General features: G+C 38.2%; 1 protein-coding gene and 2 non-coding genes across 3 annotated transcripts; 1 reads left to right on the top strand and 2 right to left on the bottom strand.

Annotated features, from left to right (window-relative positions):
- The first annotated feature begins 16,089 nt into the window (after positions 1–16,089).
- On the top strand, positions 16,090–16,196 carry LOC125582704. The gene has a single exon (XR_007320160.1). It is a non-coding gene; the product is annotated as a small nucleolar RNA R71 (small nucleolar RNA).
- An 8,254-nt stretch (positions 16,197–24,450) lies between these two features.
- LOC106446381 (BRI1 kinase inhibitor 1-like) lies at positions 24,451–25,757 on the bottom strand. The gene has a single exon (XM_013888093.3). It carries the CDS (start codon positions 25,623–25,625, stop codon positions 24,600–24,602), a length of 1,026 nt encoding a protein of 341 aa, XP_013743547.2. The 5' UTR covers positions 25,626–25,757; the 3' UTR covers positions 24,451–24,599.
- Positions 25,758–29,288: 3,531 nt separating this feature from the next.
- Positions 29,289–29,395, bottom strand: LOC125582789. The gene has a single exon (XR_007320241.1). It is a non-coding gene; the product is annotated as a small nucleolar RNA R71 (small nucleolar RNA).
- Between the last annotated feature and the right edge of the window lie 31,553 nt (positions 29,396–60,948).

Genomic DNA, 60,948 nt, shown 5'->3' with positions numbered 1-60,948 from the left:
TGCTCCCGGCAGGGTATCGTCTATCGATGTTTGTTGTGAAGCGTCGATCGATGTTTCCGTCGACTCGTCGCTCGATGATGTTATCAGTTCGTCGATCGATGTCCGGCCGAAATCCATGTCCTCCATCTTAAGTACCTGTGTCAGCAGGGAAAGAGGGAAAAATTTAGCAAATTCAGTAACAAAATCTAGACTAAATTCTAAACTTAATCTAATGGTAATAAGAAAGAATCCCCGGCAACGGCGCCAAATTTGATATCACTCAAATTACCCTAAGGAGTGAATTACTCTCTCAAATAAGAGGTTCAGATGTAGTACTTAGGAATCGAATCCATAGAGACTCTAGGATTACACAATAGATTTATAGTCTTCCAAATCAAGGTAGATTAATATGTTATAAAGCAGTAAATGAATTGGTGAGCAAGGCAGTTGCTCGATTGATTTGATTTGAGGTTGTTAATAGTTGGGGAATTAGCTAGATTCAAGTATATTCTCAGGTATGATAAATAAATAACTTAATTTGGATTTTTAGGGGTTTATTGATATTAATTGTTCTCGAACTCAAACTTAGGTATAATCAATTAGATTATATAATTTGGATCTTGAATTTCAACTCTCGTATGTTAATCGCGAGAAAGTGTCGATCGATGATTCATAAAGAATATCGATCGATACACCATTCAAAATATCGATCGACCAAACTATGGTTGCGTCGATCGATGCTTCTTCCAGAAAGCTTTACGAACGGGTTTGATTATTGTTCTCTAACTTACTAGACCAACCCTCGTGTGTATCTAGTCAGTTAGATCATACTAGTTATTTTCAGGTATTGAGTCAAGCGATGGCTTGTTCTCAATTAATCCTAAGATCTAAGTTTAAAAGGTGATCAATCTTAAACTTAGCTTTAAGAACAACTAGATGAAGAACTATATTTTTAAACACCCTAGCAACAGTTTAAGTTATTAATACATATATCAGCCTATTGAGAAACTTAAGTCTAACAGTAAGACTACTCAGACATATTCCCAAGGCACATGGTTATGATGGTCTGAATAATACTTAAGTAAAGTGAATAACAAGAGTAAGCAATCTAGTAAATAGAAGCAAGGGAGTTCAAGATCTTCTCTGTTTTGTAGTTCAGATATATCTCTCCAATCCTAAGCTCTCTCTCCCTCCAATGGTGGTTTGTTGCTTCTCTCCAAACTAGGTCTAAAAGTTCTCTATGCAAGTCTCCCTCTAAAATTTTACAAAACCCTAATAATATAGCCTAACAGGCGGCTAGAGACTTAAAATGTAATTATTGGAACTTTTGTGAAACTTGCAATCTTCTAATTTGTCATTAACTCTCGGGTGGCTTCGCCGTCGATCGATAATACAAACCTTCCATCGATCGATTGTTCTTGGTAATCATCGGTCGACATTCTGATAAATAATCAACTCTCTCTGTTTCCAGCAAAGCTCTCAATAAGTCTCCAAATTGCTCCAAATGCACCTATATACCATGGCTAATAATGGGTAAAATCTATGGTCTATAATCTGCTATTTAACAAGGTCAGCCGTAAACCCAAGAGAACACTAAAGAAGGAACAAGATCCTGGGAAGTTCATGATTCCCTGTTGTATACATAGCCACAATTTTTCGAACGCCCTCTGCGATACTGGATTGGTGGTCAGCATCATGGCAAAGGACACTGCTGAATAATTAGGATTAAAGTTTGAGCCTTTTGAGAATAGTTTCACCTTCGTAGATAACTCACGAACAAACTACATCGGCATGATCAGGAATGTTAAAGTAGAGATTGGAGACTGCACTGTCCCTGTGGACTTTCATGTCATGGAGATCAAATCATGTTGGACATTTTCTCTTCTTTTTGAAAGAGCCTTCATGGCTACAGTGGGGGCAGTTTGTGATCTGAAGAAGAATAAGATGTGTCTGACTAATGTCGATGAAAGTGTCTTCTATGATCCTGTGGAGAAGAACAACAGAGAGGAGTTTATTTCATGCATAGAGATGTCTAAAGATCCAGCACCCACAACTGATTCAAATCGCGAGACTGCAAAATCAACATCAGCGTCGATCGACACTCAGACATCAGTATCGGTTGATACCTTCTGAACTTCAAAACAAACCAAGACTGAAAAGCCTAAGTCTGGGGGAAGGACCAGAAAGAAGAAAAGAAAAAAGAAGGTAGATGTAGATTTCTTGTCACTGGTTCCTTCGCAATGTCACGAGGGAAGTTTTGAGTATAGGGTGTGCTGCAAAGGAGGTCTACAGCCTTTGACCAAGGTCAGAGTGCAATGTGATTCAGAGATGAGAGACAAAGGGAAAGCTTCTGCAGGAGCTCTTATAAACTGCATCAACAATATGAGGAAGAGAGACACTGAAACTTGTTTTGGAGCAAGTTCTCATTCTCATTCGGACTGAATCAGAGATCTCCATAAGTCAAGCTAATGACTGAAAATAAGCTATGAGTGAGAGGCAACCCACTATTAGGTAATTTTAATTATATTTAGTTTTCATTTTATACTAAATTTTCGTATTTATTTATTTCAGAAAAAGATGATGAACAGTATCGAACGACACTGTAGCAAGTGCCGAACGACGCTGTAGAAGACGTTAATGTAGCAGAAACACTGTTCACCGAGAAAAAAGAAAAGACCCAAGGAAGTAGAGTTGATATACCAGTATCGACCGACGACTGGCCAGTATCGACCGACGACTAACTAGTATCGGCTGACACCACTTCACACGAGCATCGGGCGACATCTGATCAATGTTGATCGACGCTCATCACATACAGAAGGTAAAACTCGTTTTTCCTTGTTGAATATTTACATATGATTTATTTGTCCACCAATCTTGGACTGTATAACACTAGCGACAGTGTTGTTTAAGTCTGGGGGAGGTATTACTGAGATTGAATTTTATTTTGAGTTTTTTTATGTTGTTTTTCAAATTGTTTTATAGAGTCAAGAAGGAGATTATGATCTTTTTCAATTTTTACTTATTATCTAACCACTCTCTAACATAATTCTTAGATTTACTGACTGCATAATGTACTAGAGATACTAAAGTGGATGACCTGCCATTCATATCCACGCTTTCTGAGAATGTTTGAATGAACCGAAGCTGACCTGCAACTTAATTGAAATTTATTTGTTTATCTTGGGGCTTGGTATAAAATGGATCGAATTCCTCCTACAAGTTTGAAGGTATTAGAGTCTGTGAGTTTCTTATTCCCCTTTCACCTCTCTTCGGCATCCATAAGTATAAAAGATTGAGATGATTTCCTACGGTTTAGAGGGATAAAATGTTTCATGCGACCCCATTATTCTACTCCAATGGAATGATCACATATTATTGGAAGCGAGGGGTAGGTACATTACCGATGACCCCATTATTTGCCTATACTTTGTCAAAAAGAAGAGAAAGTTACATATGTTTAGGAAGTCAATAAGATGAACAAGATGGCTACATTAGCATCACTGTTCATTGGCATTGAGATAATAGGATTCAAAGAAGAGAGAAGAGGGAGGGAAAGAGTCAGAAAAGCCTACATGTTGGTCCAGATACTTGTTTGAGTAAGAGTCCATGTGTCATTTGATCGATACTCCCAAGGTAAAGCATGCACTTTTTATATGTAAGAAATGAGGTTAGTAGAGGGGTTAGTCAGACATTATTAGCTAAGTTGTTGGCTAGAATGGATTTAGTTGCTAAGCTAGGATATGGTATATAAAGTGCCTCTAAAGTCGGCATTGATTTGATGTGGCTTGCAATAGGTGATGGTAGTAAGTTTAAAATTGTTTGAATCCCTGCGTTTTCAATCCTTTTTTACAGGATTATTCTATGTTTTGCTTGATGACAAGCAAAAGGATAAGTCTAGGGGAGTTGATATACCATGGATTTTACCTATTTTTGACCATGGTAAAATTATTTTATTGAGTCTATTATATCTGTTTGGAGTGTGTTTTAGAGTAATTTTCAGGTTCAGGTACGTTCTGGATACTTTGGTGATTTTGGAGCTATTCGAGATGCAGAATTGCACACATGCGTCAGATGTAAGCTATGGATGGAGACATTCTTATAGTGCGATTGAGCTGATCTTTGGACACAAGATATAGCTATGAGTCATCTTTCCAATGCCACCCGTTTGAGGTCAATCAACATCTAATAGAAGAAGTTATACTCGTTTTACTGAAGAAGGGTATGCCTGACTCGCGAGAGGAAGATGTCGAGGATATGAAAGAGTGTCGATCGACACTAATACCTAGGTATCAAATGACACTGATGCCAGAACATGGGCTGAGTCTATTTTATGACTGACTAAGGCCCAGAAATCACCATAAATTACCTTAATGCCCCTAGACAACTTGATACATAGTTTATATAGTTTTCTGAGCCATTGTTGATGACTAAGATTTTGCATTCTATATTTTATTGTTTTCTCTTAAGTTTAGAGAGAAGATTAATTCTCCTTTAGAGATTGATTGGAACTCGTTGGGTTTTCTATTTGATTTATATGATTTCTATTCGGACCATGATTTGTGTTATTGCTTTCATGTATAAGTAATCATCATGTTAGATTTAGGGATTTCATGAGCTTAATGTCAAACTGATATTCAATTAGGATTGGTAGGATTGTTTATAGATTTCTACACCAGGGTGGCTTGTAATACAAGGATCTAGAGTAGTTAGAATAACATGAGAGTGTGACTAATTGCTTTAAGCTAGAACCAAAGGACAATTGAGAGGCACGAGAGTGCAATCAATTAACGGAACCTGAGCTCTGCTGTATTAGATACCTAGGCGCATACGAGAGCTTGTCTGAGAATTTAGTTGAACGTTATCGGTAGCGATAGACATCCTATAGGTGTATCGATCTATTCGCGTTTGGTATAGCGTACGAGAGTATGAATAAAGATTTAAACATGTAGACTCACAGCGAGAGGTGGAGATCTTATAATTGTATTCAAATTCTAGAATTAAATATATAAAATCATTAGCATCCTTGATTTGTGTTTTGAATCCCTTGAATAATAAATCCCTAGGTCTAGTGCTGTCTCCTTATCACTTACAACTGTTATATCTATTTTTCGTTTACTGTTATACTATTATTTGCCTAGCTTGATCTTAATATCTATAGTGTATTGTGTGTCCACGCTCCATGTGGATTCGATCATCAAGTACTACAATGAACCTCTTATTTGAGAAAGTAGCTTGAAAGTTAATTTGAACTTATCAAAAGTCTTCCAGAAAGAGTTAAGTTTTAAGCGAGAATTTAAAATATAAGTTGGAAACTAAAATTTAAGCGGGAACTTAAATTTCAGTGAAAACTGAAAATTTAAATCTCATGAAATTTAAAAATATATATATATATTATGATCTAAGAAGACACATTAAAGCACATGACTTGATATTCTTGAAATTACTTAGCACTTTTGAAAGTTAAAAAACTCATCTTAAAGTTACTTAACACTCTTAAAAATACAAGTTTACAAAAACTAACTGATATCACTCAAATTACCCTAATGAGTGATTTGTACTGTCTCAAATAAGAGGTCGAGTTATAGTACTTAGGGATTGAATTCACAGGGAGCTAAGGCACACAAAACATCTATTAGTTATGTGGTTAAGCTAGGCAAACAGGTTTAAATGTAAATAGCAGTGGTGTGAGCAAGGTAACTGCTCGGTTGATTGATTGACGTTTTGAAACTGATATGAAAGGCATTAGAGTTAGGGTTTCTATTCATACAATCATGATTATATAGATATAGAGACTAAGTGTATGTTGGATATTCTAGAACTCAAACTAAAGAATAGTCGATCAACGTCCGTATTTTTAGACTATCTATTGCCATATCTAAGACCTCAGTTGTCGCTTGTTGGTCGTGAGAAAGTGTCGATCGATACCAATTATGGATTGTTGATCGATACACCTTTCAGCCCGTCGATCGATGTAACTACTAAGTTGTCGATCAACGTTCCTTCCAGCAAGCTTTAACGCACATGTTTGACTTGCTCACTAGGTTAAACTAAATCAGTTGTCGCTTGTTTCTAGCAATCCTAGCACAATGTAAACTAGATCAGACAAAGGACCATGCTTCCGCTTGCACCCCAATATCTATGGACAAGGTCCTAGTTAGCTACTATAGAACACATGTATTAAAGAACAGGTCAATTGATTGATATCCTAACACTTAGCAATTTTATATTTTAGGCTACTCACTCATGAATATCGGAACCCTAAATCTAACAAAGAGAACTACTCAGACTGAGCTAAGAAATTTGATATCTCAGGTTTTAACCCGAAACAATAACTGCAAGTGCACAGTAAAGTACGCAGTAGTAATACGGGATCGAATCCACAAGGACCAAAGTTCACAAGAAGAGCTAAAGATAAATTACTAGCTAAGGCTGAGAAGAGATTTTTGTTTGGTTTTGCAATAACTAAGAACAGTAAATAAAAGTAAGCTAGCTAGATAAATAGAGAAACGAAGATGAAAGACTATCAGAAAAAGCGCTGGGAATAGGGTATTCTCGGGAAATCATTTCGTTGCTGACAAACGGATAAACGACTAGAGAAAGAAGTTAAGAAACGTCGTGAACTCAAACACGATAATAGAATTAACCTACTGTCGTAGCGCTAACTCTCTAAGTTATAGAATCCTCCGCACTAACTGTCGTTGAGTTTCAGATTCTAAACAAGCAGTAAGATCAGGTTTTATATGTTCACTAAGCGGAATAACATCAACTGTCGTTGGCTAAGGACACTTTGGCTCATCTAAAGTTGTTTCAAGCATTTCATCAAGCACCTGTCGGACGTGAAATAACTTAGGTTCAGAAGCTATGTAGCTAATCAAGCTTCAACATTAAGAACACCAATAGATGAAGAACCGTAAGATAAATCTCTAGATCTAGCAATCCTAGGTCAACAACTCATGAGATCCCCTTGTGAGAAACCCTAAACCCAACTAAAAGACTACTCACTAATCTTCATGGAAATCCTTAAGCACATGTTAAGATCAAGGATAAACATGATTTAGAAAGATAATCTAAAATAAACAGAAGCAGATCTGATAAACTAAGAACTGAAACAAGTGTAGAGAGAAGTCTGCAAAGATAGACAAAAGGACAAGATAAAAGCAGATGTTCCTAGGGTTTTCCCCTTTACACATATATATAGTCCTAAGAAAGTAAGTCAAAAGCCAAAGCTAAACGCCAAACGCTATTTTTCGCGATCTGAGGTGTGACCGCATTTTGGAAACGCGCGTTTGCGTTAGGTCTTCATCTTCTTTGTTTCTGCATCTCGCGTAGATTCCATCTCCGCTGTACCAGCCTCGCCGTTCCTCGCTGTCGTCTCTTCTCTCGCCACCGGAGTCGTCACGAACCGTCTGCGTCTTCTTCTTCTTTGCGCTGCAACAGAGGAGACGTCGACGTCGAACCGAGCACGTGGAATCGAGAGCGCCACATCGAGAAGTCTGGATCGAGCACATTGCTCGCTTAGGGCTTTACGATTCATGGTCTTCGCGCTGGGCTTCGAGGGTTCTGGATCGAGCAATACAGATCGAGTCTATCGATCGCTTGGAATTCATGAGCTGAGGCCTTAGCCGAGACGACCGGATCGAACTCGACGAAGCAGAGCCAGCAACCACTTCGTCTTCCTCGTTTCTCAAAAGCCACTTTTCTTTATTTGCACGTTTGGTCCCTTGCTTTTTATTCCTCTTTGATTTTGACCCCGTAACTTTCAAATGTGCAGATTAAACCTCTGTTTTTGCTCCAAAACTCCTAATTCTGCACTCCAGCCCCTGTAACCTGAATAAACTCTAAAGAACACAGAAAGACTCCAAAATGACCAGAATACATAATAAAAACCAATCAAACTTAGCCAGAAATCAATATAAAAACCGATAAATATGAGACTCATCAAATCCCCCAGACTTGAATCTTTGCTTCCTCAAGTAAAGGAAGCAAAAACTAAACCAAAGGGAAAAAATGTTTGAAAATATGGGAACTAGCATTTTCTCTAGACAACCGCCTTTACCATTACCTGTTGTAAGCCACATCAAAAAGTACCATCCTTAAGAGATACTTCCATGTACTTGACCTTCAGCTTAGCAACCATACCACTTTCAACCCACAGCTTGGAGTGACCCAAATTCACCATCACTGACTTCTTATTAGGAACTGAAATGTGCAGTCTCATCGAGGGAGTATCGATCAATAGATACATGGAGCCTTTTTCGTTCAGGTTTCACACTTCCGGTTTCTTTTCTCTCTCTTTTCTCACTTCCCTCAGTCGATTTCGCCCAATTTTATAGGGTATCATTTTATTTTTTCTATCGACTGAGTTTATTGGACAGGCATCCATGAGATGCGAGTACTGATGGGATTCACCACCAGGTTCCCGATTCACTTCTTTTTGACCTTTATCCTCTGGTTTTTTTTTTTGAAGGGAAGAGAGAGGGAAACCGTACTCACATTCTTTTCAGTACTGAACGAGGATTCCGATCCAATGTATACCAAGCCCCAAGACAAGAGAATTAAATAGATTAGGTGAAGTCAGCTCTGGATCCTTCAGATAACCAAACAAGCATGGGTGGCACTGGCAGATCGATCCACTTGGGCGTTTTCATGTTGTAAAATCTGCAGTGAGTGGCTAAAAGAATGGTCACTAAGGCGTTAGTTAGACGGTTAGTTCTGAAGAAAATAGTAGTTCCTGGAAAAAAAAATAAATAAAAAATTTGACTCGATAAATTGGAACAAAATATATATATTTTTAGAAGAAACACTCATAAACACCAAAAAGAGAGAGTGTTAGTAACATCCTCCCCCGGACTTACTTCACACCGTCTCGGTTTGAAAGCAAATCCAAAGGAGGAGCGAGAAAGAAAATAAAAATCCTAAAAGAAGAGAGAAGAAAAATCTTACCGGTGGTTGCCTCCCACCAAGCGCTTGTTTATAGTCATGAGCCTGACTTTTGGGGTTCGGTTTCAGTCTAGGTGAGCATGAGAGCTTGCTCCAAAACAAGTCCCACCATCAAACACTTTGAGCTTCAGCACCTTGCTCACAAAACCTTTCACAGTTTCCATACCTTTCTCTTTCATCTCGGGAGTGAGAACAGCTCTGACTTTCAAAAAAGGCTTTGAGGTTCCTTTGCATTTCACCTCATAATCGATTATACCATTAGAACAGCTGTGAGGTATCAACATCAGATGAGGATCGCCCTTGATCCTTTTGCCTTTCAGCTTTTTCTTTGCTTTTGCATCAGACTTCTTATGCATGGTGTGATTGTCTTTATTCAGAGCTTCTTTGACTTGACCTTTTTCCACGAGGTCATCTTTAGAAATAGGTACATGAGTGCTCTGATCAAGTACAGAGATGCTAGAGGCCAGTCGTGTACACTTATTTGTGGGCTCGGCTCTGTAGAAGACATTCTCATCGATTTTCACAAAAGAGATTCTCTTGTTAGGCATATTCGTAACTGCACCCACCGTGGCTAAGAACACTCTTCCAAGAATCAACGGTCTATTAGAACCATTGCTCATCTCCACTACCTGAAAATCAGTAGGAACAACGCAGTTTCCCACTTGGACAACTAGGTCTTTAACGGTACCTTGCGGAGACTTGGTAGAGGAGTCTGAAAATTCCACAGTTAGCTTTGGTGATTCTATTTTAAGGCCCAACCTCTCAGCGATGTCTTTAGACATGAGGCTAACTGTAGACCCAGTATCACAGAGAGAATCCATGAACTTGACTCCTGATATTGAACACAGAACCACGAACTTCCCAAGGTCTTCTAACTTGGGGAGAGTCTTTATCGGAGATGATGCATTCATGGTTTTGATGAATAATTCCTTGATCTCCTCCGCTGATTCTCTGGTGTTTATGAAAAACCGGTTCAGATGGTACAAGCTCCAAGCATCTTCAAATGACATGGTAGAAGGGATCCTTTTCATTATTTTCTAGTGTCTTCTCGTTGATAGGCTCTCTCAAATGTTGTGGCACAACAAGGTACGGGATTCTTGGTACATACACTCGCTCAGATGAAGTAGAAGCATGACTTTTCACACTGCTCTCGGGCTCGACAGACTTAGGCAGGGGATTGATCGTTCCATTCTCAACAAACTTCTTTTCAGTTTCATCTTCAGATTCTTCAGCCTCCTCATCCTCTCTGGCCGAGACAGCATTGCAATGAGCTTTAGGATTCACCTCTGGTTTGCCTGGTAGGGTACCCGGTGGTGCTCTACTCGCTGATGAAGCTTGAGCAACTTGTGTCTCTATAACTTTCATGTGGGTGTTCAAAGCTTCGAATTTCCCATTCAAATCTCCGTACATGTTGTCGACCTTGCTGTTGATTTCTGAAGTGCTTCTCTTCTGTTCTTCTAGCACCATTTGTAACATCTGCTTGATTTCACTGTCTTGAGAGGACTGAGAGGTAGATGCATTTCCATGAGCCTGGAAGTTTCCGTACTGCTGCTTCTGCTGAAAACCGTTGTTGCCAGAGTTGTTCCCTTGGAATTGGTTTCTGTTCTGATACCCTTGATTGAAAACACTCTGATTCTGCGCTAAGGGTCTGCTCTGGGATTGACTCTGTTTGTTACCTTGTTGAGGGTAGAATTGATCTTGTGGATTTTCCACATTGTTGTTCCGGTAAGATAGCAAATGCTGCTGGTTCCTGAAAATTTGATTTAAGCCTTGGTTGTAATTTCCTTGACCACCAATGTAGTTAACATCAGCTTGAAATTTATTAGAGTTAGGGTTTCTATTCATACAATCATGATTATATAGATATAGAGACTAAGTGTATGTTGGATATTCTAGAACTCAAACTAAAGAATAGTCGATCAACGTCCGTATTTTTAGACTATCTATTGCCATATCTAAGACTTCAGTTGTCGCTTGTTGGTCGTGAGAAAGTGTCGATCGATACCAATTATGGATTGTTGATCGATACACCTTTCAGCCTGTCGATCGATGTAACTACTAAGTTGTCGATCAACGTTCCTTCCAGCAAGCTTTAACGCACATGTTTGACTTGCTCACTAGGTTAAACTAAATCAGTTGTCGCTTGTTTCTAGCAATCCTAGCACAATGTAAACTAGATCAGACAAAGGACCATGCTTCCGCTTGCACCCCAATATCTATGGACAAGGTCCTAGTTAGCTACTATAGAACACATGTATTAAAGAACAGGTCAATTGATTGATATCCTAACACTTAGCAATTTTATATTTTAGGCTACTCACTCATGAATATCGGAACCCTAAATCTAACAAAGAGAACTACTCAGACTGAGCTAAGAAATTTGATATCTCAGGTTTTAACCCGAAACAATAACTGCAAGTGCACAGTAAAGTACGCAGTAGTAATACGGGATCGAATCCACAAGGACCAAAGTTCACAAGAAGAGCTAAAGATAAATTACTAGCTAAGGCTGAGAAGAGATTTTTGTTTGGTTTTGCAATAACTAAGAACAGTAAATAAAAGTAAGCTAGCTAGATAAATAGAGAAACGAAGATGAAAGACTATCAGAAAAAGCGCTGGGAATAGGGTATTCTCGGGAAATCATTTCGTTGCTGACAAACGGATAAACGACTAGAGAAAGAAGTTAAGAAACGTCGTGAACTCAAACACGATAATAGAATTAACCTACTGTCGTAGCGCTAACTCTCTAAGTTATAGAATCCTCCGCACTAACTGTCGTTGAGTTTCAGATTCTAAACAAGCAGTAAGATCAGGTTTTATATGTTCACTAAGCGGAATAACATCAACTGTCGTTGGCTAAGGACACTTTGGCTCATCTAAAGTTGTTTCAAGCATTTCATCAAGCACCTGTCGGACGTGAAATAACTTAGGTTCAGAAGCTATGTAGCTAATCAAGCTTCAACATTAAGAACACCAATAGATGAAGAACCGTAAGATAAATCTCTAGATCTAGCAATCCTAGGTCAACAACTCATGAGATCCCCTTGTGAGAAACCCTAAACCCAACTAAAAGACTACTCACTAATCTTCATGGAAATCCTTAAGCACATGTTAAGATCAAGGATAAACATGATTTAGAAAGATAATCCAAAATAAACAGAAGCAGATCTGATAAACTAAGAACTGAAACAAGTGTAGAGAGAAGACTGCAAAGATAGACAAAAGGACAAGATAAAAGCAGATGTTCATAGGGTTTTCCCCTTTACACATATATATAGTCCTAAGAAAGTAAGTCAAAAGCCAAAGCTAAACGCCAAACGCTATTTTTCGCGATCTGAGGTGTGACCGCATTTTGGAAACGCGCGTTTGCGTTAGGTCTTCATCTTCTTTGTTTCTGCATCTCGCGTAGATTCCATCTCCGCTGTACCAGCCTCGCCGTTCCTCGCTGTCGTCTCTTCTCTCGCCACCGGAGTCGTCACGAACCGTCTGCGTCTTCTTCTTCTTTGCGCTGCAACAGAGGAGACGTCGACGTCGAACCGAGCACGTGGAATCGAGAGCGCCACATCGAGAAGTCTGGATCGAGCACATTGCTCGCTTAGGGCTTTACGATTCATGGTCTTCGCGCTGGGCTTCGAGGGTTCTGGATCGAGCAATACAGATCGAGTCTATCGATCGCTTGGAATTCATGAGCTGAGGCCTTAGCCGAGACGACCGGATCGAACTCGACGAAGCAGAGCCAGCAACCACTTCGTCTTCCTCGTTTCTCAAAAGCCACTTTTCTTTATTTGCACGTTTGGTCCCTTGCTTTTTATTCCTCTTTGATTTTGACCCCGTAACTTTCAAATGTGCAGATTAAACCTCTGTTTTTGCTCCAAAACTCCTAATCCTGCACTCCAGCCCCTGTAACCTGAATAAACTCTAAAGAACACAGAAAGACTCCAAAATGACCAGAATACATAATAAAAACCAATCAAACTTAGCCAGAAATCAATATAAAAACCGATAAATATGAGACTCATCAAATCCCCCAGACTTGAATCTTTGCTTCCTCAAGTAAAGGAAGCAAAAACTAAACCAAAGGGAAAAAATGTTTGAAAATATGGGAACTAACATTTTCTCTAGACAACCGCCTTTACCATTACCTGTTGTAAGCCACATCAAAAAGTACCATCCTTAAGAGATACTTCCATGTACTTGACCTTCAGCTTAGCAACCATACCACTTTCAACCCACAGCTTGGAGTGACCCAAATTCACCATCACTGACTTCTTATTAGGAACTGAAATGTGCAGTCTCATCGAGGGAGTATCGATCAATAGATACATGGACCCTTTTTCGTTCAGGTTTCACACTTCCGGTTTCTTTCCTCTCTCTTTTCTCACTTCCCTCAGTCGATTTCGCCCAATTTTATAGGGTATCATTTTATTTTTTCTATCGACTGAGTTTATTGGACAGGCATCCATGAGATGCGAGTACTGATGGGATTCACCACCAGGTTCCCGATTCACTTCTTTTTGACCTTTATCCTCTGGTTTTTTTTTTTTTTTGAAGGGAAGAGAGAGGGAAACCGTACTCACATTCTTTTCAGTACTGAACGAGGATTCCGATCCAATGTATACCAAGCCCCAAGACAAGAGAATTAAGTATATTAGGTGAAGTCAGCTCTGGATCCTTCAGATAACCAAACAAGCATGGGTGGCACTGGCAGATCGATCCACTTGGGCGTTTTCATGTTGTAAAATCTGCAGTGAGTGGCTAAAAGAATGGTCACTAAGGCGTTAGTTAGACGGTTAGTTCCGAAGAAAATAGTAGTTCCTGGAAAAAAAAATAAATAAAAAATTTGACTCGATAAATTGGAACAAAATATATATATTTTTAGAAGAAACACTCATAAACACCAAAAAGAGAGAGTGTTAGTAACATCCTCCCCCGGACTTACTTCACACCGTCTCGGTGTGAAAGCAAATCCAAAGGAGGAGCGAGAAAGAAAATAAAAATCCTAAAAGAAGAGAGAAGAAAAATCTTACCGGTGGTTGCCTCCCACCAAGCGCTTGTTTATAGTCAAGAGCCTGACTTTTGGGGTTCGGTTTCAGTCCAGGTGAGCATGAGAGCTTGCTCCAAAACAAGTCCCACCATCAAACACTTTGAGCTTCAGCACCTTGCTCACAAAACCTTTCACAGTTTCCATACCTTTCTCTTTCATCTCGGGAGTGAGAACAGCTCTGACTTTCAAAAAAGGCTTTGAGGTTCCTTTGCATTTCACCTCATAATCGATTATACCATTAGAACAGCTGTGAGGTATCAACATCAGATGAGGATCGCCCTTGATCCTTTTGCCTTTCAGCTTTTTCTTTGCTTTTGCATCAGACTTCTTATGCATGGTGTGATTGTCTTTATTCAGAGCTTCTTTGACTTGACCTTTTTCCACGAGGTCATCTTTAGAAATAGGTACATGAGTGCTCTGATCAAGTACAGAGATGCTAGAGGCCAGTCGTGTACACTTATTTGTGGGCTCGGCTCTGTAGAAGACATTCTCATCGATTTTCACAAAAGAGATTCTCTTGTTAGGCATATTCGTAACTGCACCCACCGTGGCTAAGAACACTCTTCCAAGAATCAACGGTCTATTAGAACCATTGCTCATCTCCACTACCTGAAAATCAGTAGGAACAACGCAGTTTCCCACTTGGACAACTAGGTCTTTAACGGTACCTTGCGGAGACTTGGTAGAGGAGTCTGAAAATTCCACAGTTAGCTTTGGTGATTCTATTTTAAGGCCCAACCTCTCAGCGATGTCTTTAGACATGAGGCTAACTGTAGACCCAGTATCACAGAGAGAATCCATGAACTTGACTCCTGATATTGAACACAGAACCACGAACTTCCCAAGGTCTTCTAACTTGGGGAGAGTCTTTATCGGAGATGATGCATTCATGGTTTTGATGAATAATTCCTTGATCTCCTCCGCTGATTCTCTGGTGTTTATGAAAAACCGGTTCAGATGGTACAAGCTCCAAGCATCTTCAAATGACATGGTAGAAGGGATCCTTTTCATTATTTTCTAGTGTCTTCTCGTTGATAGGCTCTCTCAAATGTTGTGGCACAACAAGGTACGGGATTCTTGGTACATACACTCGCTCAGATGAAGTAGAAGCATGACTTTTCACACTGCTCTCGGGCTCGACAGACTTAGGCAGGGGATTGATCGTTCCATTCTCAACAAACTTCTTTTCAGTTTCATCTTCAGATTCTTCAGCCTCCTCATCCTCTCTGGCCGAGACAGCATTGCAATGAGCTTTAGGATTCACCTCTGGTTTGCCTGGTAGGGTACCCGGTGGTGCTCTACTCGCTGATGAAGCTTGAGCAACTTGTGTCTCTATAACTTTCATGTGGGTGTTCAAAGCTTCGAATTTCCCATTCAAATCTCCGTACATGTTGTCGACCTTGCTGTTGATTTCTGAAGTGCTTCTCTTCTGTTCTTCTAGCACCATTTGTAACATCTGCTTGATTTCACTGTCTTGAGAGGACTGAGAGGTAGATGCATTCCCATGAGCCTGGAAGTTTCCGTACTGCTGCTTCTGCTGAAAACCGTTGTTGCCAGAGTTTTTCCCTTGGAATTGGTTTCTGTTCTGATACCCTTGATTGAAAACACTCTGATTCTGCGCTAAGGGTCTGCTCTGGGATTGACTCTGTTTGTTACCTTGTTGAGGGTAGAATTGATCTTGTGGATTTTCCACATTGTTGTTCCGGTAAGATAGCAAATGCTGCTGGTTCCTGAAAATTTGATTTAAGCCTTGGTTGTAATTTCCTTGACCACCAATGTAGTTAACATCAGCTTGAAATTTATTTGAGTTGTCACCAGTGGACTCTAGCTGGATCTGATCACTCTAATCTCCCACAAAATGAACTGCTTTCTGATCTCTCTTCAGCAACATCTCAATCTTGGCACTCAGCTCATCGATCTTCTGAGAATCAGAGCTTGAACCTCTCCCAGAGCGTTCATAGTCTGACCTACGATTCGCTTGACTAGACGCAAGGTTGTTAATCAAAAGATATGCTTCTTCCACAGTCTTGGTCATGAAATCGCCATTACTAGCAGTGTCCATGGCGTTTTGGTATTTCTCACAAACTCCATTGTAAATGATGTTCAGCAGGTTGACATCAGTATAACCATGGTGTGGACAGTTTGTAGTGTATTCTCTGAAGCGCTCCCAAGCTTCGTGAAATCTTTCTGATCCTGTCTGCTGAAAATTTGCAATCTTGTTTCTGAGGTGAGTTGACATCGACTTAGGAAAAAAATGTTCCAAGAATGCAGCTTTGGTCTCTTCCAAAGTCTCATAAGAGTTAAATGGGATAGATCTCATCCATGTATCTGCCTTGTTTGCCAAAGAGAACTCGAATAATTTGCACATCAAGGTCCCTATAGGTATCCCGTTGGTCCTACTGGTGATGCAGATGTTTTCAAAACGTGCTAAGTGATGCATCGGGTTCTCAGAGGGAGCCCGTGAAACTGTTTCTGCTGCACCAAATTTATGAGACCAGTCTTGATTTCAAACTCTCTTCTCTCTATAGGAGGCAGATTGATGCCAGATCGATTCACATAGAAAGCATCAGGAGTATCATATTGTGCCAACGTCATCCTTGGCAATTCCTGTTGCACACCTGGTTGCCTCGCAGCTGCAGCCGGTTGTTGAATGTTTGGCCTATCGTTGCCATGTTGTCCACCCACAGCAGGTAAAACTTGCTCATTGTGGTATATTTGATGGTCATGAGGAGCATCCCGAAGCTGAAGATTATCATCGTTTCCAGCCATCTCAGTTTCTAGTGCCTTTCCTTTCTTCTTCTGTCTCCCTAGACGGCCGAGTTTCGGTTCTAAAGGTATGAGATTAGATGATCCTTGGCTCCTAGTATGACACCTGCTCATGCACCTGGAAGCACACAAACAAAGAAGAAAAGAGTAGAGTAAACAAGAAAATAAAATGCCTTAGTCTGTAACCGACCCAAAGTTCTAAAGTGACCAATTGGTCCCCGGCAACGGCGCCAAAAACTTGATATCTCAGGTTTTAACCCGAAAGACTAACTGCAAGTGTACAGTAAAGTACGCAGTAGTAATACAGGATCGAATCCACAAGGACCAAAGTTCACAAGAAGAGCTTCTAGTTAGATAAATAGAGAAACAAAGATGAAAGACTATCAGAAAAAACGATGGGCATAGGGTATTCTCGGGAAATCATTTTGTTGCTGACAAACGGAAAAACGACTAGAGAAAGAAGTTAAGCAACGTCTTGAACTCAAACACAATAATAGAATTAACCTACTGTCGTAGCGCTAACTCTCTAAGTTATAGAATCCTCCGAACTAACTGTCGTTGAGGTTCAGATTCTAAACAATCAGTAAGATCAGGTTTGATATGTTCACAAAGCGCAATAACATCAACTGTCGTTGGCTAAGGACACTCTGCTCATCTAAAGCTGTTTCAAGCATTTCATCAAGCACCAGTCGGGCGTGAAATAACTTAGGTTCAGAAGCTAGGTAGCTAATCAAGCTTTAACATTAAGAACACCAATAGATGAAGAACCATAAGATAAATCTCCAGATCTAGCAATCCTAGGTCAACAACTCATGAGATCCTCTTGTGAGAAACTCTAAACCCAACTAAAAGACTACTCACTAATCTTCATGGAAATCCTTAAGCACATGTTAAGATCAAGGATAAACATGATTTAGAAAGATAATCTAAAATAAACAGAAGCATATCTGATAAACTAAGAACTGAAACAAGTGTAGAGAGAAGTTTGCAAAGATAGACAAAAGGACAAGATAAAAGCAGATGTTCCTAGGGTTTTCCCCTTTACACATATATATAGTCCTAAGAAAATAAGTCAAAAGCCAAAGCTAAACGCCAAACGCTATTTTTCGCGATCTGAGGTGCGACAGCGTTTTGGAAACGCGCGTTTGCGTTAGGTCTTCATCTTTTTTGTTTCTGCTTCTCGAGCTTCTTCTCGCGTAGATTCCATCTCCGCTGTACCAGCCTTGCCGTTCCTCGCTGTCGTCTCTTCTCTCGCCACCAGAGTCGTCACGAACCGTCTGCATCTTCTTCTTCTTCGCGGTGCAACAGAGGAGGCGTCGACGTTGAACCGAGCACGTGGAATCGAGAGCGCCACATCGAGAAGTCTGGATCGAGCACATTGCTCGCTTAGGGCTTTACGGTTCATGGTCTTCGCGCTGGGCGTCGAGGGTTCTGGATCGAGCAATACAGATCGAGTCTATCGATCGCTTGGAATTCATGAGCTGAGGCCTTAGTCGAGACGACCGGATCGAACTCGACGAAGCAAAGCCAGCGACCACTTCGTCTTCCTCGTTTCTCAAAAGCCACTTTTCTTTATTTGCACGTTTGGTCCGTGGCTTTTTGTTCCTCTTTGATTTTGACCCCGCAACTTTCAAATGTGCAGATTAAACCTCTGTTTTTGCTCCAAAACTCCTAATTCTGCACTCCAGCCCCTGTAACCTGAATAAACTCTAAAGAACACAGAAAGACTCCAAAATGACCAGAATACATAATAAAAACTAATCAAACTTAGCTAGAAATCAATATAAAAACGGATAAATATGAGACTCATCACAATTCATAACTAGATAATGAATAAACTGCATAAATAGATAGGAGTAGAAAAACTTGGAGTTTCAATCACAAATCTTTGAAGGAGTCTTGGATCTTCTCTCCAAACCTAAAACTCTAAGTATTTTGCTGTGTAAAAGTATGAAAGCTTGTGTTGCCTAGAACAGTGGTAGAGCACATAAATATTAGGTTAAAACTCATCAGGAGCAATTTGGTAATTCTTGTGAGACTTGGGCTTTAAGTTGGCTAGAACCAAGTCTGGTCTTTGCGCAATTCGCCGTCGATCGACAGCACAAGGTGTCTGTCGATCGATTATCATCTTCAATCATCGACCGCTGAACTGTTTGATGGTCAGCTACGGGTCTTTCTCATTTTATCTCCAAAAGGCACCAAAATCACCATTTTTCTCCAAATAACTCCAAAACCTGAAAACATGCTAAAAAGACTCCAAAACAACTATAATTTATTTTAAAACATCTATATACCATTGCTAAAAATGGGTAAAATCTATGGTATATCACTAACGTAGAAAACTTCTTAATAATTTTTCTCGGATTAGCTAGAAACATTAGTAAACATGAATTTAGGTAACCTCATAATTATAACAAATTAAGTTACGAATTTCTTTCAAGAGTCCAAATATTGATTAATATACATGAATTAACAAGAAAAATTAAAAAATATTTTTTAACTTTAGAGAAAATGAAATTTTACCCGAATAGTGACTAATACTCCATGGTAAGTATACCATTTAAGTCATTTTTGCAATTGTAAATTTATTAAAGAAGACTTCCAGGAAATCTACTCTACAACAGACTTCTCAAGAAGTCTTCTTTTGTAAATACTGGCTTATTTTTGTTTTTGAAAAAAATCTCAAAACTACCATAGAAGACTTACCGTGAAGTCTTCTCGGATAAACATGTTAGTTTTGCAATTGACAGAATTGTGTCAGAAATTTGACTTTCTTTAGAAGACTTCCCGGGAAGTCTTCTCAACGTTGGTGGAAGTCTTCTCACTGTCAGTGAAAGTCGTCTTAGGTTACTTTTGCAATTTTCAAATTAACAATTTAAACTTAGATATATATATAATTTTAACAAGAAGATTTAAATATTTAATTGTCAAATTTGAATTTCTTTAAAAGACGTCCTCAATGTCTTCTGTCATAACCAAAGGTTTGACCAGAATCTCAGAATAAAAATCTTGACGACTTCCATTGAAGTTTTCTACCATAAGACTTTCCTGGAAGTCTTCTTATTAAAATTAAATATTTAAGTTTTCTTTGTCAATTGGAAAAGTAACCTAAGACGACTCTCACGAAAAGTGAGAAGATTTCCACCAACAGTTGAGAAGACTTTCCGAAAAAATCAAATTTCTGATACAATTCGGTCAATTGCAAAACTAACATGTTTATCTAACAAGGCTTCCCGGTAGGTCTTTTCGTTTTTTTGTTAACAAATAAAAGTTGGAAGATTTCGAGAGAAGTCTTCTCTAAAACACACACAGAAAGTCAATTGCAAAACTAACTTATGCATTGATCAGAAAACTTCCGTAGAAGTTTGGAGAAGACTTCTACATAAAGTTTCTACGCGAACAGATCTAAACAAAATTAAAGATCATTATTAGATCACGTGAGGTTAATGTTTACCTTTTCTAGTCACATATAACTTTTTAATGAAAGTTACCCCGTCATTCTTGACCAAGAATTATGAACTTGAGTAAATCTAATAAGCTTATAAATTATGAAATAAAAAAGTTGGGATTTTGGAATGAAATAAGAGAGGAAGTGAAAGGAAAATGGTTTGTGTGTAGGAAATAAGAATACAAAGATGTAGATGTTAATTTTAGTTGCATTTAGAGCTTGAAATTGGTTGTTCATAGTGGTTGATGTACTGATGATAATGACAATGTTGTGAATAAAATAAGAAGATAAAGATGATTGAGTAAAATAAGCATTTTTCGTGAATAATCTGAATTTCTGGGATAAATAGGACAAATGAAAATTTTAAAAAGTCATGGGGTTAGTTTTGCATTTGACTTTTTGTTTTGAGTCATTTTGCAAAAAACCCCCTTTTTAGAACCATAATAAAATCTCTAACACAATTTTCTAAAGAAACTAAAATATGTTATACTAATAAATTTAATATATTAAAATTTAAAAAATAAGCAGCAAGAAACAAAATATTTCACACTAATTCAAATAGTTCATATTTTTAATCATACATTTTGAACACAAAATATATTTTTTGTCAACTGAACACAAAATAATTGTAATTTTATAAGTTAGAAATAATTCTTAGTAAAATATATAACAAATAAAATTATATAAATTATATATATATATATATATATATATATATTTAATATTTACAAATTTATTTGAAAATCAGGAAGAGAAATAAACTCGATAATAAATATCAACATCTATATATGTATATCATGTTTTGAAATTGTAATTTAATAATTGAATATATAAAAACATTGGGTTGAAATAAATATAAAATTTTAGTATCATCTTATATAATTTTCATAAGTGTGGATAAATGAAAGTTACAAAAATATGATTATAATTTTATATCGTAAACCAAAAATAAGTATATATAACTTATCTAAAATAAGAGATTTAATAAATTTAATTGTATTTGTATATTTGTATTCAATTTAAAAGATATAAATTTAATGACTAAATGACTAAATGTCATTTAATCCAAATGTATAGTTACTTTTAAAATTATTTTATATATAAAATATTTAATTTTAAATATAATTAGAATATCTGATAATTAAAATAATTTTTCTTTAATAATAAGAGATATTTAATTTTCAATATAAATTAAATAAATTGTATATAATAAAGGCAATTTAAAAATCAAAATTTGAAAAATTAACTATTCTCATTTATTTTTAAACCCTAATTATTTATTATATAACATGATTTATTTCGTTTTAAATATAATAACAGATTAAATTCAAACAAAGATTATATTTATTAATAGTAATAATTAGTATTTTGTTTTCATGTTGCTTTCCTAATTTAAGTAACTTTTTGTTAAAAGGATTTCAGTTACTTTTCTTTGTATAAATTAGCAATTTTAAAGAAAATGTATAAGAAGTGTCAATGAATTCGAGAAATATTTTTTGCCTTAAACAGAATTGACTACAGTTTAGAAAATCATTATACTAACTATCAAGGTTAAAGTTTATTAAATACTCATAACAAAGTAAAATAACTACTTTACTTAGAATATTTTAATGGTGAAACAAGTATACACTATTTCTAAAATAATAAAAGTAAAAAGTAAAAAATATAAAATAGTAAATAGTAAAAGATTTAAACAAAAATAAATTAAACATTAGAAAATTTTCATTAAATTTATGTATATTTATATCATTTTGTGCATATAATTACTCGTTAGTAGGGCGGGTTTAGTCATAGTAAATATATATAACACCACTAAATAAAAACAAAATATATCATCATTCAAACTCTCTGAACAATGTATTAAGAAATTTAGTCAGCCGCAATGAAACTGAGACAGAAAATGAATCTCTTTATAACAAACAAGTTCAATGGAAAGGAACAGTAAAAATTAAGAAGAGCAACAACAAAAATAATGATTTACACATAATAAAAAACCAAACATTTTAAGGTAAAAACAAATGTAAAAAGAAAAATTTAATAAAAACAAACTTTCTACACAAAATATGGACCAACCCCCTTGTAAAAAACAGAAGTCAAAGATAGTTCCTACATCTCAACCAGTCACTCATATAGTTTAGTTTGATAATTATTTCTTATTTACCGAATAATCCATAAACCAAATAATTCACTCCAAATCCGATCCGCATCAGATCTCTTTGGAATGTTTAGAGTTGTATATATTAATATGACTATCTTTCGATAATTGAGACATATCATATATGCTAGAAATTTTATCCATGAATTGGCTTCCCATAAAAGATATGTGTATAGAATAGAATAGCCGTTCGACAAAAAAAAAGAAAAGTATGTGTATTAAGGCATCTTTAACGCTGGATCTACCACTAATAATCAATTTAAAAAGTTGGAAAAGCTTCAGAGAACTTGCAAGATGCTCTTTGGGATTCTTGAGCGATCGAGTTTGTCACATCTCGGGTCCGAGCCCCAATATTTAATAACAAGGCTTGTGATGATTTGGCCCATGTAGAGAAAATCATACGGTTTTTCTCTTTCCTCTTCTATAAAAAGGAGACAGTCCTTAGATATTTTTCTACAAAGACAAAACACAGCGAAGCCTTGCCCAGTTGGAGAGAGAGCAGCCGCCGGCCACCAAACCTCTACCGACTACCGCGTAGCCTCATCGGAGAGGAGATCTCGCCGTGTTTCGATCCCTTCTCGTCGTTTCCTTGAGTCTTCTACTTTTTTTCTTCTAGATCCAGCTACTGGTGAGGATAAGGAAACCCTAGTCATTCTCTTTTAGTTCTTCCCTATCTCTTTCTTCTTCAAGATCTAGGGTTTGGGTGGAAACCTTTCCTTGTTCTTGTAGATCTGGTTCGTGAGGGTCTGTAGAACTCAGATCTACATCAATTCTCGTCTCATCTCGCAGATCTAGGCTAAGGTGAGGGCTTGTAGCAATCTCTATCTCTTTTTATCATTGTCTCATCATGGTAGAAGTATCTAGGTTGATCGTTCATCTATATATGTTGTTGTACATCCATAGATCTATTAATATATACACTTATATAAATGATATATATCTTGATGCTTGATGTGTGAAAGACCTATATCTATTGCTAAGGTTGTGAAAGCATTGTTGAATGATGTTTGAGGATTGTATGTGATGATTGTATTGACTGGGGTTATGGTATATGTGGGTGATGAATATGTGGGTGATGTATATGAGTTAGAGAAAGGCTTAAGGCCTATGTGTGCCGGTGTAACCTGGGGGAATGATGTATTTGTATGTCTCTGGCGTTACATCGTTTCTTGACTGGATCATGTGGCAACCATGTGAGTTGGCATGATTCATCGCCGGAGCGGGCATGCGGCGTGCCTGTATGTGAAGTAAAAATGTAGTAACACAGATCCCGTGGAGACAACGTGATGTGGCGTGATCGTGTGAATGTGGTGGCACGGATCACGTGGAGACAGCGTGATGTGGTGTGATCGCGTGAAAGTGTGGAACTCACGGAGACAGCTGATGTGGTGAGTTCACACAGTACAACATGAGAGGCGTGGAGACAGCGTGATGTGGCGTTAGTCTCATGTTGGCACTGGGGTTATCCTCGTTTCTTGTTGTTTGCTTTTTCTTTATTGGATGTTTAAGTTAGATACTTATGCTATGTTTTGTGATGATTGTTAGTGATTGATTTCGGGGCTCCTAGAGCTTCCCTCACTGAGTATTTGTCGAAATACTCAGCCCTCCTTTCTTTTTAGGTGAGTTCGAAGAAATACCGGAGTAGTCATCTCGGTGTGGTGCTGGCTCTTCGAATGTTTGGTTTTCTTTAAGTTATTTCATTTTAAGACTTGGTGATTTGGTTTTAAGCGTTTCTTATTTGTTTTAGTACGATTTTGTAAAACATTTGGATTTGATCCTTAAGAATGAGAATTGCATTGGCCTTTTTAAGTGTTTTTATTGGTGAAGGCAATATGAATTCATACTGTCTCGGACGTGTGACAGAGTTGTTTTTAGATGTTGTGCAAAAATTTTTTTTCTTGTGTCTCTCATCTTTTGTTTTTCATTATGAAGATCCCCTAGCTTTCTCAGTTTGGTCATCCCCAATTTGTGGAAACAAACAATAAACCCAGCCTGTACTTGTAGTTATCTTTGTATTATTTAAAGAAAGTTGTCCCATTTCCCTATAAAATAAATCTGTTTTATCATTATTGTTGTTTTTCAATATTTATAAAAATGAATTACGGAGACAACTAGTGTAGGAATAGTAACTCCTTTTACTATACACGGAAAAAATACTACAATGACCACTCTACTGTGAATTTTAATTCCACGTCACACACTAACAATTTGTTTTCTTCTGGCAAGAACGAACATCATATTCAGGACAAAAAGTAAAAACCAAATCAAGAATCCTTAACCTTATCATCACGATCAACGGCGCTTGAGTTCTTGCAATGAGCAATGGCCGCCTGAATAGCGGCCTGCAACTCTTCCATGGTGCTATCACTTGACGATGACGTAGAGGCCGAGCTCGACGAAAGTCCCGCCGTGGAGACACGTAAGTGGCCACTATTCGTCGGAGATGTTCTCATGGACGCCGGAGCCGAGAATAAGTCACCTCTCCGGGCTTTCATAAGATCTCTCGATCCATTAATCAATGTTTTGCTGTTTCCTTTTGAACCTATTAAAGAGGAAGAGAAGGAATACGAAGAAGTCTGTCTTCTGTTCCTGAACTGCGTGCCGTTTCCTCTCTTCTGAAACAACATCTTTATGTACTTCTTGACTGCATGACTTAGGTCTAAACTCTTAAGTTTCTTCTTCTGCAGCTGCGGCTGCTGTTGTTTCTCTTGTTCTCGCTCGTTGCCTTCAAACCCTTTTCTCAATTTCGATAAACCAAAGAGAGAAAATGACTTTATTGTTTTAGCTTTAACTTGATTCTCACCGTCGAGCCTCTCTGCTTTATCGCTCGGGTTGGTGTTATTGGCCTCCGTACTGTTGTTGTTGTTGTTTGTGGTGGGGAGAGGAGTGGGCTGGTCAGGTAATACATCTTTCACGGGGAGGGCAAATCCGTCATTATACGAACTAGTGGAAGTTCGAGGAGAGACAGGGAGGCGAGAGAGGAGATGAAGAGGGACAAGATGGCCGTGGAAGAAGATTTCATCTGCAGGAGACAAGTCAACGGCGAATGGATCGGTTTGTTGATAAGACGACTTCGTTTTGGTGGGATTTCTGAGACTAGAGCTTATGAGTTTTGAGGAAGAAGATAAGTCGTTAGGTTGGAGAGAGATGGTGAAAGAGAAGTCATGAGAAGGAGAAGAACAAGTGGATGATATTGGTGAAGGTGATGATTGTAAAGCTTCTTGGTTAGGGTTTTGCTTTTCAGGAAAAGTTTTGGGACTGTTCTTCACCTGTTGTAGATGGGTTTCCATGATGATTGAGGAAGAAAAAAAATCAATCAAAAAGGCAAAAGGTATTTTTGTGTTGATCGAAGGATATGATGGTTTATAATAATAATAATATTTGGTTCAGTCTTTAGTCTTTTAGTCAAGTGGGGTTCTTTGTTTTTCTATTTCTCTTGTATTAATTATTATTAGTATTTTCCGGTTTTCCTGTAAATGTAGAGAAAATATGACAATCTTTTGGAGAGGAGAAGATAAGGTAACCGTGGAGAGAGACGACCAAAGGCGAGGTGAGAGAAAAAAGAATAGAATTGTCAGCCAAATATAGCAGACGAGTTCTGTCGTGTAAAAAAGAATGTAATGCCAAAAAAATATTGGTTAGAGGGGAAGCACATTCTTTTTAAGGTGGGGCTAACATATTTACTCGAATATTTAGTTTCGACCAGTTTCGAGTTTTTATGTTTCGGAAGCGGGTAAGTTAGAAGCCTTAGCTTGAAGCTGTGTATTGATAACCGTAAGAACATCTCCATCTCCGCTCCATTTTTACTTTTAAAATAGAGTAAAAGTAAATATGGAATAAAGAATGCTGCAATCTAACTTTATATCTCACTCTATAATGGAATTTACTCAATAAATGGAGTAATCTATTTTTTGTTTGTTCATCACTCCATTATGGAGTAGAAAATAAAATAGGGTTGAAGCATATTTACACTATATTCATTTTTACTCTATTTTAAAAGAAAAAAATAGAGTTTTACGTTGGAAATGCTCCTTCAAATCCTTTAATACTGACCTATAAAGTGTTCTTAAATATCGACCAAAAAGTGTTCGTAACTTTTACCCATCCTTAAATGATACACTGAAATGTCTGAAATTTTTTTTTTGATAAGAGAAATGTCTAAAACTACTACTTTTAAAGATTACTCGTATAATTTGTTATCTAAATCTCATTTAATAAATGAATCTGGAAACAAAACTATTGTCATAAAAACTCGAGTTGAATTGAATCATTTCATGAGCTTACAAATTATTTTTACACCCTTTATACACATAAACACACACACATATATATATATTATGTAAGATATTATGTCACTGAAATTACGTTGAATTTACTTATATTTTTTCCGATTCGCACAGCATAAAATATTATAGTTTTATAATATTATCATGTTAATATTTTTAACTTGTAAATTAAAGAAGAGACTAATTTATTCTACCCACATGTAAGGCTGAAACCTAATGTACGTTTCTCAAAAACAATGAACTTGCGATTGTTGGTAGAAAATTTTATTTAAATTTAACTATAAATTTTGGCAGTTTTCCTTTAGGACAACCTACTTGAGTTCGTGCAGATGCTGATGCAGAACAGCGGAGAATAAATATGGACATAAAATTGAACCATGGGGTTGGCAAAGTTTATTAAAAGTGTTCAGTTTTTTGCTATTTAAATGTTTATAAAGGCCAATCATAATTGAAATTTCAGTGAGAAAACTAATCACGGTCTTTACCCCATTAGAACACCATAAATAAATACTTATTTTCCTTTCATAACATACACCATAAATAAGTTTTAATATGAAATGAGAAAACTGAAAGTTTGAAAAAATGATGATTATAAAAGCATTTTAATTTTTTTTAAAGAGGGCAGAACTTAAAACCTCGTTAGGGGGGGAAGTATAATTGATGTGGGGAAGTATAATTGATGTTTACATAGAAGTCTTTTAAAAAATTTTAAAACTCTGTCAAAAGTTTCTCAAAGAAACCTCCAATAATAATCACCATAGACTAATTAGTGAAACCTCCCATTGAACTAATGTTATTACAGATTTTAGGAACGCGTCACATCAACTACCAAAGGGTGACATAGTTTCTAACAGCAATTTTAACATTTAGAACTCCACTTGAGTTTCTAAAAAAGTTAAATGATAATATTTTAAAAAATTTGTTATCGATGTTTACATAGAAATCTTTTAAATTTTTTAAAAGTCTGTTAAAAGTTTCTCAAAGAAACCTCCAATAATAATCACCGTAGACTATTTAGTGAATCATAAAGACATATATGTCATACGTCTGGGACGGATCGGGTATCCGGACAATTTTAAAATATCCGGATCCGGATCCTTATCCGGCGGATCCATAATTTTACTATCCTTATCAGGATCCAGGGTTCGCGGATATCCGGGTGTCGGATATTTTTCTAAAAATTATAATATCCGGATCCGGATTTGGATCCTTAAAATAAATAAAAAATAATATTAAAATATATAAAATATTAACAATAATTTAAAAATAAAAATATATATAATGTTTTTAATTATTTCTATGTATAATATTACAAAATTTACATAAAATTTATATATACTATTATAAAAATAAAAATATATTAAATAAAATTAGTTTTTATATATAGATATTACTATTTTTGAAATAATTATTAATAAAATTTACGGATCCGGATATCTGGACTAAAAAATCAAGATATCCGGATCCGGATTCGGCTTTGACGGATCCAACATTTTACTATCCGGATCCGAATTCGGCCTTTCCGGATATCCGGATTTTCGGATCGGATCCGGATCGGATCACAGATCGAATCCGGATCTCGGATAAAAATTCCAGGCCTAATATGTCATACCCGAGAAATTACATAAGTCTAGCTATTCTTTAATTGTCTAAAACCTACAACCAATCATTTGAACAACTACCTTATTCACCAAACCTTAACCTCATTTACTGCTTTAATCATAATTGTCTAGCATTACTTCGAAAACTTCAAATCCATTGTGTAATCCTAAAGTTTTTGTGGATTCGATCCCTAAGTACTACAACGAACCTCTTATTTGAGAGAGTAAATTCACTCCTTAGGGTAATTTGAATGATACCAAATCTGGCACTGTTGTCGGAGACTCTTTCTTATTACCATTACAATAAGTTTAGAATATTGTATAGATTTTATTTCTTTGTGTGCTAAAAGTTTTTCTTCATTTCCTGCTGACACATGTACTACAGAAGAAGAACGTGCGTTTCAGACGAGCATCGATCGACAACATGACGGATACATCAAGCGACACTTCGGTCGAGGAATCGATCGACACTGAGCTACTGGAAGCGATCGACACCGCTCAGCCGGAAGCAGGTAAGTCTTTACTTACCAATTTAAACAATGAGGAAGTAGTCCTAGGAAAATCTAAAGGTCAAACATGCAACGCAAATAACCAAATCATTAATAAACAGGGGACTGCAATCTCTGATAAAATTTATTCAACTCAAACTAATGAGAAGGAACAAAAATTGCTTTTGCAAGACTACTTAAATCCTGGCAGAACCTATTCCAATAGTTCAGCAACCAGACTACCAGAAAGTAATATAGGATGATCAGAGTTAAATCTCGACTTTCTTATTCCGGTACTTCAAAAACCTTTTCATGGATCTCTTTCAGAACATCCTCATGATCATATTGAGAAACGAGAAGATATGATGGGGGATGACTACAATCGCTGCAAACTCTTCTCATTCTCCCTAGCAGGAGATGTCAGAACATCCTCATGATCTCTTTCAGAACATCCTCATGATCTCTTTCAGAACATCCTCATGATCATATTGGACCCGCTACCAACTGGATCCTAAACCTACTGGAAGGAAATTAGAAGTGTTTTCATTAATTATTTCTGTGATGAGGCCCACAACTGGAAAGTAAGGAGAAAGATCTCTACATTCCGCCAAAATCCTAGAGAACCATTTAAAGATGCATGGGGAAGATTTAAAAAACACCAACTTGAATGCCCGCATCATGGTTATTCGGAACCTCAGCTAATTAACACCTTTTACGAGGGTGTTAACATTCACTACCAAACTACGCTTGATACGGCCAGGGAAGGAAACTTCAACACAAGAAGCCCTGAAAACGCTATACGGCTGATAGAGAATGTAGTGACTGATAGACCATGGATTTTACCCACTTTTAGCCATGGTCTATAAGTGTTTTAATATATATTTACTACTATATAGAGTATATTTAGAGTATTTACAGGTTCATGGACGATTTGGAGGAATGTGGTAATTTTGGTGTCTTTTGGAGCATTTTGAGTGCAAAGCTGCACAGACGCAACAGATGTCTAGCTATGGATGGAGACCTTCCCACCGTTAGATTGAACTCATATTTTGACACAAGATATATCTTTGAGTTATATTTCAAATGCCACCGGTTTGAGGTCAATCAGCATCTTGTAGAAGAAGTTATGCTCGTTTTACTGAAGAGTGATCAGTCTGCCTCGCGAGAGGAAGTTGTCGAGGAGATGAAGGACTGTCGATCGATGTAACAGCATTGGTGTCGGTCGACAGTGATGCCAGAATATGGGCTGAGCATATTTTATGACCGACTGAAGCCCAGAAGCAACCACAAATTACCGGAATACCCTTTGACGACCAGAAACCCTATTTATGTTATTTAGTAGCCATTGCTGACGGCTACACTCTTTAAGCTTTCTTTGATTCTTGTTCTTAGTTAGGAGAGAAAGGAGGAACTACTTCAGAGTCCTCTTGGAACTCTTTTGGTTTCTTGATTGCTTTCATATATATTCTATTGCAGTTTTATTGTCTATTCATCTATGATTTTATGTGACAACTTCATGTTTGAATAGATCCACCTGTTAGGTTTAGGGTTCAGATATTATGAGAGATTAGCCCCAAATATAGATTGCTAAGTTGTTAGGATGTCCATCAATTGAATTGCACTTATTTCTTGTGCTCTAGAGTCGCGAACTAGAACCATGATGTTAGGATGAATAGGCACACGCGAGAGCATGGTTTATCTCTTGAATAATTCATATTGTTCTAGGATTCCTAGAGAAAGATGAGAGTTGATCTAGGAACCTAGTGAACATAGTTCAAACCTGCTCGGTAAAGCTCGCTGGAAGGATTGTCGATTGATAACTCGGTAGTTGTATCGATCGACGGCCTGAAAGGTGTATCGATCGACATTCCAATCGAATCGTCGATCGACACTTTCTACAGATCAACATGCGAGAGTTGAGATCTTAGATCTTGTGATAGATAATCAAGACATGCGAGAGCTGGTAGATTATTGTTATTGTTTGAGTTCTTGTGCATCCAACAAATATCTTATGCATTTATATCGTTATAATCATGATTTCCTGAATAGAAACCCTAGATCTAGCAAACCATCCTTCCATCAAACAACTCACTGCCAAGCTGAACAATTGTCTTGATCAACTTGTTTACTGCTTATTTACTGCTTTATAAACTATTAGCCTAGCTTAATCATAAACTGTTTAGATCTAATTGGTTCTCTAGCTCCATGTGAATTCAATCCCTAAGTACTACAACTCGACCTCTTATTTGAGAGAGTATATATCACTCCTTAGGGTAATTTGAGTGATATCAAATTTGGAATAAATTTATCTTTTAGCCATGGTATATAAGTGTTTTAATATATATTTACTACTATATAGAGTCTATTTAGAGTATTTACAGGTTTAGGGACGATTTGGAGGAATGTGGTGATTTTGGTGTCTTTTGGAGCGTTTTCAGTGCAGAGCTGCACAGACGTGTCAGATGTCTAGCTATGGATGGAGATCTTCCCACCGTTAGATTGATCCCATATTTTGACACAAGATATAGATTTGAGTTATCTTTCTAATTCCACCAGTTTGAGGTCAATCAACATCCTGTAGCAGAGGTTATGCCTGTTTTACTGAAGATTGGTCAGTCTGTCTTGCAAGAGGAAGCTGTCGAGGAGATGAAGGACTGTCGATCGATAACACAGCATTGGTGTCGATCGACAGTGATGCCAGAACGTGGGCCAAGCATATTTCAAGACCGTTTGAAGCCTAGAAGCCACACCAAGTTACCAAAATACCCTTGGACGACCAGAAACCATATTTATGTATTTCTAAGCCATTGTTGATGGCTACACACTTTCTATTATCCTATTATATTGTTTACTCTTAGGTTTAGAGAGAAGATCAATTCTTCTTCAGAGATTGATTGGAACTCCATTGGTTTTATCATTGATATCTTATGTATTATATTATTCAGACTATGATTTGTGTTATTACTTGCATGTCTGAGTAATTCATCTTGTTAGGTTTAGGGATTTCATGAGCTTAATGTCAAACTGATAATCAATTAGGATTGCTTGGTTATCTATAGATCTCTACACAAGGGTGATTTGTAATACTAGGATCTGGAATAGTTAGAATAGCACGACAGTGTGACTAATTGTTTGAACCTAGAATCATAGGATAGTTGAGAGGCACGAAAGTGCAATCAATTAACGGAACCCGAACTCTGCTGGATTAGATTCCTAGGCGCATACGAGAGTTGTTCTAGGAATCTAGTTGAACTAAATTGATTAGGTCGTTAATGCTTGTCTGAGGAAGTATCGATCGACGCTCAGGCCATAGTATCGATCGACGCTCGCTCTAAGTCAACAAGCGACAGCTGAGACTGGACTTAGACATCTGAATAGCAATTGCATGCGAGAGCTAGATTGCTTACTTATTAAAATCGAGTTCTAGAATTGAATCTATAAACCATTAGCATCCTTGAATTGTAGTTTTGAATCTCTTGATTGATAAATCCCTAGGTCTAGCTATTTCTCCTAATTGTTTACAACCCCAATCAACCAATCGAACAACTACTTTGTTCACATTGCTTTCATTCATTTACTGCTTTATAAACTTTTTGCCTAGCTTAATCTTGATTTCTATAGTCTATTTTGTGCTCTAGCTCTCTGTGGATTCGACCCCTAAGTACTACAATTGAACCTCTTATTTGAGAGAGTAAAATCACTCCTTAGGGTAATTCGAGTGATATCAAATTTGGCGCCATTGCGGGGGAGCTTTGATCGCCATTAGACTTGATTAATAGGTTTAGTCTAGGTTTTATTTACTGTCATAGTTACTTACATAAAAATTTTTCTTGTCTTTCAGGTACATGCCTATCAGTACCAGAAGCAGCAAGGAGGAATTACTTTTCTTCTCAGACCCAGCACGTTTGGAACGCTCAATCCACAAAGAGAACCGCACATCATCGATCGACACCACATCTACTACGTCAATCGACACTACCTCAACTACGTCGATCGACACCACCTCTACTACGTCGATCGACATTTGTGACAGAGCGACGATCGACATTTCAACTCGAACATCGATCGATACCAATCCGCGAGCAGACATGATCGCGACACTTGTGCTACAGAGGGGTGAGAATGGAGACTTGCATGACCCTGGAGGTCATCTGTGTAATGCAGCAGGTCAGAATATCGATGGACAAGGGACTGCAATCCTTGAGCCATCTGCTGCCGCCGAGGATAAAGTTCCTCTTCAGAGATCGTTAGCAGATTTGACTAGGCCTAGTCAGTTCTACACCAACAGGTCTGCGATTCGACCTCTAGAAATCTAGGGATTTGAGATACACCACACACACTTTGCTCATGTGGGTCAGCACCCTTATCGTGGTCTTCCTGATGAAAATCCTCTTGAACATATTGAGACACTCGAAGACTTTGTGTCTGGCATCCAGGAGGATGAATCAACCAAAGACTACATCTTCTGCAAGCTGTTCAAATATTCTCTCTCTGGGAATGCTAAAAATTGGCTGAGAAGCCTACCACCAGGATCTCTCACTACATGGAATGATGTCAGGACTGCGTTCATGACTGAATTTTTAGATGATGTAATGGCTGAAGAGATGAGAGATAAAATTTGGACATTCTCTCAGGGACCTATAGAAACTTTCAAAAGCTCTTGGGAAAGGTTTTGTAGATACCAAAGGGACTGCCCACATCATGGTTTTACGGAGATTCAGCTGTTGAAGAAATTCTGCAAGGGTATTGATGTGTGATATCATGTGATGCTGGATACTGAAAGCGAAAGAAACTTCGAGAGAAGGACCCCAGAGGAAGCTAAGAGACTGATTGAGAACCTGATGTCTAGCAAGAGTTCCAAAAATCTGGATATGCACAGGATAAAATCAACTGCAATGGATAGTGACAAGATCGTTGAGGCTGAGATTGGTTCTGTACATGAAGTCTTGTTGGTAGAACATGCTGTAGAGAAGGATGAGGATCGTGGCTATATAGAAAAGATGTAATCTATGATAGAGAAGGTTCTGAAAATTCAGCAGAAGACGAGTGCATACTTAAATCTGAGGTTGGTTGTTCTCTACAAAGAGCTGAATGGAAAACTTGAAACCTTAGATGCCCATGTCATGATGCTAGGTTTCTCAGACTGCAGAAGCTATGAAGAAGGAAGAAGCTCTGGTGAAAGGGAAAGCTGTGGAAAGTGAGAGGCACCAGGTTAATGCCATCTCATTTGATGACTTTGGGGAAGTGCTCGAGCAGGAAAAGCTGGAAGAAGATGCTTTCCTAGTCGAAAGCTGCATGTCCATAGGCAGCTCGTACTGGTGTCGACCGACACCAACAGCTGAGCATCGATCGACATCATCAGCCAAGCATCAATCGACACCACTTTTGGGATCAGACAAAACTGTTCGAATTCAGAGCCACTCAGATTTTGCCGCTTGACACCCGCATCCTCCCACCCTAGCTCGCGTTAAAAAGGACAACATCGATCGACATCAACATGGGAACATTGATCGACAACAACAGAAGAGCAGCGATCGACAACCGCCAATACCATACCGAGTACGTTTACCAGATCTTAATACACACCGCTTGGAGGCCTCTCGAAATCCATCTCAGACATCAGTTTGCTTTAAGGCAACAGAGAAGATAAGTCAGCAATCTGCAGAAACACCTGAGCAAAAGCAAAACCTAGCTGAAACCTCTTTCGTTGAGAGTGTCGATCGATGACATCTACCAGGTATCGATCGACGACATCTACCAGGTATCGATCGACGACTTCTACTAGGTATCGACCGACACCAAACAGACGGATATGAACCTGCCATGGAAAAGCAGGCAACAAAAGAAGAAATTCCAGTTGAGAAGAGAGTGAAATCTAGGAAACCCTATATCCCCAAACACCTCAGGCGAGAAGTTAACAAAGAGGAACTTGAAGGATTTCACAAGAGGGTGAAGAAGGTTCCTAAGGATATGTCTTTCGAGGATGCATATCATAAGTATAGACATGGTAATTTCTTCAAAGAGAGCAGAGTGACTGATAAGGATATTGAGATCCTATTTAACAAGGTCATACGTAAACCCAAGAGGACACTGAAGAAGGAACAAGATCCTGGAAAGTTTTTGATTCCATGCTCTATACATAGCCACCATTTACCAAACTCTCTATGTGATACTGGATCTGCAGTCAGCATCATGGCCATAGACACTGCTGAGCTATTAGGACTAAAGATGGAACCTTCTAAAGATAGTTTCACTTTCGTGGATAGCTCCCGAGTAAACTCAGCAGGCATGATCAAGAATGTTAAGGTGGAGATAGGGGAATGCATTATCCCTGTGGACTTCCATGCTATGGATATCAAATCAGGCAAGACATCTCCACTCCTTTTTGGAAGAGCCTTTATGGCTACAGTAGGGGCAGTTTGTTATCTTAAGAGAAATAAGATGTGTCTGACTAATGTTGATGAAACCATCTTCTATGATCCCATGGAAAAGAGGAAAAGTGAGGAGCTTATTTCATGCATAGAGATGTTTGAAGATTCAGGACCTACAGCTGATTCAAATCGACAGCCTGCAATACCAGAATCAGCATCAGTCGACATTAGAACTTCAGCATCGGTCAACTTCCAGTATTCAGAATCGATCGACACGAAGCCTTCAGCATCGGTCGATACCATCCGACTTTCAGAACAAACTAAGACTGAAAAGTCTAAGTCTCGGGGAAGGAATAGGCCTGGTCATTTTACCCGGACCCGAAGACCCGAACCGAAACCGACCCGAAAATAGAGGTTCGGGTCCGGGTCCGGGTCCATGCTAAGTACCTATTGGGTCTTTTTTTTTTGGACCCGCGGGTCTTGGTTCGGGTCCAGGTCCTACCCGAGACCCGTTCGGGTACCCGAAGTACCCGCAAGTAATTGTATATACTAGGTATATTTGGGTGATTGGGTATAATTTTGGTATTTCAGATTTTTTAAAAGTTTTGGGTTTGGATTTTCGGGTATAATTGTAGGTTTCGGGTAAAATATTAGATTTCTAGAAAATATAATTCGGGTATTCAGGTAAAATTTGGGTATGTTTTGGGTTTTCGGGTCTGATTTTGGATACATTTTTGGGTATTTTTGCGGTTCTTCGGGTATTTTTAGAATTTTCGGGTCCAGTTCGGGTATTTCGGGTCTATTTCGGGTCCTAAATACCCGAACCGACCAGGATCCAAAATATACCCAAAAATTTTGGGTATTTTACAGGTAATATAGACCCGAACCGACCCGGACCCGACAAGACGCGACCCGGAACCGACCCGGAAAATTATAGGTACCTATATGGGTCTAAATTGCTAGGACCCAAAGGATCCAGACCCAACAAGACCCGACCCGAACCTGACCCGACCCGAACCTGACCCGAAGACCCGGATGCCCAGGCCTAGGAAGGAACAAGAAAAGAAAGAAGAAAAGGAAAAGGAATGTAGATGTAAAAAAAAAAAAACAGATCCGAGTAGACGATTCCTTAGCACATCGACCGATGAGACCAGCTCGATATCAATCGACAACACTTCAGATCCAACGATCGATTTTCACTTCATTATGTTGACCCGGAAAATTATAGTTTTTACTTGTTAAATTGTGTACTTATGTTTATATTATTACTATAACTCTGACTGAATTTACACTAGGGACAGTGTAGTTTAAGTCTGGGGATGTTTACTGATATTAGTGTGTTCATGAGTCTTATCAAATGTTTTCAAAAGAGTTTTATTGAGTCAAGAAGTGGATAATGAACTTATTAGATTTTTGCTTGTTATCTAACCACTTTTTAGCACCATTCTAGACTTACTGATTGCAGATAATACTAAAGATACTAAAGTGGATCAACCTGTCAACTATTCACACTTGCAGAGATTGTTTGAAGGAACCAAAGCTAACCTCCAACACTAAACCTGACACAACTGCTTGTCTTGGGGCTTGATATACATGGGATCAGATTCTTCAAACAAGTCTGGAAGGTAAAGCCTTGTGTAGATTTATTACATTTTCTCTCTCTATTTCGACACTAGATTTATAGGTAGAGATATTTATTTTCAAAAAAAAAACGAAAAAGAAAGAAAAAGAAAAAGAAAAAAAAATAATATAAAAAAAATATATATATAGGTGTTAGTTAGGTGGAATCCGAACAAGACTTGGTGGCTACAACCATTAAGGTTTGCTTCATAAGGATTCCAACAAAAAGAATTCAAACGGGACTTGGTGGCGGCAATCATCAAGGTTCGATTTATATGAATTCTTGGATATAGGTCAAAAAGAAGTGAACATGACTTGGTGACAACCACCATTAAGGCTTGATTCATGGAAGCCTGTCCAATCTTGGTCAATGATCCTGCAATGGAAGCAGACTTTGACTAAAGAGAGAAATTAGTAGAGAGAAAAGATATGAACTAACTTTTACATGCAGATCTAGATACTTGTTTGAAAACCCTTGCATCCTGTGATCGATACTCCCAAGGTAAAGCCTGCACTTTTATTTATGCTAAGAAATGAGGTTGGTAGAGGGGAATGTCAAATAGGATTTGCTAAGTTGTTGGCTAGGTGAATTTGGTTTCTACACTTGGATATGGTATAATGTGCTTTTGTGATTAGGACTTATTAGATGTGGATTGCAATATTGCAGAGGTCATGATTCTAAGTTTTAAATCATGTGAGTCCCTATTGTTTTCAAACCTCATTCAGAGAGACTGTCCGTCTGTTTTCTGTTTTGCTTGAGGAAAGCAAAAGGGTAAGTCTAGGGGAGTTGATAGACCATGGATTTTACCCACTTTTAGTCATGGTATATAAGTGTTTTAATATATATTTACTACTATATAGAGTCTATTTAGAGTATTTACAGGTTCGGAGACGATTTGGAGGAATGTGGTGATTTTGGTGTCTTTTGGAGCCTTTTGAGTGCAGAGCTGCACAGACGTGTCAGATGTCTAGCTATGGATGGAGACCTTCCCACCGTTAGATTGAGCCCAACGTTTGACACAAGATAGAGATTTGCGTTAGCTTTCCAATGCCACCAGTTTGAGGTCAATCAACATCCTATAGAAATGGTTATGCCCGTTTTGTTGAATATCAAATTTGGCGCCGTTGCCGGGGAGTTTTGATCGCCATTAGATCTTGTTTAGTTAGATTTAGTCTAGGTTTTACTACTGTTCTAAAAAAACGGATAAAATTTTTCTTCTGTTTCAGGTACATACACCCTAGTACCAAGAACAACAATGAAGAGAGGATTTCTGGGTTCTTCAAAGAAGGAGCCTGCTGATTCACGCACGATCTGTAAGTCTACGAGGGAAGTTTCAATCGACACCCTCCAAGCAACAGCGATCGACAGCATGAACCAAGCATCGAACGACATTATTCAGCTTGTGTTGGACAACTCTGTTCATCACGGTACTGTTAGTTAGGTGGAATCCAAACAGGACTTGGCAGCTACAACCATTAAGGCTTGCTTCAAAAGGATTCCAACAAAAAGAATTCGAACGAGACTTGGTGGCGGCAATCATCAAGGTTCGATTCACATGAATTCTTGGATATAGGTCAAAAAGAAGTGAACAAGACTTGGTGGCAACCACCATTAAGACTTGATTCATGGAAGCCTGTTCAATCTTGGTTAATGATCTTGCAATATAAGCAGACTTTGACTAAAGAGAGAAATTAGTAGAGAGAAAAGATATGAACTAACTTTTACCTGCTGATCCAGATACTTGTTTGAAAATCCTTGCATCCTGTGATCTATACTCCCAAGGTAAAGCCTACACTTTTATTTATGTTAAGAAATGAGGTTGGTAGAGGGGAATGTCAGACAAGATTTGCTAAGTTGTTGGCTAGGTGAATTTGGTTGCTAACCTAAGATATGGTATAATGTGCTTTTGTGATTAGGACTTCTTAGATGTGGATTGCAATATTGGAGAGGTGTTGATTCTAAGTTTTATATCATGTGAGTCCCTGCTGTTTTCAAACCTCTTTCAGAGAGACTGCCTATTTATTTGCTTGAGGACAAGCAAAAGGGTAAGTCTGAGAAGTTGATAGACCATGGATTTTCCCCACTTGAGCCAAGCTCGATCGCTACGTAGCGACCGAGCGGGACGGACGCTCGGTCGCTACGTAGCGACCGTGCTCTTCCGAAACGTCGATACGACATTAGTCCATGCATTCTCGTCTACCTTTCGATGCTATCTCCCGAAGACCGTAGTGAACCCATTTCATGTTTCCCGCCATTCTAAGTCATCGATCAAACTTTACGATAAAAACTGTGGAAAGTTCGTTCTTTATCGAAAGAAGCCGTAATAAACGATTCGAGTCAGAAGACGGCCCAAAGGGACCTAAGACATGACACGAGGCCCAACTTACGATTTCTTAACCAACAGCCTGTAAGCCGCATGACGGTTTACGCTTGGTTCGCAAGGAAAGATAAATGCAAGTTTCCGCGGATAAATACGAAATTTTGAAGATAATTACGAAAATCGGAAAAATGGAATATCTCCATTTTTATGCTATGATGGCTTAAGGGCAGAAGAGGAAAAGCGTAAACCGACCTAGGAGCCAGTATATAAGGAGTCCTAGGCGAGAGGCATGGGAAGAGACTTTTTTCGGAGCAAACTTAGCACTTAGAGCGATTTAGGCATATTTCCGTTTTTTGTTATTTCGAGCTGCGGCTCAATTAGGTTTAGCCGTCTTAGGGTTGCTAGAACTAGGAATCTCGCCGACAGCTCTCTAGCCCAGGCTTATACCTTGTTGTAACGCTCAAACACGGATTCAAATCAAGATCTATTTTGCTCTCTTTTTACGATTTTTGTACTTTGTCGTTGATATCTCGTGTTTTAATTGCTTAGCGTGTGGTATTAACAGATCTCCGGGACCTCTGGGAAATTAGGGTTTTCCTAGTTTCCTAATTTAAACGGAAATCGACAGTGCGAATTTCGGTTCCCATAGAATCTCTTGATAGGATAGCCTTTTAGGATCAGCACTCTGAGTCTGACGAAAGTAATTTTACTCGCAGATACGATGCAGCTGTTAGACCTCAAAGAGAGAAAGCAAAATCTAGGTTAGATCAAGTTTTCACAGGACATCGTAAAATGGCCATCAATCTAGATGGAAAAATAGATCTAATCTAGAAAGAAATTTGAAGCTCTAAGTGAACATATTAAGAGACTAGATAGTCGGGTAGCACAAAATACAATAGCTATTAGGGGAGAAGAAGGACTTCTCCGAGGAAGGACCGACACTAGCCCCAGGTGTCAGGTCAGCACTGTCATGCTGAGAAGCGGCAAACGCCTTATCCCTAACGTGAAAGAAACCGTCATATTAGATGGGTCTTCGGAAATCGAGGAAATCAGGAAGAGTAAGTCTCAACCAATTCTACTGGATGATCTTAAACCTGGTTCGAAACCTTCTCCGGAAAGGGGAAGATCAAACCAAACTAGAGGATTTGAGGAACCACGACCCGACCTCGATGACCAGGAAGGATAATCGGACGATAATGAAGAAATCGATCAACAAACTCGTGACCACGTCGATCGACAAACACAAGACAATGCCGATCGACAATCCTCAGCCAACACATCAAAACCGATTGCACCCACTGAACCAGTGATAGAAAGGGTGTATAGGACTTTACCTCCCTTCCCTCCCAATAAAACAAAGCGTGAAATGGATAAAGCCATTTGCAAGAAAGCTCTTGATAAATTAGTTATCGAAATGTCACTCAGTGACGCCATGAAAGTTTCTCCATCGATAAAAAAATATGTGAAAGACATGGTGTCAAAAAGTTTCCCCATTACAGATCACAGTATCATGATGCTTTTAGAAGAAATTAGTGCTATGATCCAAGGAAGAATCCCTATCAAACGACAAGACCGTGGTAGTTTTATTTTAGATTGCAAAATCCAAGATAAACAATTTCAGAGATCTCTTTGCGATCTCAGTTCCAGTCTAAACTTCAAGCCTTACTCCGTAGCACTATCCCTTGGGTTAACCCGTTTTCAACCCACCAAAATCACTTTAGTTCTTGCTGATAGATCTGTTAGAGTACCTGAAGGAATCCTTGAAGACGTACCTATAAAGATAAACGAATGTTACATACCTACAGATTTTGTAGTGTTGAAATATAGACATGAACCCAGGGACCCCCTCATCCTCGGAAGACCCTTCCTAGCTACTGCTGGTGCGATAATTAATGTTAAGGAGGGCGAATATGTTTGAACATTGGTGACCTTCCAATGACTTTCGACATGGATAAATTAATTAAACATCCTCTAATCGACAACCAGGCTTTCTGCATTGATCATATAGCTGAGCTTGATGACAAATCCTTCGTTGACATGTACTCAGATGATCCCTTAGGAAATGCCCTCACTGCTCCCACAAGTGACATTTTCAGTACAGATAGTAGAGTAGATGAATATGCTTGGTTAATGGACGCTAACGAGGAAGTCATGAATGTCAATGAGGAAGAAGACGACAAGTCAACAATAGACGTCGATCGATACCTACAGAAGGTTGTCGATCGATAACCGATCGACAACCAATTGCGTTAGATAACTAGAGTTCTGAAAAGGTTCTGAAAGTCAAATTAAAGCAACTTTCAGCCGGACTTAAATATGTTTTTCTCTATGACAACTCATACATGTAATCGTTAATGCAAATTTGAGTAGTGAAGAACTTGCGCTGTTACTAAATAAGCTGCACAAGTACAAAAGAGCCATCAGATATTCTTTGGATGATATTCCCGGTATCTCCCCAGATTTTTGCATGCGCCGCATCCATTTAGACGATGAATCCAAATCATCAATTGAACCCCAAAAAAAGCTAAATCCGAACCTGAAAGAAGTGGTTAAGAAAGAAATCCAAAAGCTCCTGAATGTAGGAGTAATCTATCCAATTTCGGATAGTAATTGGATGAGCCTTGTGCATGTTGTACCAAAAAGGGTGGTATAATAGTTATTAAGAACCATAAGGATGAACTTATTCCCATGAGAACCGTAACCGGTCATCGGATGTGCATTGATTATAGGAAGCTAAATGCTGCGACCAGAAAAGACCATTCCCTTTACCTTTCATAGATCAGATGTTAAAGCAGCTTCTGAATCACCAATATTATTGTTTCCTCGACGGATACTCTGGATTTTCCAAATCCCCATACATCCAGATGACCAGGAAAAGACAATTTTCACATGCCCATATGGCACATTCGCCTACCCCAAAATGCCATTTGGCCTGTGTAATGCCCTTGCTACTTTCCAAAGATGCATGATGTCGATCTTCACGGATATGATCGAAGACTTCATGGAAGTTTTTATGGACGATTTTTCGATCCATGGATCTGATTTTAAAAATTGCCTCGACAATCTATGCAAAGTATTGGCCAGATGTGAAGAAAAGAATTTTGTACTCAATTTGGAAAAATGTAATTTTATGGTTAACGACGGGATTGTCCTTGGACACAAAGTATCTGCAGCCGACATAGAAATAGATCGTGCCAAATCAGAAGTCATGACCGGTTTACCGGCACCTACGACTGTAAAAGACGTGAGGACTTTCCTCGGACATGCTAGATTCTACAGGAGATTTATTAAAGACTTCAGCAAAATAGCTAGACCCATCACTCCTCTTCTTTACAAAGATGTTAAGTTCGATTTCACGCCAGAATGCTCAAAAGTTTTTGAGGAGATCAAGACATCATTAATATCTGCCCCCGTCGTACAAGCAGTACAAGAAAACACAATTATAACGATGACGGTTTTTGTAGTTATTTCGTCAGAAAATAGGGTTTACGAGGAATTAACTACGAAAGCCGTTTCGTCGTTAAACATTTGTCTTAACGCATATTTCCTCGCTAGTTCGTCGTAAATTTATGAGGAAATATTTTCCTCGTAAACTGGGGTGAAACGTTTAATCGTAAAAGTGACGAAACACATTTCCTCGTAAAAACCACGTTAAATGTTTACTCGTAAAAGACACGTAAACATTTTCGTCGTAAAGAACACGTAAATCATTTCCTCGTAAAAACACGTAAATGTTTCCTCGTAAAGTACACTTAAAGTTTATCCTGGTAAAGTAGACGTAAACTATTCCGTCGTAAAGAGGACGTAAACTATTCCCTCATAAAGAATACGCTTTGTTTCGCCGTTAATTGGACGTAAATTAGCTACGAATTGGCTTCGATTCTTTATTTTGTACAAAAACAAAAATATAATTAAATTTCTTTTTAAATTTATTTCAAAATTCTTAAAAATGTAAATAATATAAATAAATACGAATATATTTTATAAATATTTAAGTTTCAAATTTTTACTACAAAATAAAAAGATGAAAAAAACTAAGGGTTGTTGGAGGGGCGGAGCTCGTCGAAGAACTCCTGACTCCTCCTCTGCACATCTTCTTCGTTGTGGGATGGCTCTGGAATGGAATTTTGTGTCCGCATCTGTGCCACCATAGCCTCCACCTGAGGATTTCCAGATGCCAGAACGTCTAGAATGCCCTCGAATGAAGTCATACGAGCTGCAAACGAAGACCGCGCCTGGTTCAACTCGGAACGCATCTCGTTCAACTCGGAATGCGGCTCAGTGACTTCATCAGCCCGTCTCTGACCATAATAGCAACATCGTGACAGAACCAATTACCAACATACGTCCCTTTTTCTTAGGGACAACCTTTAAAAAAATAACGTTAGTAATTAAAAATTAGATTAAATGAATAATAATAATTAAAGATTTTTAAAAAATTTATCTCCTCGTAAATCTGATACACTTCAAGTGTGGATAATGTGACCGGTATTCCATCGGGAGACTGCTGGGTCAGCTGGATTTGGCGATCTTCAATTCAAGCAACCACGTCGTTGTAGATTTGCTCAGACCTAGGATCAACAAATTTCCAAGCCTTGTTCTTGTGGGTCCTCTCGTAAAGATCCTTAAGAGAACGGAGAATTCACGTCTCTTTGGCCTAAAAACATTTAAGAAGTTAGAATATATATATATATATATTAAAAAAAATAAAGTAATTAAAATATTTAATTACAATCTCCAAACAGACACCGACGTGAAGTTTTTGACCCGTGATGTGAAGCATCGGCCCGTTGCCATGCTCATCTTTCGTCAGACGGGAGGCGGAGCAACTGTCGGAGACTTTAATGGACGATGGTAGGTTCCAATAACGGATGAGGTCATCCCACACACGCGTGGTGAGCTGAGCGGGTTTTCCTTGCACATAACCCTTCAAGATCCAATCATCCTTCCAGTTGGATACCGTGTCCAGCAATCATTTTTCGCCTTCCCTTCGAACGCATTCTTCACCCTCTCGTTCACCCCTATGGACCAATGATATTTTTGCTGCAAAAAAAAAATAGATTAGTAATTACTTTAAAAATAATAATTCGTAATAATAAAAAAATAGATTAATAGTAACTTACGACAAACATTTTGAACCACGTATTTCTGATGTCGATCGGCGTCGATTTCCAGTTTGGATGGGCGTGGGGGGAAGTAGCCTTTGATCACTTCGGTAACGTTCCGAGCGACAGAAGTGTCAACCCCAAGCCTGAAAGAAACAAAAAAAAATGTGTTAGCTTAATTATTTTTTGTTATAAAACAAGTGCACAATAAAAATGTAACATACCACAAAGTTCCATTCGATCGGTCGGGGTCGAAGACTGGTAAACCTCTTCTGCCTGGCTGAACAAGAATTTTCTCAACGGTGTACATAGCATAAGGAGCACTCGGTGGCACCAGCAAATCGGGATGAATCTCGTCCGGCACCATCGGAGGAGGTGCCTCCTCAGGAACATGATCATGATGCGCAGGTGGCGTATCAAACAGAGGAACCGGTGGCGGAACATATGGAGGTGTCTGAGAGACTCACTGAGAAGACTGAGAGTCTCCGGAAACGAAGAACTGGGAACTGAAGAAGATGATGTGCTTGTACGAGTACCAGGCTCACTAAACATCTGACTTTAATGCTGTGTACGACGCTTGTTCTTTCGAACCATCTGAAAAAAAATTTAACTGTCATTATTAACCATATAAAAATATAAATATATAGATTATATACGAGTACCAGGCTAACCAAACATCTGACTTTAATGCTGTGTACGACGCTTGTTCTTTCGAACCATCTGAAAAAAAAAATTAATTGTCATTATTAACCATATAAAATATAAATATATAGATTATTAATTAACATTTAAAAATCATCGATCATCCTATATTATCTACAAAGTCCATAAACCTATCTACAAATTCCATAAACCTATCTACAAATCCCCTACACTAACCACCTAAACTAATTACCCTAAACTAACCACCTAAGCTATAAATTAGAGAGGAAGTAGAGAGGAAAGTACCTTGCTTGGAGAGGGAGAGGAAGTAGAGAGGAAAGTACCTTGCTTGGAGAGGGAGAGGAAGTGACTACGAAATGAGAAGTGATTTGGTTCGGGTATATATAAACTTCTATATCGTCGTAAAAACCTCTTGAAGTTACGGCGACATTACGAAGAACTAGAAAGGCCCGCGTTTTCTTTTTTACGTTTCGGTGTAAAACCCACGTAAATTTACGAGGAATTAGCAAGGCCCGTGTTTTCCTTTACGACGTCTTTACGAGAAAATAACAAGGCCCATGTTTTCTTTTACGACAATTTTACGACTTTTTCTATTTACGAGTATTTTACGACGAAAAGATTTTCAATTCACAAAAAAAAAACTAAAGGAAGAGACCTGCACCAGAACAGTTGTTATCAATTCAAAATAGCATTTGAAACTGATCAGAACTGTTCTGGTGACAGTTCACTCCCTTGAGGTTTTTTGAAACTATTGTTTTTTTTTTGTGCAAGTTTATAATGGAAGGGGTGTGCTTATTTATAGAAGTAGTTGGGGTCGTAAAGTCCTCATACATTAACGACGAAATCGTCGTAATATTACGAGGAAATAGCAAGGCCCATTTTTCCCTTTACGACTAATTAGTAAGGCCCGTGTTTCCAGTTCCGTCATAAAATCGTCGTAAAATTACGAGGAAATAACCAGGCCCGTGTTTTCCTTTACGACGATTTTACGAGGATGTTATGCAAATCCCTATCACCCGAAACCCCAAACCACAAGTTCCTTAACTTCATCTATCACTCAATCTCTTCTTTCTAAACCGCAAACCCCCAATTGAGTTACACAAAATCAAATTATATAATTTAATTTTCATGATTAAACAAACTAAACACATGCATTAACTCTAAAAATAAATTATATTTAAGAAAATTACATCATCATTCGGACACATCATTGACATTCTCGTCATCACTAGAAACATCATCATTTTCATTAAACTCGTCTTCAACGGCTTCGTCCATCGTATCGTCGAGAAGATCTTCGTACTCATGATTATGCGGATCAATAAGAAGGTTGTCATCAGTTTGTTGTTCATGTTCCTCGACTTTATTGATGTGTTCTTCTTGCAATGGTTGTTCTTCTCCACCGATTATTCGTCCACGAGGTGTAACTTTGACATCGACAAACCAATTGATTCCTGATTCTCTCATCCGAGGGTATGGAAGGAAGCTGACTTGGTTTGCTTGCGAAGCTAATATGAAAGGCTCAAATTTGTTGTACCTTTGTCCACCATTGACATCAACTACACCGAATTTGTTAAATCAAACACCTCGGTTGATGACGGGGTCGAACCAGTCACATTTGAAGAGGACAGATTTCAGCTTCAATAACCCTGAAAATTCCACTTCAATAATCTCCTCCAAGATCCCGTAGAAATCTGTTTCGCCTTTCACACATATTCCATAATTACTTGTCGCCCGCTGTCTACCATACTCATATGTATGAAAAGTAAAGCCTCGTGTGAAATACATCGGTCATGTGGTGACCTTTGCAACTGGACCTTGAATTAATTCATGAAACCATGTGGGGTAATCTGGATCGTCATAATCAACCTGTAAAAATAAAGAGAACGTTAAAATTAATTAATCATACTAACGGCGAATACAAATCATATACAAATAAAACAACAAAATTGGGTTAATACCTGACCCTTCAACCATTTAATAAAGTGTTGATCTTTTCTTTTGTCTACCTCACTTTTGGATATACCTGAAATTGTTTTTTCGACTTGAGAAACAAATAGGCAGTAAAATCATATTTAATTTCTATTAATAATTAATCATTTGAAAATTATATCATTTATACATGATATATGTGTTTAGAAGTTTCAATGTATGTTACCTTTCAAAATAACGCATCAATGGATCCTCGCAATTGAGTAGAATATATGTGTGTGCACTATCGGCGTCTTCATCACTTGACCACCAAACCTCTTTCAATTTCCCACCGAATTGTCATATCTGGAAAAAGATGTCTGGAACACCAGCAACTTCATATGTTGGCGCAACACCACCATCGTCATATTTTCTTGGAGCTCTTTTCCGGATACGTACTTTTGGTGCAAAGTAGTACGATGTGAAGTGAGATGTTTCTTCTGTCAAACTTCCAGCAATTATAGAACCTTCAACTTTGGCGAGGTTTTTCGCTTTTCCCTTCAAATATTTCATGGTCCGCTCATACTGATACATCCATCCGTAATGTAATGGTCCACGGAGAAATGCCTCATATGGGAGGTGGATAGCTAAATTCTCCATGACGTCAAAAAATACCGGAGGAAAGATCTTCTCCAAGTTGCACAGTAAGATGAGAATGTTCTCATGAAGTTTTTCTACGACGTCCTCTTTAAGAGTGTGTGTGCTCAGATCCCTTAAAAATGCTCCAATGCCTTGTATATTCCAATTAAACACATTATTAGTCATGTTATTTATTTATGCATATTATAGAGCAATAAAGAAATTAATGCGTAATTAATATATTACCTGCAAGTGCTTCATGTACATTTGTTGGAAGTAGCTCCGCAAATGCAAAGGGAAGTACTCGTGGCATAAAGACATGACAATCATGGTTCTTCATCCCGGAGAACTTTTGACCCGTTTCAACACATCTAGAGAGATTTGAAACATATCCATCGGGGAACTTTACTTCTGATGCCACCCAGTTGAACAACGCCGACTTTTGTTCAGAAGACAATCTGAATGCTGGAAAGGGAACTTGTCCATTGCTTTTTATATGTAACTCTCTTCTTGAGCAAATATCAGATAAGTCCAACCTCGATTTTTTTATGTCGTTTGTCTTCTCTGGGACATTCAATATTATATTCATGGTGTTTTCAAAAAATTCTTCTCTATATGCATCACATCGAGGTTGTAGCGCAAAAGAAGATTCTTTCAATATGGCAACTCCCAAAATATACTCTTCTTGTGCCAGTTGTGCTGAACTTCGTAAAAATCAGGCATATTACCAGGAACATGCCAATTACCACCACAACGAACTGTTTCATTAGCTCCGTAGTAATCAATTTGTGCTTCAATTTGTTCTCCAGTTAAATATGGAGGAGGAGTGTCTCTCACAACCCTTTTTTGCCTAAACAATTTCTTGTTTCTTCGGTACGGATGGCTAATGCGAAGAAATCGACGGTGACAGTCAAACCAACTTGTCTTCCTACCATTCTTCAGTTGAAATGCATCTGTCATTCCATTACAATATGGACAAGACAATCTCCCATGTGTAGTCCATCCATACAACATCCCATAGGCAGGAAGGTCACTTATTTTCCACAGACGCATCGCTCGCATCGTAAAATTTGTCTTCGTGGAGCAATCATACGTCCTCACCCCTGTTGACCACAAATCTTTCAACTCTTTTATCAATGGTTGTAGAAAAACATCCAGAGACCTTTTTGGATGTTTTGGACCAGGTATTAATATGGTCAAGAATAGAAACGCCCGTTGCATGCACATCTCCGGTGGCAGGATGTATGGCGTAAGAAAGACTGGCCACAATGGAATATTGTCTCCCTAACATTCCAAATGGACTAAATCCATCTGTGCATAATCCAAGATACACATTTCGGCTATTGCTAGCGAATTCTGGATGTACTTTGTTCAAATGTTTCCAGGCTCTGGCATCTGATTGATGAGTCATCTCATCTTCCGTTTGAGTATGCTCGACATGCCATCTCATCCCTCCAGCAGTCTTCTCAGATTGGTACAATCTTTTCAATCTTTCTGTAATTGGTAGGTTCCACATCTTTTGGTATGTTACCCTATTACGTCCTTGTCCTTGCGGTTTGAAACGTGGCTTCTTGCAGATTGAAACGTGGCTTCTTGCAGAATCGACATTCTTCTAGCTTCTCATCATCTCCCCACTAGATCATGCAATTGTCGATGCAAACGTCTATCATCTCCGAAGGCAACCCAAGACTATAAACCTGTTTCTGAATCTCATAATAAGAATCAGCTGACACATTGTATTCAGGAAAATACTCTTTAAATAAGTCTGCCCATGCATCTAGCAGCCAACGACAATTTAGAGAGACCTTCTCTACAACCACTGTAAAGTGGCTGATTCGTAGCATCTAACATTTCATAAAAATTTTTTGCATCTAAGTTAGGTTCTTTAACTTCATCATGAACTACAAATGTATCAGCTACCATATCATGAATCCTATCATGATCTACCATCTGCTCCTGATGGTAACTATGTTCATTATGCAAATGATCTACTGGTTCATCCTGAAAATTGCTATTACTACTACTAGCTTCATTCGCATAATCATAACCTTCCCCATGTTGAAACCAGATATAGTAATGTGGCGTGAAACCTCTATTTATTAAATGCTTCCATACATTTTCTCGAGTTGCCAATTTTTAATTGTTGCATTTCCGACAAGGACAGAACATCTTACCGCTTTCCTGAGCGAGCGGTGTAGAATCTGCTTGATGCATAAATGTCTCCAGCCCTTCGACATATTCTTTCGTCACTCTGCGTTAGTATCTCTGTGCGTATACATCCACCTCCGCAATTCGACTATATTTCGATCACCCAACATTTTTTTTTCTCTCACGTTTTTAGTTTTTTTCTTTCAATTTGGTGTGCTTCAAATGAAACACAAACGCCATATTTATAGAAAGTTTTCGAAACTTGTAGGTGAAATTTTGCTAGGAATTTACGAGGAAATATAGTTAGGTAGCCCAAACAAAAAACGTGTTTAAAACTATAAAGTTGGTGCACTCGAGACTTCGACGCTAAATAGACGTAAAATATTTCGTCGTAAATTCCTTGTTATATAATTTTTTTTTTTTTTAAACTTCTTTTATTTCATCGAACTATTTACAAATTGGAAGTCCAAAGCCGACCACATCCTAAGACCCCAACAGCTTAATTCCTACTCAGCTTTTAAAGACAAAATTTTCTACGAACTAAGAACTGGAAAGCTAGAAATTTTCAAACCAGGTAGCCAGTAACGACAACCCTCCAACTAAAACCCGCTGAGCCCTTGACATAGGATCAAGTTTCAGTCTCATCAGATTCTTGATTTCTCCAATAAGATAGGATGGTGATCTAGCAACATCCGTATGCAATCTTGAGTTTCTCTCCCTCCATATATAGTATAAAGAGGCTTGAAAGAGGAGCTTCATAATGGTTGCCACATTTGAGTTTCTTGAAGGGAGCACCATCCACCTCAGAACTTCTTCAAAATCAATAGGAGAACGCAAATGAATCCGAGATGTGAAATAACACCATACTTCGTTGCTGTAAGGGCAATCAAAGAATAGGTGCTGCCTGGTTTCATCCCCCCCATTACAAAGAACACACACTGCAGGGACATGTAAACCCCAACTGAGAAGCCTGTCCCTCGTACCTAATCTGTCTCTGGCTGCCACCCACGTCAGAAAGGCGTGCTTAAGAACTCGACCAGAGAACCACACCATCTTGTGCCATAACACCTGCGGATCCGGAGGATGAAGTACCGACCATGTCTCTGAAGTCGAGAAAGTCTCATTACTCAAATCACCATTCGGTTTCCACACATAAATATCATCTTCAACTGAATTTAGAATTAGATTCGGGTCTGGAAGACAACGCTTAATCTCATGAATCACTAGACTTCTACTTCTGCTTCTATCCAACCACCAGCCCTCTCTTGATAACGCATCTGCCACTGATGTATTTACGTCCACTTTACGACGAATATGTTTTCCTTGTAACAATCACGTTAACTTGCGTCGTGTTTACGACGAAACTTTATTGTCGTTATTTTACGACGAAATTACGTTTATTTTTTTTTTCTCGTAAGGGTCTCGTACATAAGACGTGCATTTACAATGCATGATTTTCCTCGTCACTTTTCGTCTATAATTTTGTGTTTTCTTGTAGTGAAGCTCTAGATTGGAGTCTACATTTCGAGATAATGTGCGATGCGAGCGATTTCGTTGTCGGTGCTCAACAGAATTATGCGAAGACGAAGAAGTAATTGCTTACTGTTGTTTTCGCATTTTAAAATTTTCTACAATACCTGGTTGGTTCAAAGGTAGTGGTCCACACAGACCATGCTGCGTTGAAATATTTAATGCAAAAGAAGGATGCAAAGCAAGACTTTTGCGGTGGATCCTGCTACTCCAAGAATTTGACATAGAAATCAAAGATAAGAGAGGAGTAGAAAATGGAGTTGCTGATCACCTTTCCTGTATAAGAGTTGAAGATGATGTCCCTATAGTTGATTTCCTGCCAACAGAAAATGTCAATAATATGGACTCCACGTTTATTGGGCATATATGTTTCACATCTGAGGAGCCGGCGATCGACTTCGAGGATAGCTTGTTGATCGACGCCCCAGATGACCAACAATTTGACTCTTCTCCAAAGAAAGTTATTGATTTAAAAATCAATGTTGCATGCAACCCAGTTAATCCCGAGTCTGTTTCTCTCGGTGAAAGAAGTTTGAGTCGGGGGTGCACACAATAGATAGGAACATCTCAAATTGACCTTGGTACACTGATTTAGTAAACTATCTCGCTGCTGATGTAGAACCATAATCACTTCGAGGATATACAAAGAAAAAATTTCTATGTGAAATTCGGAGATACTATTGGGATGAACCATATATTTACAAACACCGTTCTGATAGAATATATAGACGATGTGTCGCGGAAACTATAGTACCATATATTTTATTCCATTACCATGGATCCGACTATGCTGGACACTTCGCAACCTTTAAGATTGTATCAAAAATCCTACAAGCAGGTTTTGGTGGCCAACAATGTTTCGCGATACTCATGCATATATTGCACAGTGTGACAGATGCCAACGAAGAGGAAAAATTAGCAAATGATACAAAATGAAACAGAATTTCATCCTAGAAGTAGAAGTCTTTGACTGCTAGGGCATTGATTTCATGGGCCCCTTTCCCTCTTCGTATGGAGACAAATACATATTAGTTGCTGTAGATTACTTGTCTAAATTGGTTGAAGCCATTGCTTCACCAACAAATGATGCAGTAGTCGTTATCAAACTTTTTAAGAGCATTATCTTTCCAAGATTTGGAGTTCCTCGAGTAGTAATAAGCGATGGTGGCACCCATTTTATAAATAGATCCTTCGATAGATTGCTCAAAAAACACGATGCTCACCATCGGGTAGCCACACCCTACCATCCACAGACAAGTGGACAAGTGGAAGTTTCCAATCGCCAAATCAAAGAAATCCTTGAAGAAACCGTTGGAACCACTAGGAAAGACTGGTCTAAAAACTAGATAACGCGTTTTGGGCCCATAGAACAGCGTTTAAAACACTATTAGGTACCACACCATTCCATTTACTCTACGGGAAAGCATGTCACCTGCCAGTCGAGTTAGAAAATAAGACAGATTGGGCAGTAAATTTAACCAATTTCGACATTAAACCAGCCGCAGAAAGGAGACTGATTCAGCTAAATGAATTAGATGAGATTAGACATCTTGCTTATGAGAATTCAAAGCTGTATACCAAAGCCTATCATGATAAAAATATCATCTCCAGACACTTTGAGCCGGATGATCAAGTGCTCCTGTATAACTCCCGACTGACATTATTTCATGGAAAAATCTGTTCCCGCTGGTCAGGTCCCTTTACAATTAAGGAAATTAAACCTCACGGAGCCATTACTCTGATCAACAATGAAGGAAATGAATTCACGGTAAATGAACAAAGAGTTAAAACATTATTGGGCCAAAGCACTTAAACCAAACAGTCAAACTCTACGATTGGACCTTTCATTCGCTGACTAGTTTCGTATAAAAGTCAAGCTCACGACTTAAAATAAGCGCTGAGTAGGAGGAAATCCACTATTTTATTTAGAAATTTAGGAATTTAAAATTTAAGTTTTAGATCATTTTCATCAAATAAAAACAATAATAATAGAATTCTCAACATTTAAATCAATACCATCGATCGATATCGAGGTCTTTCCGTCGATCGATGGTCACTGTCGAGTCACGATCCTATTTAAGTCAACAATTAACCAATTCACCCTAAAATCGTAAAAACTCCTCGAAACCCCCCCCCCCCCCCCCCCCCCCGGTCAATTTCTCTCTCGTTTTCCAACCGATTTCGGTGTTTCTTGCGCTGAGTCCACTCAATTCTCACCTCTTTATCTGTTTAGTTCACTCAATCAACCGATCTACATGGTATGACCTCGAAATATTCTAAATTCTAGGTTTTCTAGGGTTGATATTTGAGATGACAAAGAACTCATATTTAGACGCTATTTGAAACTAATTAGACTGATAAAACGATTGGATATGAGTATCAGACTGTATTATGTGACTATTATGCTATTTGAATTGGATTTACGATGTTTAGTTTTTGCAGGTTTCGTGTATGAACATCGATCGACAACGCGACGTCTCTGTCGATCGATTTTTCCCACGAGTTAACGATCGATGTTGACCATTGTGTGTCAATCGACATCAATCACTGATTTATCGCCTTGCTAACTTCCTGTTTCCTCTTGTTATCTTTGGTTGCATATTCATGGAAGGAGAACAAAGAGACGCTTTGACTGTCCCAGCAGCTCCAACGCACCGCCACCATCACCACCAGTACTCGATCGCGACCCTTGGCCAAGGGAAAGGGAAGGAGAGCCCATTGAGACATGGGAGAATTACACCAATCCTAATGAGGCTGTCAGACACAAAGACTGCACCCACTGCGCGATCGAGAACGATTTGGATGACTATGATAGCATGTTCTACAATGAGTGGCTGAAGGTCATCATCAAGCCCACGCGTTTCATCGACTGGGCAACTATACGGCGACTAGGGCTCGAGGAGGAGCTAGAGGAGATGATCTGAGAGTTAGGTCTGGGAAGCATGGCTACCCGCTCTTACGACTTGTACCACGAGCTGGTCAGACAGTTCATGGTCACGGTGCAAGTCTACTACTCCAACGAGAGGGTGAATAGGGTGAACGAGGGCACACTAAATTTCTTCATCAAAGGCATCAGATACATGATCCCTCTCCTTACACTCTGTGACATCTATGGGTTCCAGAACCGTGAGCACTCGCGCTGCATCGTCTCCGCCTTTCTTGGACAATCAGAGTTCTGCGGACACTTGGCTTTTGGTCACTTTGACTCAGGCACAGCCACTCAGACCGACATCCGCCACCCCACCGTTGTGTATCACATATTACTCACATCCTAATGTGATCTTGGGCTGATTTATGAAGTTATGGACATGGAAGACATTCAGAAATCGACCCATGATGTTAGGTAACAAGTCCAGCCCATTTTTATCAAGTTACAAGCCCAAGAAAATTCAAAATCAAATGGTTTCTTTGCTGTCCAAAGAGAGTGACGAAAATTATGTGGTTAATTGTATGGAAAGCTTATCTCTCCTACATGCAAGGAATGCTTGTTTCAAGAACACTCTCTCTCCTCCATGCACTGATTTATCATTTCCCATTTAATAAATATCTAGCTTTGTGAGCAAGTTTAGTTTTATTATAAATAAGTTGTAATAGCTATTGAAATGAATAAGAGTTGAGTTTTTATTTTTGGAATCTTGAGAGTGATTCTCAAACATGTTTTCGATCATGGTGTGTCATATCCATTGGTCAAAAATTTTATGATTGTTGGTGTGTAATATCCTTCAATTTAACTCAATCTAACTTGGTGCGTCATATCCAAGGGTGATTGTTATAGGGTAACTCAGAAGCCATCCGCAACTTATGTGTGACCTTTCGACCCACATCCCTTGATCGTTTGTTGTTTTATGCCTCATTCGGTGCAAGGCTTATCCTTTACCAATTTCAGAATATATTCCTTGGGAAGTTTTCATCGCATCCACACTTATTGAGAATGTCTGGAGAAACCAACGCTAATTTCCTCATTTTGAATAATGGGATCGCAAGAGACACTCCTACTCCTCTAAACCACAAAAAATCATTTCAATCTTTTATGGATGCTGAAGAGAGGTGGAAGTAGAACCAGGGACAATAAGTTTAATACCTTCCAGACTTGCAGGAGGATTCCAGTCCAACGTATACCTAGCCCTAAAATGAGCAATCCACTCTACTTGCTCATTTTGGGGCTTGGTATACACTGGACCGGAATCCTCCTACAGGTCTGGAAGGTATTAAACTTATTGTCTCTGGTTCTACTTCCACCTCTCTTCAGCATCCATAAAGGATTGAAATGATTTCTTGCGGTTTAGAGGGGTAGGAGTGTCTCTTACGATCCCATTATTCTATTCTAATAGAATGATCACACATTGTTTGGAAGCGAAGGGTAGGATCGTGTCATGTGACTCCGTTATTCGCCTACAACTTTGCCACTATATGTTATAAAAAAAACGAAAGCTGAGATTGCTAAGGTGGTTTCAAATGCTCTCAATGGAATATGATGGATTAAATTGCCCATCTAAAATAACGAAAGCTGAGATTGCTGAATGTGCATATGCTGTTGACAAGACAATGTAAAACAAATTAAATGATGAATTAACATATAAAAAACCATGTGGACTAATGGTTTAATTTTGTTTCCGTAATTTTGTTCAGTAATGATTTGTAACCCGGTTTGTAATACATAAACGTATGTTAAAAAGTTAGAAAATTTGATGTGGATATTTATATCATCAATCACTTATCTTTTCGGTCACATATTTATGGATAATTTTTAAATTAGTTGTGATTGAATTAGAGTAGTAGAATGATGAGTGACTTATGAAAAAGATATTCACGATACCGTGCGAGTGAAGAAAAAATATTGAGATATGCCATGTGGTTACTGCAAGATCAAGAAACAAAATTTTCAAACCTCCAAAAATTAACGTACTGAATCCCGCCTGGGGTGGGCCCGCGGAACGAATGAACATGCGTGGAAGACTCATTATCCGTGGCCGGTTGGAACATTACATGTGGTATTAGAGTCAAAGCTAAACGAGTGTGAAGTCATGTGTGGGCTCAAACTAACATGGGTGATGATCTTGGAGTGTAACAAGGATATTGCGTTCTGTGAGAGGGGGTGATTATTGTAACATCCCGGTTGTGGTATATGAAAATGTATGTTGAAAGGTTTAAAATAATTTATTTGTCTACCTATGTCACTAAATGTATTTATCTTTTCGGTCACATATCCAAAAAAAGTATTTAAGGTTAAGTGTGTTTGAAATTGAATACTAGAAGAATGAATGATCTACAGATAAGTGACTCACGATATTGTACAAGTGAAGCCAAAATATCGAAAGATCAGTGTCATTCTCTTTTTTTCATATGGATCAGACTGGGTTGGAGCAACGGAAAGATTTAATCTCGACTACTACTTGATCTAATAAAATGGGTATTAACCAAAAAAAAAAAAAACTACACCTGACTTACAAGACTATAATCTCTGCTAGCAAGTTGATTTTTCAAATAGCGATGTATCATACGTGGAGTGGAGAAAAAAGTGAAAGACAACAAACCAAACTCGCTTCTGTTTCTTGTTTATATAGTCCATAAGTAAATTCACAATCGGCTCTTGTGCCTATAGCACGATCTAATTAATGAAAATGGAGAAGGCGTCGCTCGATAATCACGTTCGGATTATTTTTTCGAGCTTTTGATTTATGATTGGATTTTTTTTAAAAAAATTTATGATTGGATTTCGAATTCGGTTTTCTACGATGAATTTGATTTAATTTGTTCTTCTCTGTTATAAAGGATGAAACTGTACCTGTATGTCAATAATTTTTAATGCTTAATAATATTCACATTTCAAAAAAGAATATATTATATTATGTTTTAATAAATCATAAGATCATTTAAATGCATTTTCTACGCGAAATATTTTTGAAAAAAAAAACCAAGTATCTAAAGAATCTAAATCTCACACCTATATTGTTTCGAAAAACTTATGTATCGTTTTACTTTTTACATAGGTCTTTTATTTGCGCCTCGAGAAATTAACTAATATCGTTTCGGGAAAAAACCTTTTAATAAAAAAAAGATACATTTTGTTACTAAAGACAAACAGAAAGTTTCCAAATATCCCGTGGAACTACTCATTTGATAAGATTCGTTATGGGGAATTGGGTTAGAAGAACATTGTGTCGCTTTGTCATTTGATTCCTACATGAAACGTGGATATATAACTCTTTCTCTTCCTCTCGGATGACCCATAATGAAATTCAGTTCTAGAATTTTGTTAGGTACCGCTTAGCTTTCTCTTTCACCTTTTTATTATTATATCATTTCTTTTAACTATTTCGAGACATTTACAATCCACCGTACATGTGTGTCTACTGCAGCAATATGTTGAATTTATTTGGTCGACTTAAATAAAAAGAACTCGACCAAATAAAATTGATGGACTTCGGGCTGTGAGGGCGAGCCCGAGGATATCCCACCTCTTATTCGCGGATGACAGTTTTTTCTTTTGTAAGGCGGAAGTACGCCAATGCAAGGAGATCATGGACATTCTAAAAATATATAAAAAGGCATCAGGACAACAACTACATGCATCGAAATCTTCGATGTTCTTTGGTAACCGAGTGGATTTGTCTCTGAAACGGGATATAAAAGAAGTCCTTGGATTTTCTTCAGAAGGAGGCATGGGGATGTACCTTGGTTTACCTGAACAAATATGTGGCTCAAAGATGAAAGTTTTCTCTTTTGTACAAGATCGACTATATGGACGAGTCAATACTTGGTCATCTAGACTCCTCTCCAAAGGAAAAGAGGTCCAAATCAAATCTGTGGGACAAGCTGTTTCGACTTTTGTGGTGTCGAGCTACTTACTCCCACAAGGTATCACTGATAAATTAAGGAGTACGACCTCAAACTTTTGGTGGAGCTCAAAACAAAACAGCAGAGGTTTGCATTGGATTGCATGGGACGAGATATGTATCCCCAAAGATTTGGGGGGACTAGGTTTTCGAGATCTTCATGACTTCAATATAATGCTTCTTGCAAAACAATTATGGAGATTAATTCATTATCCAGATTCCTTATTGGCACGAGTTTTAAAAGGAAGGTACTACAATAATACCTCCCCGTTAGAAGAGCGACGCATATAGTCACCATCATATGGGTGGCGCAGTATCATGGTAGCTAAACCCCTACTCATTTCAGGATTGCGAAAAACGATTGGTACAGGTCGAGACACAAGGGTTTCGAGTGAGGCATGGGTTCCAGACTCTGTGGCTAGACCCCCCAGACCTGCTAACCATATTGTCTACAGACTACCCAAACTTCTTGTTTGTTCCTTTATTAGGGATGATGATAAGGAGTGGGACATTCAGCTTCTGAGAGAATTCTTTCATCCAGATGACATCCCACTGATTCTTGGACTAAAACCATCTCGCTCCCTTGTACCGGATGGATATGTTTGGAATCATACAAAATCAGGAGTTTATTCAGTTAAAACCGGTTACGACCTACTCCAATCAACTAAGCTGAGCATTAGAAAAGAATGGGCCATGGAACCCAGCATCACGAGCCTTAAGAGTCATGTCTGGAGGATAAAAGCCCCGAGTGAGATGAAGCATTTCTTATGGCAGGCTTTATCGGGTTGCGTGGCGACGGCAGAAAAACTTACATACAGACACCTGGGCACCGATAGGAGTTGTCCTAGATGTGCTGACCCATTGGAGTCGATCAATCATCTAGTTTTTGAATGTCCTCCTGCCCTGCAGGTTTGGGCTTTATCGGACTATCCATCCCTTCCGGGTTACTTCCCGAGAACATCTTTATACCAAAACATGAATTTCTTGTTTTGGAGAAGAAAAGAAGTGGCTCTTTTGAGACCACAATTCGACACCTTCCCATGGATCTGTTGGTACATTTGGAAGGCGAGGAACGACAAACTCTTTAATGGGAAAGTCGTATCCCCGATGGATACTCTTCAACATGCGTCTCTTGAGGCGGAATGTTGGAGGAAGGCTAACGAAAAGGAGGAAGCTGACGAGGTGCAGGACGAGTCCCATACTACGGTGATCGAGTCAGAACCCCCTTGGATACCTCGAATCCCTACCTGTCAAATTGATGCGTCATGGATCAATAATGGCAGTGTAAGTGGCTTAGGGTGGACTCTGAAGGATCAAATGGGCTCTGAACTCTTTGGTTTACGGGCGTGCAACAGGAAGCTCTCAGCTTTGCATGCTGAGATGGAAGGTTTACTATGGGCGACCTCATGTATGAGGGATATGAGTATACTTTCGATCCGCTTTGAGACGGATTGTTCGGATCTAGTAGACATGACTACTAATTCGATGGAGTGGCCAACCTTTGCGGTAGAGATGGAAGAGCTCCAGAAGCTACACGAAGGATTCGAGGAAGTGAGTTTATCTCATATTCCTCGGCGTAGAAATGGCCGAGCAGATGCGCTCGCAAAAGAAGCACGAAACAGAGGATACATCTTTTTCCATATAGATCAGACCCGGACAGACGGAGAGACTCCTCGGAGAATCGGCTCGTCTGCCACCATTTGATCTAGCATTCATGGATAGCCGACAAAAAAAAAAGAACAAAACTCGTCTGTGAGTTATTTAATAGACGTTGTACTGATGGATGTTACAATATTTGTGTGAACAAGATAGAAAATGAGTTGGCACTCAGCTCTATATGCTGGAAAAGTGCAACTCGGCGATAATTAAATCAAATCCTAATTTTTTTCGTTAGGACATCTCCAACCCCACTTTATTTTCTCTTCTAAAATAAAGTTTAGAGTAAAAATGCTCCAATGGTACTCTATTTTATACTCTATAATAGTGTAAACCTATTTTTTACTCTATATATAGAGTAATTTTTTTTTATTTTTTGTTCATCATTCTATTTTTAACTATAAAATAGAGTACCATTGGAGCAACATCCAACTCTATTATAGAGTTACTCTATTTTAGAGGAAAAAATAGATTAAACCATTGGAGATAGTCTTAGTGAGTATTGAACCCAAATCCTGAAGAAATAAGAAAACAGTCCAAGAACAACCCAAAAGCAGCTCGAGCCTCTACTCCAAACTCGGGGATAGAAAGAGCTCGACTTCGAAAAGTCGACCTTAAAGCCTGAGGCCGAGCATGCACTCGCGAGCTAATTCTAACCGAGAGAACACACATTTACTGTGGATCCTATAACCCACATTAGGAATTTGATTCATCTCTTCCCGGAGACAAGAAAAATCGTTAATGTATACATGTAGATAAACAAAAGCTATAAAAAAGCTAAACAGAACCGATCTTTGAATTAGTGAAGTAAAATACTCGTTTTGGGCACCAAATTTAAAATATTTAATATATATATATATATATATACCTAGGCTTTTGAATTGTCAAATAATTTATATTAAAAATATTAAATTGCTTTAGGTTCCATAATTGCAAGGCAGGTCCTACAAATAAAATAACACAATAATATTATAAAAATTTATTTCTTACAAAACAAATTATTAAATAGGGTAAATTAAAATATACATATATACGTTTTTTAAATAAAACCAAGATAAAATATAACAAAATTTAATAAAAGAATAAAATGTAATTTTTACGCATTGTTTAATTTCATTAATCTTACAGTTAATTAATACATTATATTATATATATTAGATATATTGTGTTTTTCTTCAAAATTAAACTGTACTTTAATATTTTCCTAGTTCAGTTTTCTTAGGTAACATTTTATAAAAATGCATCTAAAACGCATTTTATTCTTGTGTATTTTTGATAAAACAAAACACTAAATAATAAAACATAATTAATAGAATTTAATCAATATATAAGATTGTGAAACGAAATATTTTCTAATCCTAAATAAAAGAATATTTTTAAAATATGAATCTAGAATTTTTTTTATTATAAATTAATAATTCATGCTGACAATTTTTTT

The sequence above is a fragment of the Brassica napus genome, chromosome C2 (genome assembly GCF_020379485.1).
Source record: "Brassica napus cultivar Da-Ae chromosome C2, Da-Ae, whole genome shotgun sequence".
Lineage (NCBI taxonomy): Eukaryota > Viridiplantae > Streptophyta > Magnoliopsida > Brassicales > Brassicaceae > Brassica > Brassica napus.
This window is presented reverse-complemented; position numbering and strand designations above follow the sequence as displayed.

Coding starts and splice junctions, on each gene's coding strand:
- LOC106446381 (XM_013888093.3), bottom strand. CDS start 25,625: ATGGAAACCCATCTACAACAGGTGAAGAACAGTCCCAAAACTTTTCCT.